The sequence below is a fragment of the Ricinus communis genome, chromosome 7 (genome assembly GCF_019578655.1).
Source record: "Ricinus communis isolate WT05 ecotype wild-type chromosome 7, ASM1957865v1, whole genome shotgun sequence".
NCBI classification, from domain to species: domain Eukaryota; kingdom Viridiplantae; phylum Streptophyta; class Magnoliopsida; order Malpighiales; family Euphorbiaceae; genus Ricinus; species Ricinus communis.
Window position 1 is genome coordinate 6,356,315 of NC_063262.1, and position 72,089 is coordinate 6,428,403.

The 72,089-nt window shown below is 30.3% G+C and overlaps 6 protein-coding genes across 11 annotated transcripts; all 6 read left to right on the forward strand.

The window, feature by feature from the left end:
• The first annotated feature begins 9,106 nt into the window (after positions 1-9,106).
• LOC8273532 (protein SCAI) lies at positions 9,107-16,216 on the forward strand. 2 transcript variants are annotated; one of them, XM_048376803.1, is made up of 9 exons: positions 9,126-10,280; positions 12,329-12,535; positions 12,658-12,927; positions 13,475-13,541; positions 13,620-13,811; positions 13,948-14,039; positions 14,933-15,115; positions 15,204-15,340; positions 15,555-16,216. In XM_048376803.1, exons 1-9 carry the CDS (start codon positions 9,780-9,782, stop codon positions 15,739-15,741), a joined length of 1,836 nt encoding a protein of 611 aa, XP_048232760.1. In that variant the 5' UTR covers positions 9,126-9,779; the 3' UTR covers positions 15,742-16,216. The 2 variants fall into 2 exon arrangements, with proteins under 2 accessions (XP_048232761.1, XP_048232760.1); XM_048376804.1 differs by lacking the exons at positions 15,204-15,340; positions 15,555-16,216 and having other exon boundaries at positions 9,107-10,280; positions 13,948-14,043; positions 14,933-15,098.
• Positions 16,217-16,555: 339 nt separating this feature from the next.
• Positions 16,556-19,878, forward strand: LOC8273519 (CAP-Gly domain-containing linker protein 1). Of its 2 annotated transcripts, none has more exons than XM_002531618.4 (3): positions 16,556-17,117; positions 17,219-17,335; positions 17,590-19,878. In XM_002531618.4, exon 3 carries the CDS (start codon positions 17,614-17,616, stop codon positions 19,645-19,647), a length of 2,034 nt encoding a protein of 677 aa, XP_002531664.1. In that variant the 5' UTR covers positions 16,556-17,117; positions 17,219-17,335; positions 17,590-17,613; the 3' UTR covers positions 19,648-19,878. The 2 variants fall into 2 exon arrangements, with proteins under 2 accessions (XP_002531664.1, XP_048232759.1); XM_048376802.1 differs by having other exon boundaries at positions 17,596-19,878.
• A 298-nt stretch (positions 19,879-20,176) lies between these two features.
• On the forward strand, positions 20,177-22,758 carry LOC8273521. Of its 2 annotated transcripts, XM_002531620.4 has the most exons (8): positions 20,177-20,570; positions 20,726-20,829; positions 20,919-21,040; positions 21,287-21,422; positions 21,512-21,624; positions 21,751-21,919; positions 22,289-22,421; positions 22,492-22,758. In XM_002531620.4, exons 1-7 carry the CDS (start codon positions 20,527-20,529, stop codon positions 22,396-22,398), a joined length of 798 nt encoding a protein of 265 aa, XP_002531666.3. In that variant the 5' UTR covers positions 20,177-20,526; the 3' UTR covers positions 22,399-22,421; positions 22,492-22,758. The 2 variants fall into 2 exon arrangements, with proteins under 2 accessions (XP_002531666.3, XP_048232762.1); XM_048376805.1 differs by having other exon boundaries at positions 20,178-20,570; positions 22,289-22,758.
• Positions 22,759-25,074: 2,316 nt separating this feature from the next.
• Positions 25,075-31,309, forward strand: LOC8273522 (lanC-like protein GCL1). Its single transcript, XM_002531621.4, has 5 exons — positions 25,075-25,374; positions 25,539-25,735; positions 27,733-27,844; positions 29,601-30,071; positions 30,282-31,309. Exons 1-5 carry the CDS (start codon positions 25,186-25,188, stop codon positions 30,615-30,617), a joined length of 1,305 nt encoding a protein of 434 aa, XP_002531667.2. The 5' UTR covers positions 25,075-25,185; the 3' UTR covers positions 30,618-31,309.
• A 17,769-nt stretch (positions 31,310-49,078) lies between these two features.
• LOC8273523 (serine/threonine-protein kinase SAPK1) lies at positions 49,079-51,870 on the forward strand. 3 transcript variants are annotated; one of them, XM_048377349.1, is made up of 9 exons: positions 49,079-49,588; positions 49,805-49,879; positions 50,278-50,379; positions 50,455-50,508; positions 50,591-50,683; positions 50,772-50,864; positions 50,989-51,093; positions 51,186-51,284; positions 51,406-51,870. In XM_048377349.1, exons 1-9 carry the CDS (start codon positions 49,469-49,471, stop codon positions 51,637-51,639), a joined length of 975 nt encoding a protein of 324 aa, XP_048233306.1. In that variant the 5' UTR covers positions 49,079-49,468; the 3' UTR covers positions 51,640-51,870. The 3 variants fall into 3 exon arrangements, with proteins under 3 accessions (XP_048233306.1, XP_048233307.1, XP_048233305.1); XM_048377348.1 differs by having other exon boundaries at positions 49,178-49,588; positions 51,361-51,870; XM_048377350.1 differs by lacking the exon at positions 49,805-49,879 and having other exon boundaries at positions 49,108-49,588; positions 51,361-51,870.
• Positions 51,871-54,976: 3,106 nt separating this feature from the next.
• LOC8273524 (40S ribosomal protein S6) lies at positions 54,977-57,384 on the forward strand. The gene is made up of 6 exons (XM_002531623.4): positions 54,977-55,129; positions 55,223-55,287; positions 55,979-56,036; positions 56,131-56,239; positions 56,459-56,731; positions 56,881-57,384. Exons 1-6 carry the CDS (start codon positions 55,124-55,126, stop codon positions 57,111-57,113), a joined length of 744 nt encoding a protein of 247 aa, XP_002531669.1. The 5' UTR covers positions 54,977-55,123; the 3' UTR covers positions 57,114-57,384.
• The last annotated feature ends 14,705 nt before the right edge of the window (positions 57,385-72,089 follow it).

A 72,089-nucleotide genomic window follows, 5' to 3' on the forward strand; every position in this document is an offset into this window, starting at 1 on the left:
GGAATTTTAAATTACTATACAAAATCTTTTTAAGATCTAACACAAAATTTTTTTTATTTAAATCTCAAAAATTATAAATAGATTTACAAGTCTACCGGTTTTTGGATTATCGTGCATGCATTAAAAATATTTGCTAAAAGTAATATTTAAATAAAAAAAATGACAAAAAATAGTACCCGTATAAATTGAAAAAACTCAATTTTTCAATTCTTGTACTTATCAAATTAAATGATGGGAGTGTTATTTTTACCAGACTCTCTTAAACGGGGTGATTTAAGCTAAAAATAAAAGAGTAAAATCTGAAAAAATTGATTTAAAAAAATTAAAAATGTTTAAAATGAGCATGACTATAAAAATTAAATTTTACTCCTAACATTGATACGATATAGATTACTGAATTCATAAATCTGAGAGTACATCGTCTAAGATTGGTAAAAAAGTTGACTTCACTGTTTGACTTTAATATGAAATTGAAAAAGAATAATTATAAACTGACTCTCCAAGGACATCTAAGATAACCTTAACTATGTTTCGCCATTTTCTTAATAAAGAGAAGAAAAGAAAAAGAGAGGTAGATGGACTTTGTCTGATGACTATGATGGCTTGCAAGGAAATTACACACATTTAGGCATTTGAAGAAGGAAAAAAGAAGAAGGGAATAAGAAGTAAGTAAAAAGATGATGACCCAACTCAATATTCTATTAGTTGTTTAAAAAATGTGTTGATTGAACCGATATCGATTATATTATATAGTAATTTTTTATCATTTGCAATAATTTTTAAAATATTATACTATTTACAGAGGTTAAACATAATATTTTATAGTAATTTTTTTAATTTTATATAATATTTTTCACAAAATATAAAATGAACCGATTAAATTTATATATAGGTACTTATTTAAACTCAATAACATAATGAGACTAAAATACCTGTTTGATTCAAATTTGATCAATGCGGTAGGTAGCTCATTATCGATCGATAAATTAAATCGTCTGGTAGAATTTTATTAGCGATTGCTGTTAGTATGATAAATAATCATTGGATGTATAATTTATTGTTAAATATATTTTATCTTATTTTATTATATTTAATGATACAAATTAATAAAAATAATTTATAATAATTAAAAGATTTATAATTAATTTTCTTTAGCTCAATTGTATTTATTATTAAAAATATTTATAAAAATAATTTTAAAAATAAAAATTTAAATTTAAATTATATTAACAAAAATTTATAATTATAAATATTATAATTATTTAACTATTAAAAATAATTTTAAAATAATAATTATTTGTTTTAAAATATAAAAATTTAATTATATAAAATCAATTTAAAATAAGTTATTGTTAATAAATTTTAATAAGAATAATAATATCTAAATAAATAAATTAATTAAATCAATTATCAGCTGATAAAATATAATTGAAAACAGAGTAATTTATTAATACTAATTGAAAGGAGAAATTGAATATATAAATTATGAAGAAGCCTCTAAAAGGAAGACAAGAATGTGCCTTTTACATTCTGTTGGATTTGGATAGAATTCAATATGTGTTCAGAATCTTTGGAGCAGAGTCAGGTGGGCAAGAACAGCATTAAAGTTGGAAAGTTATTTTTTTTTAAATATGCCAAACCAGAAATCTAAGACTTCGGTTTATTTATTTATCTTTAATCTTTTTTGGTTTAAAAGAAAATATCAAATCATTAATAAAAGTGGTATACTGCAAAAATCTTACTTAAAAATCGTCTCCTTAATTTTTTTAACAAAGAAAATACTAAATGGAAGTTGAAAAATGCAATCATAGAAGGTAGAAAAAAAGATAACAGTTTCAACAAAGAAAAGAAAAACAAAATCATGAAGCATTTATTTATCTTTCTTTAATAATTGTACTGTTATGTATTAATTATTATTTACTTTTTTTACTTTTACCCTACTGTTAATTTTACCTATCTCAAAAATAAAATTAAAAAAAAAAAACATATGTGGATTGATCAATTAGATGTAGCTAAATTGCTATATCTGCAGGTAGGTATTAAAAGACGTAAAAAAAGATCGGAAATAAAAGATTTATCATAGGAAGTCTAATCTCATACTCCTAATAAAAAAAGAAATCAATTAAATGATAAATTACAACTAATCTATCTATTATTGTCCTTTAAAAAGAAAAGAGAAATTAAAAGGAAGATGTTAACATGTTGAAACAAAAGGAAACAATATTAATGGGTTGAGAACCATATTTCTACCTAATAAAGCTACAGAAAATGACTTCCATTGAATTCTGCTAAATGCCAACTACATAAAGCCTTCACAATTCATCTCATTCATTTTTATTTTTCTTAATTTTAATTTTTTATTATCTATATATAGTCCAACCACTCCCTTCCCAAATGATCCCAACCAATCTTATATTATTTCTCACTATTTCTATAGCAAATTACAATCATTCAGTTGGGTGTTTATATTTAAATTATTAAATTTCATTATTATAAATTTATCATGAAACTTTTTTAAGCGGACTTAGTATCATAACTAAATGTATAATAATTTGTGTTATTATCTATTCATTATTGTTAATAGTAATAAATATAATACAACCAATATAATTAGTTTTGTTTATAAATAACATGATCAACTGAGCCTATTAAGGAATTGCTTACTCATCATTCATGCATGAGGTTATTAGATTACATTTTTATTGCCTTACATTTATTTCTTGATATTAAAGAAAAAACCCTTAATATAGGTGTATTTCTTGGATTTATTTAATTAGATTACTTCTTTTGGCATGTAGTGTCCGGCCATCATTATATTTCTTTTTTATTTATTGGTAAGTAATGAAATTGGAGATTTTTAATTAATAATTAATACATTACTGAATCACTCATCTTATAAGAATAATTGAGAAAATTTATAGTTTCTTAGTAAATATATCTATCCATTTAAAAATATTACAATTCCTTAGGTGGTATTTGTAAGAAATATAAAATATAAAAAAATCAATACGTAATAATAAAAGCAAGTGATATTTCAAATAATAGCTGCTTTAAATATTTCAATCGAATGATAATAGAATCTATATGTAATCTAAAATTTTATGATAAAATCAATTATAAATTTTAAAATAATAATATATCTAATAACATCATCAAAATATACATAAATATATTTACAAAATACATATTAAACTTGTCAATTCTTTTTAAACCCATTAGAATTTATAAATTTATAATACCAATTACTTGCAATTCTAAGGACATTATAAGTAACATCCACAAAAGAAAAAAAGAAAAAGAGAAAAGTTTTTCCTTCAATAGAAAATGAAAAAGAATGCTCTAAATTTACATTAACTAACCCAATTCATGCAAGAATTTGAAAAAACAAAAGAATAAATTGATGATTGTGATGGGAAAAAGTAAATTATTTTGTGATGACAGATATCATTATAGATGTTTGGTTTGAGCAATGAGACATATCATGTCTGTCATCTTCATATGGATTTTTAGGTTTCTTTTACCTTTTCTTTATAGGGTCAACCCTTAAGTATTCTAGGAACATACAAGAACTACACAATAACTTTGTTTGGAAGAATTTGTTTGTTTATTGGATTCATATAGATTGTCCATACACTTCCATGTTTTTATGAGGTCCCATTCTTGCAAGATAAACTTTAAATAATATATATTATATTATCCTTAAATAAAAGACAAGGAAACTTTTCTTGGTCTAATTTTTTATAAGATTTCTTTCAAATAATTGGGTTAGATCATTAAGTTATATAATTGCCAGAAGTATAAGCAACTGTTTTATTGTGAAAATAATGGCATTTGCACCTTCTAAATAAAATTGATATTGATTGATCATAAGAAGACAAATTATACCAAAACTTGATCTGACTCTTTCCAATGCGATTGGCCTATTCATCAATTAGCTTGCAATAATTATGAGTTGGGGGTAGGCTCATTGTTAAAGGGTTTATTATTAATTTCCCAAAAAATGTATCAAAATGCACAATTCGATCCTGCTATTTAAAAATTTATATTTAATCAATTTTGCTTTTATTGGTTAATAACCAAAAGGTGTTTATGACTATAAGAGACTAAAAACATTTTTCAGCAAAAGGATTTATTAACTAAAAAGTGCAATTTAATTTCATAATTCCAAGAATTAAAGTATAATCCAATTTGAAATATTATATATAAAATACAATTTATTTTATTTTATAATTAAAATGTAAAACCCTTACGAGATTTTAGTTAAAAGGCTCATTAAAAGATTACAATTTCATTATATATATATATATTTAAGAAAATAGAAATCAACCATGCTTTTGCTCATGAATTTAATTTATTTTATATTTTTTTCCTTCAGGAGGTATTGGGCGTACTTGATTAAAAATTCAAGCACAATTAATTTTTTGAGTCTCTTGAATGAGATAATTTAAGGTCTATTATTCTCAATAGCCCCATGCATTTCATCTCAAAACCTAATGAATAAAGAAAGAAAGTTAAAGAGAATTCAAAATAGATAAAATCAAAACAAAAAAAATATTATATAATATTTATATAAATATTTGACAATATAAATTTTACTTTATACTAAATAAAAAGAAAGAAGACAATTTAAGAACAATCAAATTTCGTATTCAAAATTGGTAACCTCTTGCCTTTAAATATTTCCTTTTATTTTCTAATTAGGAATAAAAAAAAAAAAAATCTCACCAACGGCAATAGCTTTCTAAAACATGATTCCTCTTTGTCCTGTTTGGTACTTTTCGGGATTGGAATTGGTATATATTATAGCTTCCTGAATTTAAAATTTATTTATTTTGTTTGTTTCACAAAAAAATAATAATAATTAAATTAAATTTACTTTAACTTTAAGCATAATTTTCAAAATTATTAATTAAATTTGTTTAGTAATTTAACAAAAAAAAATAAGTTTATTTGTATTTTAATTTCAAGACTGAAACAACTTTAATAGACTTGACCATATATATATATATATATATATCAATACATAATGTTAGTTTAATTAATGTAGAGTGGATTGAATAAGACTTCTATGAGTGGTAAAATAATATTTTAAAAATCTTAACACAATTATATATTTAAGATTGAAACTCAAAGTCTTAATTAATGATAAGTTTTTTTTTACTATTTTAATTACAAGCTCTATTTCTTTTTACCATTTTATAATCTTAAATTTTAGAATCTCAACCATTTAATATCAAGTCAGGAGTTGAGCTTCTGTGAAAACAATTAAGTATCAATACATGCAGGATAATGTGTAATAAATTATAAATTGAAGGAGGATTCGCCCATGGAATTACCTCAAAATAAAAAAAGAATTAGAAAAACAAAATTTACCTATAGAATATGTGAGTTGGTACGGTGTTGGCACATTGAGGTGGGTATTTATATAGAAAAATATCATGTCCAAGCATTTGCCAGTTCATACATGTCAGGATAATGTGCATGGAATTTCATTGGCAGAAATGGGAAATTCTTTTTTGGATCATGATAACATGATTGTGATATATTTTGCCACACATTTTGGATTCATAGAAAATGCAATTTTTGTCCTAAACAAAAACAACATTAATTCCTTTCAGCCAGAACCACTGGCTTCTATCACTAAATTCCTTAGTTCTCCAGGCATTGCCAACATCCAATTTTTTTATGCCCTGACATCAACTGACCTTTGCAATAACTTCCACTTATTTTTCCACAGGCTGTGTTCTCCAGGACCATATATGACTTTTCCACAATTTTTGTTCTTCAGGACCATTTTGTTGTCATATATATCACAACAGGAAAAGAAATAAAAATCATCCTGAAGTCTTAAGTTGCTAGTATGGTTTATTTATCTCATTCTTAACGTTTGAGAATGCTGAAAGTTTTAAACTTGATAACTGGGATCCCGACAAAATATGTAGTCCTTTTTCTCCCTTGCCTTCCAAGCCAAGATTAGGGTTTCCAACATGAATCCAGGCTAGGGTTTTGTTGCTTGGTTTCTTCCATTCTGTGAAAGATTTTGCTGGTTTCCACCAGCTCTAAATTCAATCATACATGTCAAGATTAACCCATAGCTCTCATACTAGTTATTATGAATCAATATGCTATGTATAGAGATCTGCTAAATATTTACAAACCATTAATCCTTATTAAAGCTTAAAATACTTTCTCAATTTTGAGATCTTATATATTACACTTGCGATTTCTAATATAATTTTATTCACATAAATACATATAACACATAGAATAATGTAATTTTACAATTTCCTCCCTCACCGAAAATAAACTATACAAAAAAGTCCTACACGATATAGGAAATAACTCCCCGTTATTTTTTATTTTTTATTTCTATATACAATATGTATTGCACATTGTGATTTTATAATCTAAAAATTCAAATATTCTTATTGGTAATTCTAATAATCTAATCTATTCTAAAAAAACAAAGAAAAAATCTATAATCTAACACACAATTTTGACTGTTAAATTACTAGTACTTTTTAATCAATTACACCTGTAAATCATTAACTATTGGATGCAAACTGTTGATTTATTAGCCATCAAAGCTCAACTAAATATTTCCTTAGTTTCATTTATGGAATCTGTAATGAAGCTGCTCATTCTTTAGCTCATTGGATTTTACGGAATATGCAGAGTCGTTGATATGTTTAAGTTAATATTTGTAAGTGCACAAATCATTTTTATAGTAAAACGGTAAATTCAATTCGAGGTTGATCTCTTAAAAAATTATGAGGTCATTTATTATATAGACTAGTTATTATACAAAAATAATAAAAATAAATATAAATACTCCAAATCAATATTTAAAAAGTATAATAAAATAAACTAATAAAATAAATATACAAATAAAATGAAATTTATAAACTATATGATAAAAGTAGGATTAGCTTAACAAATTATTTAGTAATCCATTTGTTTTAACCTTAAGCATATGGTGATCTTCTTTTTTCTTTTAATTAGTCAAGCTAATGATGCAACTAAGATTTATTATATTAACATAGATTGAAGTAAATATGGTATTTCTAATACATTCAACCTAAAGATTTTCATGACAATTATTATGGTTGAATTAATATGATGGTCAACCAATAATAATAACTGAAACTAATAAAGATATGAATGTAAAAAATTATTCATCAAATAAAAAATTAATAAGGTTCATACATAAGTAAAAAAACTAAACTTAATATTTAAGAAAATTATCCTGATATATTTAATCAAATAATCATTATAATTAAATAGAAATATATAAAAACAAAGCTAAAAGCAAAGACTCCCTCTAAATTCAGAATCCTTTCAGATTTAAAGATAATTGATTCTCACTCTGTACTTTTTAAAAAACTTTTTTTAGATCTTGAAAAAATATAGAAAACTAAGACTAACGTGTTTGGAGAAAATGAATTATAGAGAATTGCACAGAGATTAATAATGGATAAATGCAGATTATAGATGTAGTGTAGGGGAGGCTCCTCCTTTTTTTAGAACTAGATTTGTAAAAATATTATATAAGAAAGAGTTATCCACCAAAATAAATCTCTTTAAAAATACATATATCAATACAAATTTATCTAATAGATAAGGTTATAAATATATTTATCTCCATCAAATATTATGTCATGATAAGTTTAATATAAATTCTAATAATTATATAAAATAACTAAATTGCCCAGGAGCTATGTAAATTTCGGCTAGATCTTGCAAATAGTCCTATTTAAATTTATTTTTAAATATTTATCTCTATGTTTTTTCTTTTAACTAATATTATTTGAAAATAGATAATAAAACTTAAATGGGATATAAATACTTATTTCACCATATTATATATAAAAATACATCATTTTAGACTACTATAAATAACTGTATATAATATGGACCTATTAGTCGTTTTGTAAAACTCTCTACACTGTAATACAGTTAATATAGCTAGTTTAAACATATTTATTGCCATAGGTGAAAAGTTACTTTACCTATTCCTTAATAACATAAATAAATATTAAATTAGTTATTGAAAAAAAAAAAAAATTGGATCCTCTTTTCTTATGCCATAAGCCAATCGCAGAGAGTCATATTTATAGTTGTTTGGACAGTTTAATGCATTTCTTTATTCCAATGGTCAAGTCTTGAAAAATATGTTTTGGTTTTGGTTAATTAACTCAGATGGAATGTTCATGATATAAAGAAATTCGCATATTTTTAGCACACCACATAAAAAAAAATACAACTTAATTATATTAAAAAATAAATTAATATATAAAAGTAATTAATTATTTATTAAAGCACCGGCCAAACAAACACATTGACTAATGATGAACGAAACAACAAATCTCCATATATATATGGACTATCTGTTAATTTAAGAACCCTAATTACAGCATTGGATCCTCTTTTCTTTTCACACAAGTCAAAATGACAAAATTTTCCACCTTTTGAAAATGTCAAACCATTACGAAAGCTTATTCTTTTTACCATAGTCAACAGGCGATGGTATTGTTTATTTAATTTCTTTTTCCTTTTCTCTTTCCTTAATAGTTTTTCCATTGCGAAATTTCCAATTTTTCAGTAGCTGGGCTCGACAACCTTTGTTAGGACGACATCAGGTTGACAGGTTATGAATCTAATCTTTTCATTTTCCTTTGTAAATACTAATATAACAAGTGCAAGTAATCTCTGTATATAACAAAATAAATGAGTTGTTTATGTTTTTTTGTTCAATGTAATAATGAAAGATTGTTGGTTTAATATAAAATTTATAAAATAAGCTAAAACAATCCGCCAAATCAATTTTTATTTTATCAATTGAGTACCCCAAATCATTTTGGAATAAGAACATAACTTTTGATTTTATCATTATTGATGATATGAGATCTGAAAAAGAGAAACAATTATATCATATTTTAGACTCTTTAATTTAGCTGTTTTCATGATCTAAACGAAAAATTAATAAACTATTGAGTAATTTGAATAAAATATATTTAAATTTAAATTAAAAGAATACAATATGTATCGTCTAACACTCTCTGCTCTTTAGATTTTAAAACTATCTAAACTTGTAAAGAGCTGCAGTGATTAATTTGGTTCAATTGGAGCACTTCTATGCAGATTAGGAAAAACAAAAGAAACACACTTTCATCAATGGGTGCAGTTGAATAAAAAGAAAAATTACATAAAATCAGAGTCAAATGAAATAAAATAAGAACGTAAGGGTGTTTCTGCAAAACTGTCAATAGTACAGATTAAAAAAAAAAAAAAAGGAAAAGTGCAACAACACTGAAATGAAAGTCGTCGATTCTCCTCATTTCCACAACGCCCAGATCTCCACTGACCAAAAAAGAAAAAAAGAAAAAACTCCATCCAACGATCAAGGATCCAATCACCAACGGTGCACTCGAAAGCACACAATTATCGCCTCTCTTCTCTTTTCTCCTTCACTTTCTTTATATAAATCTCTCTCTCCACACGCCGCCACTGTAATTCAGTGAAGTCACTGAAATTAATAATAATCCAAAAAAAGAAAGCAAAAATATTTAAAAGATAAAAATAAATAAATAAATAAAATAAAAAAGCCAAAGCTGACACCATATACATACTCGCACAGCTCACTTGCTTTAACCAAATATATAAATTAATTAATAAATGCACACACAAACACACCAAAGGCAGCAAGCAAGTCTACTTTCTCTCCCTAGCTGCACGTTTCCCAATGATAACAACCAACCATCACCGTCACCGGTAATTTCATGGCGGACCAAAACGACGTAGTTACACAAACCTTCCGAGCTTTAATAGAAAGCGCAGACCGGAAGTTCGCACGTGTCAGAGACCTACCGTCGTACGGACGCACTCCGCAGAACCACTATTTCCAGAAAGTGTTCAAAGCGTACATGAGGTTATGGAAGTACCAGCAAGAAAACCGGTCAAAGTTGGTTGACTCCGGTTTGAACCGGTGGGAGATAGGGGAGATCGCTAGCCGGATCGGTCAGCTTTACTTTAACCAGTATATGAGAACAAGTGAAGCGAGGTTCTTAGTTGAAGCGTATGTGTTTTATGAAGCAATTTTAAATCGGAGATATTTTGAAGGAGGAGCTAATAAAGCGAAGGATATTGGTGTTAGGTTTAAAGAGCTGAGATTTTATGCGAGGTTTTTGCTTGTTTCTTTGATTTTGAACCGTATAGATATGGTTCTCTTGCTTGTTGACAGGTTTAGAAGTCTTGTTGATGATTGCAAGTCTAATTTCAAGGTAATTTTCGTTTTTCTGTGAAAAGAAAAATTCTTTCTTCTATTTATTATATAAAAATGTGCGTGTTTATTTTGCTTTAATTGTTTTGTTTGTGCCTTTATTTCTTTCTTTCTTTCTTTCTTTCATCTTCTTTTTTTCCTTTTCTTATATTTTTTTTGAGAGAAATTAAAAATGAAATGCTGGAGTTTGGTGGAATTAATTTAGTCTGTCTTTGTGAATTTGTGAAATTAGGCTAACTTTGAGTGTTATTAGAGCTGTTTTTTTTTTTGCAGAAATTGGTGCTTTTTTCTTTTAGTTATGTCAAAGATCATTACAGCTTTCTCTTATTTTAGGAAGAAATTGGTTCAAATTTAATTTCATTAAATTACAAAATTAGATTACGTGTTTCTGTATTTTACCAGGAAAATTGAACCACAACATCCTTGCTAAATAACTAGTCTGGCATGTTTCTTCGTGGTCTTGGGAGTTAAAGCCACTGATTGGACAATAATTTAGCTTTCAGGCAAAGTTTCTAAAACAGAGAATTAATGCAAGGAAAAGAGTTTTTTTTTTTTAATTTTGCAGTTATAGGAGATTTTAGAAAAGGGCATATCCAGCGTTCTTAGTATTTTTTTGGGTGAAACTTTTAGATATTTTTTAAAATGAATGAAGGTGGTGCTTATTTTTGGTGGGACCTGCAAGTTAAATGGGGCATTTTGTTTTGTGCAACTAAAGCTGGCTGAATTTCATTTAAGATGAAGGCAGTTAGTACTTGTATATTAATTTGCACATAATTTGTAATTTAGCAGAGGACAGTGGATTGGTATTTTATTCTTATGTATGGCTGTAAATTTTTATTTTTGAGCGTCCAAATTTCGAGGAAGGATAAATGTGATTCAACTAAGATTACAGGCTAGTGAACTGATTGCTGTTTTACAATTTTACAAGGGTTAAAGTGGGAGTGAAAAGATGTGTTTCTGTGTGATGCCAAGGGCAATTCATCAGATATTGCTGCAGCCTTATGTACTTTTTTGGTTATATTTTTAATCGAGAAGTGGAGTTGCTGAGAATTGAACTTAAGAGACTGATTCTTTTCTTTAGACCTAATGAAGATATGATGTAATTTTCAAAATGTTAGAGGAGCAATTTATAAACTGATCAGTTCTCTCTCTTTTAGGATTTTCATGTGGAGAGAAGCTAATACAGTTGTCTTTGAGCTAACAAAAATAGGAAAAGCCCTGGAGTTTGAGTATGCATGAGGTATAGATGTCTCACTGGCCATTAATTGTTTGCGATATCGTGAACACTTTGTTTCTTACAGGAGTTTGTTTCCATTTGGAAAAAATAAGAAGCCCCTGCACTAGTTGAGCTGTCTGGCTTGCTGGCAAGTGGGTGGCCAGTTGGGTTTTCAATCCCGGTTAAAAAATTTGTTGTTCTGAAGATGTTAAAGACTGAATGCAAGGTAGTGAAGAAGGTTTTTAAAGATGCTTCGCATTAATATTACTTAGTTGGCCCAGTTTCACTGCTCTGATTTGAAACTGATAAATTTTAGACAGGAGATTGAGAATTAGATTTCATCTGTGAGATGAATATGGTAAGATTGAGAATTTGATCATAGAGATCAATATGGTAAGATGTTGTGCAAAACTACAAGTACTTGCGGAAATATTTAAGGCATTTTTTTCCTTCATTAATTAATTATCACTTCTTTTTTTCCATTTATATATGAAAGGAATTTTCTTTCTCATAATTTGAGCTGATCTAACCATTTTTAGGTGAAAGCTTTTCTGAGACTTTGGGACTAATAACTGGGGATATTGGTAATCACCATTAACAGCCTAGTCCCCACATCTTTAGAGACATGTGACAATTTATTCATCTGGAGCTATTTTTTAGATTTTTAATTTTTAATATAGCGCTTAAATATACACAATTCTCATGTGTCTATGCTAGAGACTAAAACTCTTTTGTATTTGTTACTCGAATAATTTAGTATTAAATGATTTGTCAGTTAATACTTGATACTTGGTACTGTGATGATCAATAGTGTATGGATTATATCTTGACAGGAAACAAACTTCAAAGAATGGAAGCTAGTGGTGCAAGAAATAACCCGCTTTATGGAAGTTGATAGTGCCTTTGAAAATGCTAGGCCTTTGCGGTATTCTGTTTTGCTTGATACACATCCAACTTCTCGTCCATATGTTGCCCGTTTCCATGCAAGGAAGGTCCTAAAATTTAAAGATGCACTCCTCACAAGCTATCATAGGAGTGAGGTAAATAGTTTGTAATGCTAATGCTGTTGTTTATTGATGTACTTTTAGGAGTTTAACAAATTGGGAACTTTCTATGTGAAAGTAGATCTTTTGTGACCTGTTATTTATTTTGTAAATTTCAGGTTAAATTTGCAGAACTTACTCTGGACACCTACAGAATGCTGCAGTGCTTGGAATGGGAGCCGAGTGGGTCTTTCTACCAAAAACGTCCAGTTGAATCAATCTACCAAAAGCGACCGGTTGAATCCTACGAGAATGGCTCTGTAACTGATCATTCTGGAGCTTCTGGATTAATTGATATAAACTTGGCTGTAGATATGACTGATCCAACTTTACCGCCAAATCCTAGGAAAGCTGTTCTTTATCGTCCTTCTGTGACACATTTGCTAGCGGTTAGTTTTGAAGACATTACATGATTTATTTGCTAAAGTACCTTGCATTGACTAGGACAGTTACGCTGCTACATCTACTTGCATATTGAAGTAGTTATTCCCTATGTTGTTGGCTATTATCAAGATTTCTTGCTAACCAGATCTCATGTGATGTTATAATCCTTTATGAACATGCATGATTTCTGACTTCGTGTGGCATGTAGCTTACAATGAATTTGTACTTTGGCGCAATGTTAAATATTCTAAGTCAACTTTGTAAAGATGTTGATTTTACTTTTCATATTAGAAGCAGTTTCTATAAAACTGGACTCTTATCCAATGTTTCTCCATGCATCAGCAATAAAGGATCAGTATTTTGATTAACAAAACCTTAAGACAGGGATGCATTGATTGTTCAATGAATGTATAGATTATAAGACTAGCAGTAACTAGTGCTAACACTAGGCTGCCATTTCACAAGTCATTCCTTGTGTGCTTGTTCAGGCTGCTTTTTGTTATGAGTTTATAATCATTAAGGTTGATATTCAACTACATTATCTGCTGACAGGTTATGGCAACAATTTGTGAGGAGCTCCCTCCAGAAAGCATTATGCTAATATATATATCAGCCTCAGGTTAATTTTTTCTCCACTTTGCTATTTGATTCAACTGGTCATGTATATATTTACGATTTTAGCAAATTCCTTATGCAGGTAAGGCTGGTCAAAGTTATGTTTCTCAAACAGATAGCTCTGGAGGATCAAGGAAGTCTTCGAAAAGCAAAGTTGTCTCTGGTACATCCAGTGAGCAGAATAGTTCTGCTTCTGAAGTTCATAGTAATGGCAAGCGAGATTCAAATGACTATCATGACAATTATCTTTGGTTATGTCCCAGGGGAACTGGTGGTAGGTGGCGTGTATTTTTCCCTCTAGCAATAATTATTGCAAATGTTACTTCCTCAGTTCAAAAGCATATATTTTTCTATGCTTTCTACTTCATGTGCTACTATTCCATTCTCATGTGTGCTGCTTTTGGATTCAGGCTCAAATGCCCTTTATCCTGGTGATATAATCCCCTTCACTCGAAGACCACTTTTTTTGATCATTGATAGCGATAGCAGCCATGCTTTCAAGGCAGGTTTGTCATAACTTATGTCATTTTTGTTGATTTCCATTTACTCTACTACATTAGAAAGTTTACAAGCCATAATTTGCTGCCTTATGATGAAATTGCATGTCAGGACTACTTTAGTGTTTGAAGTATTTGTTTTCCCCAAGTCTTTTCTGCCTACTATTGCCGAGTGGGCTTGAAGATTTTCGCAAACAATTATAGTAGAAAGAATAATTAATTTGATAAAAACAGAATTACATGAAAAGTTATGAAGATGTTTTAGCCTAACTTGGTGACAAGCATAAGCAGTGCATATGCATTTATATGAAATGGAAAGTCATCAATTGTATGGTTCTGGTAGATAGATTTGTTAACTGATACACAAAAGCAGCTAGTTGCTGAACACAAATATTTAACTTAATTGCACATGGCCATGAAGAAGTATATTCTTCTAGTGATGGAGAAGTTGTTATGCAACGTAAGCTATTAGATTGATGTTGTTTGTGGAGGAACAAGATTAGAAAATCTACCCTATAGTAGCAATAAAATTTACCTAAATTTGGAGGAAACTGTTCGAAATTGTTATATTTTGACTGGAAAGGATCCTCTGTTTTTTTCCAACACATCTGCCTCTTAATCATTGAGTGAACTTGAGAATATAATCATTGCATGACACATATTGAAGCTGCAAAAAGCCTCCTCTGCTAGATCTGATTTATTTATTTACTCTGTTGGGGAGGAAGAGCTTACCGCTTGGGTAAGAGTAATTTCATTTCTTTACTCATCCCAGGGAAAATCTTGTAAAAGCTTCTGTCTTTATGCTTTATCCAACTACTGGGATTTTTTGCAATTCATCTATACCCTTACAAGTTCTTGCTTACCTTCAGATTAATGTGAACTGTGCATGCTTTTTCAGGTCTTGCATGGTGCTGAAAGGGGAGAGCCAGTTGCCTTGCTACTTTCACCTTTGAAGCAGACATTCAGGAACCTATCTGATGTTAGTACAACCCACAGTGGAAGCCAGTTCACCTTTTTCTTGACTGCTCCTCTACAAGCATTTTGCCAGATGGTTGGCCTCACATCTGTCGATATTGATACAGTAAGTTCATTGCAAAATATTTTCAGTTATGTATGATAATCATCTTATCCCATCTTGGTGGTCTTTGCTAAGTGAACTCTGTTTTTAGGATGTTTATAGCGATGCTGAGGAGATACTTTGCAATGTCTTTGCCGAGTGGGAAGTGATTCTCTGTAAACTAACTAGCCTGGATCTGGTTTGGGCACAAGTTTTATCTGATCCATTTCTGCGGCGGCTTATTCTAAGGTATATTTTGATCTTGCTAAATTGTCCCTCTCTGATATAAAGTGATGGCCTTTTGAGATTGGAATAAACTAATTTAACAATGTTATAATTTTAAAATTTGGTGTAACATTTTCTCCTTTCTCTACCCGGGCTCCTCATTATGAAGTGTATACAATAATAACCCTCTCCAGGTATGATTAAGTTTTAACTCATATTCTTCGGAATGTATCACCAGGTTTATATTCTGCCGGTCTGTTCTGTCTCTATTCTGTATGCCACAAGATAATGAGCAATATTTGCCTGTTTGCCTGCCTCATCTTCCCAATTCTGTCTCTCCGAGCTCCGAAATTGTACGCTCAGCTGTCATCCGACTTGCAAATCACCTGAAGGTTGCTGATTATTTTCACGTTGATGGTATGTAGTTAGGATCATTAAGTGTTGAGAAGAAACTTAAAGAGGGACAGAATCACACGGTTTAGGCAATAAAAGAGTTCCATTCACTTGATGAGATGGGTAAATCCTCAATTTAACCAGCTGGCTTTTAGAGGCCCTTACGAGGAATATAAACTGGTGATGGAGCACAAGCCGGCAAATAGAGAAAAAAATTACGTCAGGCATGGTTGCTTCTGCTTGTTTTATCACTTTGATCAACCTTGCCAATTTTTTAGTGTGTATGCGGAAATCATGTTCTTGTCTTCTGCTATGGTTAGATGGATGCTTGATGAAATGCAGGTGTGTAAGTATAGCTATTTAATTCTTTAGGTGCTGATTGGTGTATAATCTAATTGTTTTTTATGCTTTGTTAGAGCTGTTTTCAAGCAGTGCTAGTCTCTTTTGTACCTTTGTAAAAGAAAAGCAGGTAGTCAAAATGTTCCTCTTTTTTTTTTTCCCTTTTAATTCTTTTTTCGAAAACCTTTTCTTATAGTGACAATTATTTCATATGTTATTGGAGAAGCTGCTCAAGTAGCAGATGTAAATGGGTATCGTGGTCCGGGAATACCTTCAGAATAGCTGTATCAGTTATGTGATTGGCTCCATTATTTGTTCTCTTTTTTGTTTTTCAAATGGAAATTGAGTTTGCTTTTAGTCTAATTAATTGTATTCTTTTTTGGGTATAGCTTTGATCATTGAAAGTTAGGAGATTGTCTAGCTATCCAATGACTAGGTCAACCCTGAAAAATCAACCATCAAATAAACGAAAATGATAACATATCGGTCTGGTCAACATAATGAAACTTAAATTATATATTATACTTTTAAGAGTTTCACAATATTAAAAATGATAATAGCAATTGTACTCGCAACTATTCCAGCCGCAGCTTATCCGGATCCTTTCAATTTGAACAACGTTTTAAATTGAAATTATTATTTTTTGATTTATAATAAAAAAATAATTAAATACATTGGACAGAATTAATAATACCCTAATGCAAAAGCAAACTAAAGATTAACAAAGAGGGAAAATGCGGCAAATATTTGAAAGACTGGTGGAGCCTTACGTTTGGCTTAGTGGAAAACCCGCCAAATTCGGTTAATCCTACAAAATTAGCCGAAAACCCCACCTTAAAGAATTTTTCCAAAACAGTCGCTATATTTGAATTTATCCATTTTTATAGTTTTTTCCCAATCACGTCAAACTTAACATTAACAATTCAGATTCTGCCTTCCCTGCTCTTTCTTTCCTTCCTTGCACTATTCTTTTGCCATCTTTCCTTGAAAGTTTCATGCATTAGTTTTCTCTCCTTTTCTGAGTTTTTTCTCATTCATGATTTGCCGCTTTTAGAATGATTCAGCATTGGTGCGTTCTTGATTTTTGCACTTTTATCTTTGTATGCTAAATTGTTGTTTCTTGTTATTTGTCTTTTCATTCTTGACGTTATATATATGATTTATTTTCAGGTTTGGGTTCCTTGGTAATTTCAAAATACAAGGCTTCTTTGGTTGCATCCACCAAGTTCTATCTCTATACCTAAAGAGCCAAGAACTCAACTCCAAGCACTGGAAGAATTATCCAAGGTAAACTATTTTCTTTATGGCAATGGATTCTGAGGGAACGTGCATGATTGTGTTTCGAAACATGCATTTTCCTCTTATTCTTAGTGTTTTCTTTTTCTTGAATTACTTTTTTTAAGAGTAGTTTATAATTGAGTTTTCTTGTCGATGATTCTTTTTTCTTTAAGAAATTGAAAAATTGATTTATTTGGTCTAAACATCTTCTCGATGAACATGAAATAGCAAGTTTATGGATGGGCTTTTGTTAATTGTGGTAGAAATAGATCTTGATACGTTCTGAGATGCAACAACATCCTCGGCTACTTGAGAAAGAAAGATTGGCTGCAACAGAAGGAGAAAGAGATAGAATCTGCAATGAGCTTAAAGAGATGAACAAGGCAGCTGATGAGGGTAATGGTAAACTAACTGAAGCAATGTCCAACGGAAAGGTTGCTGGTGTATTTTCAGAGCTGAATTCGGCGATTGATTCCTTATTAAATTCCAATGAAGAGTTGAAGATCAAAGAATTAGCCATTAAATCTTTGAAAGCTGAACTCGAAAAAACCAAGGAGCTAGAGACTAAATTGGCAGAGAAAGATGCCTCGTTAGAGAAATTAAAAGAGGAACTGAGCAAGGCTCAATCCTCTGAGGCTCGTGCATGGGATTTGTTGTCTAAAAGCAAGGAAAGAGTTTATGAACTAGAATCGGAATTACAGAAAGGAAAGGAATCAGAAACAAAAATATTAAATTATTTTGCTGTACAAACAAAAGAGCTTGAGCAAACCAAGATATTGCTCGAAGAATCGAAGCTTGAAGCCACTTCCCTCCATGATGAAGTAGATAAATTGGGGGGTTCACCTGACAAGAAAAGCAGTAATGGAGATGAATCTCTATTTCAAGGTGAACCAGAAAGTCTTAAATCTGAACTTCGGTTAGTGAGAACTAACCACGCTCAAGCTCAAGAAGATGCAAAACGTTTGGCGAAGAAGATTGAAGGGTTGCTTAAAGAGATAGAATTGCTCAAAAATGAATTGAAGCAAGCGGTTGAAGCAGAAGAGAACAGCAAGAAGGCAATGGACGACTTAGCAATAGTATTAAAAGAAGTCGCAACAGAAGCAAACCAAACAAAGGAGAAGCTCATTGCAAAACAAGATGAGCTTGAAAACTTCAAAAAGGAATCGGAAGAATTGAAAGAGAAGTTCAGGGAGTCGGACGTAAAGCACAGGATTCTCTTTGAGGAAGCAAAGAAAGAAGCTGATCTATATAGAAATACAGCAGATAGATTGAGATTAGAGGCAGACGAGTCGCATCAAGCATGGAACGCAAGAGAGACAGGCTTTGTTGATTGTATCAGGATAGCTGAAGATGAGAAGATTGTGGCACTAGAAGAGAATCATAAACTTCTTGAAGCACTTGCAACTGCTGAGAACATGACGAAGACAGCTAAACAAGAGAATCAGAAGTTGCGCGATATACTTAAACAAGCACTGAATGAAGCTAATGTTGCCAAAGAAGCTGCAGGAATCGCCAGGTCTGAAAATTCCCAGCTCAAGGATTTGTTAGCTGAAAAAGATGATGCTTTGACTTTCATCACACGGGAGAACGAAAACCTAAGGATTAATGAAGCTGCAGCAATGGAGAATATCAAAGAATTGAAGAGACTACTCTCTGAAGCATCAGGAAAAGAATTTAAACCAGAAGAAAAGGAACAAGAACGTAAGCTAAAGCCGCAGACTTCAGCAGATAAAGAGCAGCCAAAAGAAAGGAAATTGAGCAATGCTTTCAGCCTTAATCTGAAAGATCTAATAATCCACACTTTACACTATACCCATGATCAAGATAAAAGAAATAATGAAAAACACAACGGAACAGAAGAAGATGAAGACTCGGAGAATGCTGACCCTCTTAAAGGATCAATATTTGATGTAGCAGAATCACCAGTAGCAGCACAAACTCATCATATTAATCATCACCATAGAAGAAAGTCCTCTATATTTGCAGAAGATGGAGAAGCAATAAATCCTGATGATCTGGAACAACTAGACGGGGTTCATATGGATGATGTGGAGAATGAAAGGAATCCCAAAAAGAAGAAAGCATTGCTGCGAAGATTCGGAGATATTATAATACGAAGAAGAGGAATCCATCGAAGGGAGTCCTCCATTGGAGGAGTGGAAGGTCACAAGAAAGAATTGTCAGTTGTTAGTGAAGGGGGTCATAAAACGGAAGTAGCATCACCAGGCGGTGGTGATCAAGGTCACAGGAAAGAATCTTCAGAGCCTGCAGTTGGTGCTGGAGATCAAGGCCACAGAAAGGATTCTTCAATTGCTGAATAAATATTTATGCATATTCATGGTAGATTGAAAGCTTTGCTTCATTCAATTTGAACTTTAAAGTAGTAGATCATTCTTTTCGTCTTTTGAACTTCAGGGTGAATTATTTAAAAAAAAAAAAAAGAAAAAGAAATGTGAATATATATTATACACACAAACAAACACACACTTATCAACATCTTTGTTAAATGTACTTGGAGAAATAAGAATAAAGTTTCATAGATTGAGACCTAACCTGCATCTCGTAGAATTTAAAGATAATTGTTTTGCAGGATGTGAACAATTTAATTGGAAGCAGAAACTTTTCTGGTTGTGAATGAATGATTCTGAAATATGAAACCTGCAAAGGTAATTTGAGTAATATTGTTCACATAATTAAAAGTTGCAATGCACTCGGACTAAAGAAAATAAGAAACAATTGTATGTGAATCATTAAGAAACTGAGCTGGCATGTATCTATAAAAAGCTTTCTGAAGCAGTCTGCCAATTGATAAGGGGTGCAAACTGGAACAAATAGAGAAAGGCTGGTGTCCCATAAAAGCAAAACTTTTCATTGACATAACACGGCGTCAAGTTCAAGTGTTTTCTTTTTATCCATAGATAACTTAATGGCCGGTGGGCTATGTAACAGGGAATAATCATCACTTTATCTTCATTATAAAAGTGAAATCTCACCTAGCACACAGAATTCAAAATTTCCATCTTCCAAAAGCAATTGTTGTTGCCACTCCAGGACCTAGAAGTAATGAAAAGACTAAAGAGGGGTTTAAAAAAGAAAAATAAATAAAAAAGGGGCGAAAGTCAAAACTAACAGCCAAAAGAGCAAAAGAAAAATAAAAATAAAGGAGGAGCCGCACCGCATCGTTCATAAGCTCTCCGATTATGAGTGGGGCGGCAGTGCAGGGGTGGCCAGCAACCATTTTCAGGTGCAATAATGTAATTTTAAATTGCAAATACTGATCTTAATGTCAGTTGGAGTTTTAGAAGCTTGTAGGATTAATGGTGGCCTTACTGCCTTAGCTTTTTAAAGATCATATCTCAGCCATCGTGTTTCGACTTCTCAACTTTTCTCTGCTTCCAGAAGGAACCCTATTAATCGGAGAAATTGCTTATTAGTAACTATTATGTTTGGAATTTCTTATGGAGAATTGTTCCTCCTCCTTGGAGCCACCGCTGCATTAATCGGTTAAGTATCTTATTTGTTCTTTTTCGTCACAGAAATGTTAATGAATTTATTTAGGGTTTTGATTAAGGTTTAATGCATTGTAATTTAGGACCAAAGGATTTACCAATAATATCCAGAACAGCTGGGAGATTAGCAGGTCGAGCTATTGGCTATGTCCAGTTGGCTCGTGGCCAATTAGAGAATGTTATGCAGCAATCTCAAGCTCGCCAGGTTTGGTTTGCTGCTCTTTTTATTTTACTTTTATTATTTTAATTGCAATGTTTTGAAGGGAAATTGGTAAGTTCTATGCAATTTTTTAGGTGACATTTTTTTCTTAAGAGCAGAATAAACAAATAAAATGAATATCTAACTCTATGAAGTTAAAACTGTAGATAATATATTAGATATGATTGCAGTTTGAATGTGTTCTTTTCGTAGTTGATGCTTATTGAGATTCTTTTGGCTTTTGTAAATTAGGTCCATAAGGAACTCCAAGATACAATGGCTCAGCTTGAAGCCATTCGTCATGAAATTCGAAGCGTTTCTATCTTGAATCCTGGTCCATTAACTCGGAGGCTTGTTGATAATATTGATCATACATCTAATTCGAATGGTATGTCCAGCCTTGTCCTATACTTTTCCAAGTGATGATCATTCTTTCTGCAATTCGGGAGTCTCTAACTCTTTCTTTTTGGGACATAGACAATATTGTTCCTAATAGTCAAGATGCAGAGAATAAACCAAAAGCTACTATTTCCAAGCATTGTACTGAACCAACAAATGGGGGAAGTATACCAACACCTAAAAATTCCAAGGTTTTTATTGTGAAAATTTATTTTGCTTGTTCTGATTTCCGAGCAGTGCGAGTATTATTATCACTGTGTTAGTGCTCCTTTTCCCTTCTTTAATGGTTGTTTTTCTTCTGGGGTATTGATTCAAAGACCTCAGATTTATGTATTATGCACAGCCAAGCAACTGCACATGCAAGATTGGCTGAATCTTCTGCTCTGAAGACTGGTACAGATGCAGGAGAGTTAATTGATGATGCCAGTCTTCTAAATGTTCTGCCCTTGTCTGCTGAAAGTACTGGGATGCTACCAAATCGCCCAGGTGATAACCTTTACTAAGGTGGACTTACTGTGTTCATCTAGTAATAATGCCTTTAGTTATGCTTTAAAAACTATTTCATGCTGCTACTGTAGTCTGGTCTATTAAATTTGTGAGCTGAAATAGCCATGCTCTGAAAAAACATTCTAATGATGCATCTGTGTCCAATTCATACTTGCATTACCAGCATATTAAAAGTTTGCAGTGATTACATCTTAAAAGAATGCAATTGGCATTATCCATCCTTTCTTAGGCTACTGTCAATTCGTTTGACCTGTATGCAAATGGGCCTTTCATGAAAATGTTTATGAAAACGTTTCTTCACAAGCATGTATATGTTGATGCTTAAGAAGCATATTGCTATGTTTACAGATGATGTGAAAGGATCCGACATTGTGTTGGAGGCCATACTGGAGGCTGAAGTGGCTCACAATGCCAAAGAGTTTTTTGCACAGCCTGAAAATCAAATAAAACATGAATGAGATAGTATCTTGTTCTTTCAAAGGTAAGCATTTGTAAACACCATTATGAAAAATGGAGTCGGGTGAAACCTTTTGGTTTTCTTTTTCCTGCAGATTTTGCTGTTTCTGATGTAATTGCAGAAAGTGCCGCTCCTGTCATTTGACAGTGGAAGGCAAACCAACAGCACCTTTTTAACGGCATTGTGATTGTAAATATGATCTCTCTTAATTAACTGATAAATTTATCAGAACGCTGAAAATCCTAGATGAGGTCCACTTTCTTAGCCTTCTATTACCAGCTAGATAATCTCAGAAGCTGTTGGGTTAAATATGCTGTATTGGCTGTTTCATGTGATAAAATGTCATATTGAGTTAATTTAACATAGTTTTCTTGATGCTCGTACTATTTTAGTGTTAAACCAGTTTGTCAGAGATTTGTTTTAAGGCTAAGTGATTCTCAACCTACAGTCTTATTCTCTATCCAAATTATAATTTTTGCTCCTGAAATTGACTTATATATGGTAATTTGTAATTTGTTTTCTTGATAATGAGCAGAACAAGAGGATGCATAAAACGTAATTTGTTTTAGCAAACACCGAAGAAAAAGTTAGGGTTCTTCTTTTTATGTTTGGATGCCTAGAAAATGAAAAGTAAAGAGGGAGAATTCTCAGCTCTGATACTATAACAAGAAAATAAGAAGCAATTATGTGGGAATCCCATTTGATTTATTGAACTGGCATATACAGTAACTGATACCAAGAAGCTAATAGTACAAAGAAAGAGAAATGTGTGTCGTAACTAACTAACTAACCAACTAGTCCAGCTGGCATATTTACTAAATTAATTACAAAGAATTAAAACTAATTAAAATATTTATCATGCGTACTTTGGAATTAACAAACTGGGGATCAACAGAAGTCAAAAACCCACGGCCGCCACTAGATTATTTGGATGAACCTGTAAGACAGACAAAATGACACAGCATTCTAATAAAATAAGATTTTCTTCACATTCTTTAAATTTTCATTAGAAAAAAGAAAAATTATTGAATAAATGATTTAATTAATAAAGGCAAAAATTAAGGTCAACTGTCTCTTGCTTAAGGAAAATTGATAATATGAACTAATTAAAAATCTGTGGATACACCAACTAAGCTTAATATATCTTCAACAATTTCTTCTCAATTATATTGGGAGAGTTTGGCATTGAGGATGGCAAAAGCAAAAAATTAAGATCAATTGTCTCTTGGCTTTAGATGTTTTTTTTTAAAGCAAATTTAGAAAAATAGTTTATAAAAAATTAAAAAATTAATATTATGAAATTAAAAAATTTCTTATTCTGGTTTTTAAACACCTAATAGCAATCCCAAATACACCTATTGTATTATGCTTTTCAACATCTTATTATATATTTACTTTATTTATAGGGTCAAACATTTAATGTTAGTTGAAAATTAAAAAAGAAATCATAGAATTACAACATGTTTTTTTAACTTGAAAATTTAAGTTAAACATAACGATTAAAAGTAATTTACAATTACTAATTTAATTAGATTATCTTAATGTTAACTAGTTGTTTATACTGTTTTACATTATCATCTTATGGAATATGACATACTAAGTTGCCATAAGTTTGATTATGCTATTAGAGAAAGAAAGGACAAGTGTATGAAGTCATTGTCAATGAAATTATTCATTTCTTCCACCCGAAGAAGGCTCCCTTTTCTCCTCTAAATTTTTATTCTCTCCCTTATGCAATTCTCTCTCTATTTGCCACTAAATGCTAATATATATATATATATAGAAAGGAAATATTTTTGTGATTCGTTTCGCAACATTGAGCACTAATATCTTTTTTGGGTTATGAGGAGTTAATTACTAAAAATCTCTAGGAATTGTCTTAAAGTACACATTAATTTTTAATTTATTAAATTCATAAATATTAAAACCACAAAATAATCATGAGACTAATGTATTTTACACAAACCGTGTATGTAATACTTAAAATTAATAAATTATTATATAAATAAAAAATTATTACTTATTTTAATTTCATGAGCGAATGTTACAAAGATATTTTAAGAAATTAATGATCATAAATCTTATTTTATCTGTATTTTTTAAATATATTTATTAAATTCTTATATAAAAATCAATAATATCTATATCAATCAATAAAGTATTATTATTGACCATTACTTAGTAAATAAAGTAGAATATAATTTGAAATGGTAAAAAAAAGTTTACCCTTTTGAAGGAGAGAAAATATGAAAAGAACCAAAAATCCTTTTGTATTAAATGATATATAAGGAAAAAAGGAATTTAATAATATTTAGGAAAGTTTTTCCTTACATTAATGTCCTATGTAGCATCGTGGCACAAGCAGTCCATGTGTTTATCTATCCATATCTCCGATATTTGTCCCTTTTTTTGAAGTTTCGATTGATTGATATTAGAAACAAAGATATTCTTTTAGCCCATAGATTTTGATTCCAAATCATTGGTATTTCAATTTCACCCCTCCCAACCACACGCAGCACTAGTGTAGTGGACCCCTTAAATCCACAAACACCGTCACACTTGTTATGCTTATCTAACGGCCCACAATTCACCATTAAATATCACTATTATTACGCGTGTCAAAGTTCCGCCTCTACTAACACATGCACCGACGCATAACCGTCCCTTATTTAGGGTCCTTTTTTCCTGTTTCACACTATCCGTACCGAAAGATAACCCACAGCTAAGGTTTTTTAGTGAGAGAAGGAAAAACAAAATAAAGAAGAGAGAGAAAGAGAAACGAAACGCCATGTCCTCTGCCGTTGAGTTCGCTTCTTCTTCTTCTTCTTCTTCTTCTTCTTCTTCTACTGCTCAAGATAGCCATGACGACACCAACAACGAAAGGTTAGATTTGATTCGCCAAATCGATCCAACGGTTAAAACTTTATCACTTCCTAACGAAACTTTTCTCGGAGCTGCCATTTCTCTCAAGGACCAGGTACATGTAAAACAAACAAACGCTTATCTTTTTTTTTTTTTATATATATTTTATTTTCATGATTTTGATAAGGGGCCGTAGTTTAAAGGTTTTGTGACTTACTGTGATCATGTTACTGAGGCTGACTGCTGAGGTCTAAGGCAATTTGTGTGTGGTGTGTGTAGGTGGTGGAGATGACGTGGAAAGTATGTGGTAGTACGGACACGGGTATTACAGTTGTTGACCCGACTGTGTATTCGGGTTCATTGGGAACTGCTTTCGTCTGCTTGCGGTCGTACGAGGTCACCGGCGACGACCAAGACATATTACTATGTTCGAAGATCGTTGACTCGTGTGCCTCTGCAGCACGTGCATCTTCTAGGTATATATTGTCTCCATTCCATATATTTTTTTTTTTAAATTAAAAAAATTTCAATTATTTATCATTTTTATATTTTTATATATTTTATCCTTCCTGTTTAATAGATATAATAAATGTTACAATATCTATATAATAATTTAATCTAAACTAAAAACTGAGGGTTAGTATTCTCTAGAAACTATAATTTCAAAATAAATACGTGGAATTAGTTGCATGCTATGTGAATTAATTAAAAGTATTTTTTTTATAGTTATTTATAATAAATTATCTAAAAAGAAAATGGACGAATGAAAAAAGGGATTAAAAAAAAGATTATGAATTTAAGGAGGGAGGAATATAATGTAATGACTTGCTAACTGTTAGATTTATATTTGTGATACGTAATGAATTAGTAAGACTTAGTTTTGAAATTTAGCATGTGCGACTCGTCCAATAAACTATCTATACATGCAAATCTGGTGGTCCAAACATTTAAGAATAAGAAGTTTTTGGACTTGGCGGTGGTACCACCTGAAGTTGTATTGTTTATAGAACGTGATCTTATTGCTTTTTCTTTTTCGGATTTAATATTATTAAATATCTTTCGTATAATTTGGTGGTTGAAAGGTCAGTAGTTTTTTTTATTGAAAAAGATAAGGTAACACTTGAATGAATTTGGATCATTGGCTTGGCTCACCCACACGGTAGTTTTAAGATATAAGATATAGAAAAAAAGCTTTCACATGTAGACTTATTTTTATTAAATATTATGTCGCTATGTATGTTCTTTTAAATTTTTATTTTTTATTTGAGTTATTATATTAATATGTTAACTAATATATTATTTTTCTAATTAAATAGTGATTCGATTCTAGGAAATTAGTATGCTAACTAATAAGAGGTAATTTCTCTAATTACATAATGATTTTTAATCCTAATAAAACATTGGTTATATTTAAAATTAAATTTTATAAATAAATCAATATATTAAAAAAAATTCTCGTATATACAACATATTATTATATGCATTAGTTAGATTGTATACGTATAATTAAATAAATAAAAAATTAATTTAAATTTTACAAATTGAGATACTTAAAATTAAATTAATAGAAATAGCATTGCAATGCATTGGCAGAGGACTAGTGAAATTTGTTACATTTGTCCTTTGTTTAGTATTAAAGTGCTCTGGTTTTGTTTTTAATTGATAGAGGTCAAAGTTAACAGAAAAATCTTTGTTTTCTTTGAAGTTATACTTGCCTTCCCAATCACTACAGTTCGTCTTTGAAAGAGTGAAAGTGATAATACGGAGTTGGGCGTGTAGGTGTTTGAGTCGTGACTTCTATAATTTCTACTAGTGAAAAGTGTAAATAAATTTTTAAATTTTAATAAATACAATTTGTGAAATTGCATTAATAATGTAAAATCAATGACTAGACCTGCAAATAATGCAGTATTTGTTGGAAAAACCCAATTAATTACCATAACAGCGTAACAGAATAAAATTTAAAATCAAAACTGCCGACGTAATGACTATGTGTATGTGTAATCATAATATGAATTATAATATTATGTATATGCACCATACTAAGGTAATTATAATATTAATTAATTAATATAAAAAAGTAAAATAAATCTCTTGTTAATATTTACCTTTTCCTAAAATATATTTAATTCTAGGCATAATTACTAACAGTATTTTCCAAGTTCTACAGCTTTATCTAATAATTTCTCAGGTTTTTTTTATGCTTCAAAGAATGTCCATTTATTCAGGAAAAAAAAGAAAAGAAGAATCATTGTTTAAATACCCATATCTGGCAGATGCCAAGATTAATTTTCCAGGAGGACCCATTTTAGAGCTACATCTCTGTCCATGTTGGAACTGTCAGTGACATTTTATGTTTTAATATAATAATTTATATCTACATGTTATTGGAGAAATATATGTGTGGCTGCTGTTTGATATGCTTATTTGTTTTTGCCTTTTGAGTGATGCTTTGGTATGGTGCACTTTACAGGCATGTTACATTTTTATGTGGTAGAGGAGGGGTGTATGCATTGGGAGCTGTTGTTGCTAATTGCCAGGGAGACCAAAGACGAAGAGACTTTTTCTTGAACCTCTTCCTTGAGGTATTTGTCAAATAGTACTAATTTTCAGCTTTTTCAATACATCGATTTCAGAAAAGGACTAAGAGAATGTGGAAATTAACCCTGCATTCTCACATTATTATTTTCTTTTGTAAAATGAAAACAGAACGCTTAATTTTCCTTACCAAATGGTCAACTAAGTGTTTTGTTTAACCTCTGTTTTCCCAACTTTCTGTTGGCATGATCCCTATTCAAGTGATTATTTAACATATCAATTTCCTTTCAAGTTTCTTTTATTGCTTGACCGTTTGCAATTTTGCAAATTATGTTTCGCTTTGCTCAAAATTGAAATTTTATGGATGTCTGCTTTGCGAGGAGTTTTTTTTTTTTTTTATGAAGGAATCTAATTGTTGTTTTGGAGATGTTATCTTATTGTCCATGGAGGGAGTGTTATGTATCTAAGTATGTGGTTTAAGAAGCTAGCACATGGGACACAGATACAATACGATACAGATGCGTCGATACAGATATTTCTAAAAGATTAAGGTATGACATGGGAGGGACATACTAAATAAAGTGTATATATATATATATATATATATATTAATTAATATAATAATAAAAAAACTAATATATTTCGTGTAAATAGTTTAATTAATTTTAGTAATATTTTTTCTGTATATTTAAAATTAAGTTGTTATATGCCATATTTTTTAAATTTTATAAAAGATCAAGTATATTTGTAAATATAATGGACTATTTAGATCAAAAATTTAATTTTTGGACTGATGGTGGAATTGTTTCTAAATCTAAGGATTAGATTGCTAGAGTCTGACTTTTTAAAATTTTAAAATTTTCTCGCCTTGTCCTAGAAATGGTCTAGTCATATTCTAATCGTGTCCTAGACATGTGTGTCGCTGCTGTGTTAATAAATAAAAATAATAAAATATTTTGACATCTATGGACCGCGTCATATTCGTGTCAGAGAAGTGTCTGACACGGACACTTATACCTTTCAAAAGTATCGGTGCTTCTTGGTATGTGGCTAACAAGTATCAACGTTCTGCTAATAACTGTGTAAAGAGTGAATAGGAAATGGCTACAACTAATTTGTATTTTTGTAAGAACTTCATTATATTGGATGTAGCATAAGATGTTAGCAATGTGCACGTCTTTAAGTTGCCTTCCATCCACATTCTGAAAATGATTAATGAGTTGAATACTTCATGATTTATCTGATACTAGTACGTAATGGCAACTCAGATGCTTTGTTATCATAGCTTCATCAGAATGATAATGGTTCGGGAATATTTTTGAATTCATGTGACAGCTTTCAAATGGTATAATTGGAAGGGATTATATATTCACTAGTCATTACGAATCTGGAAAATTAAAAGAGAGCCACACCATAGGTTAATTCTTGAATATCAGCACTCTTTGAATTTCTTCAGGTACTCGTTTCACTGCCGATCTCTTTAGTGTAAATGTTAAAAAATCTGGCATTTGATTTTGCTTGAACACTAGATGAAATATAGCATAATTAATTCTCTAATTAGCTTTACTTAGTTGTTCAAATCAAGTAGTGTGCATATATAAATTCTAAAAAACTTGTCCTGTCTAATATGCTTTATTTTCTTCTTGTTTTGCTGTACTGCTGAAAGCTCAAAGATGTGTTTACATCTACACAAGCCTCATTAATTTTCACCAATCTGATTGCTTGAAAAGTTCTATATCATTTTGCATTAGGTCGGAGTATTATACCCTCATGATACATGTTAACCAGACTGATTATGTTCAGGTAGCGCAAGAGAGGGCCCTCCCGGTCGGACCAGAGGAAGGTGGTTTTGGGATGTCTTATGAACTTATGTATGGGCGAGCTGGATTCTTATGGGCTGCTTTATTCATAAACAAGCATCTTGGAGAAGGGACATTGTCCAGTGATGTTCTCATGCCTATTGTTGATGCTGTGTTAGCTGGAGGTAGGGCCGGGGCATCTAATAATCCAGCCTGCCCGCTCATGTACAGATGGCATGGAACAAGGTACTGGGGTGCCGCCAATGGCCTTGCTGGAATCTTGCATGTCTTACTTCACTTCCCTCTCTCAGAAGAAGATTCTGAGGATGTTAAGGGGACACTAAGGTATATGATGAGTAACAGGTTCCTTCATAGTGGAAATTACCCATCAAGCGAAGGAAACCCCAGGGACAAGTTGGTGCAATGGTCTCACGGTGCAACAGGCATGGCCATCACCCTAAGCAAGGCATCAGAGGTAATCAAACAGCGCTGAATTTAATTTATTGAATGAATACTTATAAATACTAGTAGTTTTAGGACTTCAAAACCCAGCTATTGGACAACTCTCTTGGCAGTTATATAATTTATTTTTCTCAAATTATTTACTCAAAAAACAAACTCTTGGTGGGAGAAGATTAAATAAATAATCAGTTGATATAAATCTGCTTAATCTTTAATTCTGCAGGTGTTTCCAAACGACAGGGAATTCCGTGATGCAGCTATAGAAGCAGGCGAAGTTGTGTGGAAGAGTGGCTTAGTGAAGAAAGTCGGCCTAGCTGATGGTGTAGCTGGAAATGCATACGCTTTTCTTTCACTTTTCCGTCTTACAGGAGATATCATATATGAAGAGCGAGCAAAGGCATTTGCAAGCTTTTTATATCATAATGCGAGTGAAATTATAAATGGACATGTCCCTGGAGACGATGCATATTCTCTTTTCAAAGGACTTGCTGGAGCAGCTTGCCTGTGGTTTGATCTTCTTGCACCTGAAAAGTCCAGGTTTCCAGGATATGAACTCTAGGTGAAAATGATGCAGTTTTCAAGATGACAGAAATATAAAATATGGATTGTAAACCTGATTTGTATATATAACCAGCTGCTCTAGTACTAAGGTTTGGTTTACCTGAAAACTTGTATGATTTTAAAAATGGTTCCTCGGAGTTTAGGCTAGAAATATAACCGACCTGCATGGTCCACATTAAACCTGTTCAGGTGAAACCATGTATAGGTCAAAACACCATAGCTTTCATCCTGCTGCCATTCCCGCTATTGCACGGTCGGCTCAATCTAAGCACAATAAAATAAGAGCTTGGACTAGTGGCCGTCTCCGTAGGTCCATCCCACTAACACTGGAGCCAAGCCTGTCTGTGGTTTCAGTCTTAAAATCCTTTTCATAATGCTAAGGTGGTAGCAACGTCTGGAAAAAAATCTGTTTACAATTATGCGAGAGTTAGAGCAGAGGAACATGTGTATATGATTATGAGTTTTATGTTTAGTTTACAATATCCCTTAAGACTTCCAATTGGTCATATGATGCGATATTCTCTGTCAGAGGTTCGCTCGAGGCATATCAACAAGACTTGGAAAACAGAAAGACGTGTACAAGCATCCTGGTTTTGCTGGAACAATTCAACCCTATTTGTCATTGTCATAGACATATATGTATGCTCTTGAAAATTACACCACTAAAGTGACTTCATAATTATGGTTTTATATGCTTGTGGAGGTCGATTGATGTGTTCTATTCTTGGTGCAAAAAAATGATGACTTGCTTTTCATCACATGAAAAAGCACTACCCCTTGTCTCTTCGCCCTATACGAGTATTAATGTAATACTTTTCGCTTTTAAAGAATATATAATACGAGGTACTATATGAATTGATAGACTCCCCAGTAACTGGCTTTCATGGTGCAGCTCAGTTTAAAGAAGAAAAAAAAGTATCAGGGAATTGAAACATATGTATTTCTTTAATTCGATATGAATCTGTGTATAGACGGAAACTCTTATCTCGACTAAGCAAGAAAAGATCTCCTATTCCTCCAACCTTCACATTTTGGTACTAACTCCCGTAAATTGAGGGGAAACTGAAGATTCAAAGAATTTGGACCACAGCAATAAATGGTGAGATATGCGTGATGATGAACAGGTTTTAATTGATGTGGCTGTGGAAGAAGTGTCGGTGTGGGCTGCCCAGATGTGACCCAATCCGACAGTATTTTACATTCCGATTGCCGTGAACTGAACTTCACGCGAAAACCGGTACCAACCATTTGATTTTTTCTTTTGGCTGGTCTAATACACTTGATGTTAGATTGACTTGGTTGCATTCAATCAATCGATTTAATTAAGGGGCTTTTACAAAAATATACGGAACATGAGCTCCAAAAATTTACTTTTCCGGTCCAACTTCTTTTACCGTCTAGAATCCGAAAAAATAATTTATTTAATACCGATATTTTATTAATATTCTTTTAATTTTAATGAGATTAAGATAGTATCATTTTTATTTTTTATTTCTATATATCTTTTTATTGTCGTTGTCATTAAAATTCAAATAGTTACTATAAATATAAAACTATCATATCTATTAATACTCTTAAATGACTTTTTCTAGTTTGACTTTAATTATATTTCTATATATTTTTAATTATATCTTAGGATACTTTTGGTATATTATGTATATCTTTTAAAATATATTTTCATGTCATTAAAATACACTAGTTACTGTACAAAAAATATATAACATTATTCAATTCATGGATATCAAACATAAAAATATAAAATAAAAACGATACATCTACTTCATTTGGCTAATTTTATAATGACACAAGTTAGATGACATCTTTTTAATATTTTTAGCATTCAATTCATAAATACCAAATATAAAGATACATAATAAAAACGATACACTTACTTTATTTAGCTAGTTTTATAATGACACAAGTTAAATGACATCTTTTTAATATTTTTGGATACACTGTTAGTATCATTTTTTGACAAAATGCTGAAAATTAAAAATTTGTATAAATAATTTTTTTAAAAGAATTCATTAAAATTATTGAAAAAAGAATCACAAATGATTTTTTTTTAAATCGCGTTAATTAGCGATGTGTTTTCTATAAGCTGGACCATAAAGATATAATTCGGGATAGATTGTTATGTTATTGCTAGTAAAATTTTTCGACTTTATATTCAATTAGTACTAATATTTTAATTTTTTCTTTTCAATATCAGTCCTTTTATTTGTGTTTCAATTTAAGCTACTCATAACATTTTTTGCTAGTTTTTGTTGGTATAGCTATTAGAAGAAGAGTACTTTCGATTGATTTGGAACATCAACAATGTTAGTATATTAGTAACTAGTACTACTAAATAAATGGAATTTACTTTTAGAATTTTCTCAAACTATATATATTAAGAAGTGAACTCGATGTAGTTAGTAGAATGAGTTATTAATGAGTTATCACCAATTAAAAATATTTCATTTTTATGATTGTATCAGTAAAAATAAACTGAAAAATTTATGGATGCGTTAAATTGAAATAAAAATAAAATTACTGATATCAAGAAAAGAAAATTTAAAGTATCTATATCAGTTACATAAAAGGGTATACCAACATAACAATTTCTCCTATAATTTTTTCGTACATTTATCATACTTCATAATGGCTTATATCTTTGTAAATTGCACATCTTTTGAAAAAGGAAACCCCATTATGTACATCCGATTTTTTTGAATATAAGCTTCATTTAAATTGAGAGCTCCAAATGTACCGTTTTAGTAAGTTGAACTGGCAACGCGGATGAATCAAAAGCAGGTTATGGTGACTTAATATCTACCAAAGATGTTGGTTGATTAAGATAGCATGACAGTAGTTATAGAAGTTGAAGTGCACTCTTTCTCTTCCGAATCTACTAGCTTTGAGAATAAATGGCGTTTAAACGTGCGATTTATACCCTGCAATTGATGCAGATTTTGGTGATAATAACAAATATCCAAATGAAAACTTTTGAAAGGTAAAGAGAGAAAAAGTTCCATGCGAATGATACTTATATACATGGATTAGTGGATACTAAGAAATAGGAAAGTTTGTCGGATAATGCATTTGTGCTTAAATTCCAAAATAGAATCGGGATATAATTCTTGAACCAGGATATGGCAGCTAACTTCAATGTCAGAGAATATATTTTTAACAGCTAAAAGCATTTCGAATTAATTATTTCAACTCCTGGTATTCTTCCTTTACAAATACTTTAAGCCCTATCTATGATACATTTTCTCTTATCTAGTTATCAAATAAAGACAATTAAAAGTTACTCTTGTTAGAGGTATAAAATACTTTTTTAAATCTTTCAATAGTTTAGATTTTTTAGATTGAATATTCATCTTGATAGATGATAATGTTTTTGTTGTACACTACATTGCAAAGAACTTAACCTAAATAACTATACAAAATCAAGGAAAAGACTATATTACCCTTACGACTATTTACAATGTTTAACATTCCCCCTCAAACTCACGATGCGATAGCAACAAGCAACCAGAGTTTGTCAGATAAAAACCGAAAACGTGAAGTAGTTAGACATTTTGTAAATAAGTCTGCAAGCTGTAAGGAAGAAGAAACAAAAGGCAAAGTCAATGTGCCATTCTGAAGATGATGACGGGTAATATGACAGTCGATTTCGATATGCTTGGTCCGTTCGTGAAAGACTGAATTGTGCGCAATCTGAATAGCGCTCTTATTATCACAATGTAAAGGAGTTGGTTGCCGTAGAAAGACACCCATATCAGCAAGCAACCATCGCAACCAAACTATTTCACAAGTAGTAGAAGCCATAGCGCGATATTCAGCCTCCGTTGAGGATCGAGAAATGACGTCCGCCTTCTTACTTTTCCAAGAGATAAGGGAATCACCTAAAAGATACAAAATCCAGAGTTGATTTGCGGTCGATTGGGATCACCAGCCCAATCAAAGATCGTGAGTAAGCACATAACTCTAAAGATGAAGCGGATGAAAAAGAAGAGTCTCAAACTGAGTCCCGCGGAGGTATCTCAAAATGCGAGAAGTAGTAGGAGAAGTAACAAACTGACCGACTATATGAACGTATATGCAATATCGAGTGATAGTAAGATAAACTAAACTTCCAACAACAGTCCGATATAAACTCGGATCCGGCAGTGGAGAACCATCAGAAGCAGAGTAACGAGCGTTGAGCTCAATTGGAGTAGCAACAGTCTTATTGTCAGAAAGGCGAGCACGCTCAAAAATATCAGAGATGTACTTAGATTGAGAAAGAAGATACCCTTTTGGAGAAGAAGCAACTTCAATACCCAAGAAGTAACGAAGGGAACCCAAGTCCTTCATAGCAAAACAACGAGTCAGTTCGGACTTTAATAGACTAATCCCGGCAACATCATCACCTGTAATAATCATATCATCAACATATAGAGAGAGCAAAATTCGACCAGCCGAAGTACATTTGATAAACAGTGCAGAGTCATGATGGCTAGGATGAAAACCAAGGGAAGTAATTACAGCAGAGAACTTCTCAAACCAAGCGCGAGGAGCCTGTTTGAGACCATAAAGAGCCTTCCTAAGTCTGCAGACTTCACTAGGATGATGATCAAGACCAGGAGGAGGGACCATATAAACTTTTTCATGAAGATCGCCATTCAAAAAGGCATTTTTGACATCCATTTGAGTTATATCCCAACGGCCGAATCAAGCAACAAAGAATAAGAGTTCGAACTGTAGTCATTTTAGCAACGGGAGAAAAAGTCTCTTCATAATCCATACCATATTCTTGAGAATAACCTTTAGCCACTAAACGAGCTTTATACCTTTCAATAGAACCATCAGACTTAGTTTTAATCTTGTAGACCCAACGAGAACCAACGACGTTTACCCTGCAGGAAGGAAAACTAAATCCCAAGTATGGGCTTGGTGAAGAGCGTTAACTCCTCAGCCATGGCACGCTGCCAAAGAGGATCAAGAATGGCTTCTTTGAAAGATGAAGGTTCAGAAAGACGATGAATAGAAGCGAGAAAGGAAACAAATGAACTCGAATAACAAGAATAAGCAAAATCAGGTTGTTTAGTGGACTTACGATTGCGTACAGGATAGCGAGGTACGATAGTATCCGTAGTCTCAGAAGATGATTGGGCGGAGTGTGTAGTAGAGGAGCCAATAGAGGTGTCAGGAATGTCGGCAGAGGATAGCTCATCAACATCAGTAGTAAAAGGGTCAATATGGATAAGATCAGACATAGATATATGGTGAGGACGGTCAGGAATTGTAAAATAAGGAATATGTTCAAGAAAAATAACATGACGAGAAACATATAATTTATGACTGACTGGATCAAAACAACGATACCCTTTTTGACCTGCACCATAACCAAGAAAGACACATATAGTATATCGAGATGATAGCTTACTGCGTTCAACATGAGGAAGAAGAACAAAACATGTAGAACCAAAAACACGAAGAGAAGTATAATCTGGCGGACGACCATACAATCTTTCATAGGGAGACAAGCCAGAATTATAAGAAATAGGAATTCTGTTAATTAAATGAACAGAAGTAAGAACTTCTTCCCCCCAAAATTCACTAGGAACACTAGCGGACAACAAGAGTGATCGTGCAGTCTCAAGAATGTGTCTATGTTTTCTCTCAGCAACTCCATTTTGTTCAGGAGTATCAGTGCAAGAAGTTTGGTAAATTGTACCATCTAAAGTGAGTAGATCCTTAAAAGCATGAGAAGTATACTCTCCCCCCAAATCACATCTAAAGCATTTGATAACAGTTGAATGTTGGGTTTTTACAAGAGATCGAAACTCATTATATATGCCAAAAAAATCTGAACGACGTTTTATAAGATAAACCCAACAATAACGAGTGCAATCATCAATAAAAGATACATAATAGCGAGAACCCCCTTTTGTAGAAACAGGAGAGGGTCCCCATACATCAGAATGAATAAGATCAAAAGGAGAGACAGATATAGTAGTGCTTTTAGGAAAAGGCAATGCATTAAACTTGGCTAGTTTACAACTACTGCAATCAGAAATATCATGAGTTTTCAAATTTCCTAAAGCTCCTGTAGAAACTAAAAATTTTAAACGAGACACAGAAACATGACCAAGGCGAGAGTGCCACAAATAAAACACAGATGAAGAGGGATTCAAATGAAAGGATGACAAATTCACACCGGAACAACAGTGAGGGTTTTGAGTTGATCCAATACATAAAGTCCTCATTCTCTATGGTCGATCCCAATCACTTTCCGAGACTGTGGATCCCTGAACAAAACAAGCGGAAGAAGAAAATGAGATCGAGCATCCAAGATCACAAATCCCGACCAATGTAAGGCAAGATTCAAAGCAAGACTAGGAATGTGATAGACATTAGATAAAGATAGAGAAGGCGTAATAACCGAACCAACACCTTGCAATGGCATAGGTGTACCACTAGCACTCATAACAGGAACTGAAACTTCAGGGGTTAGAGAAGTAAATGATGATAAATTAGGTGACATATGGTTTGAGGCACCAGAATCTAAAATCCAGGAGGAGGGGGATATACCTGAAGGACTAGATGACAGACCTACTTGAGAGGAAGTAGACATGGCATGAGGCTGAGAAGCAAGGATCTGCTGAAACTGCTTTTTTTATGATGGGTCTAAGGAGGAGGTTGACAAGGCATTATGAGGACGAGGTAGAAGAGGAGGTCTATTATGGAGAGGCTTCTGATGAAACTGTTATTGTTTTCCTCTGCCCAATTTCGGACACTGAGATTTTCAATGACCTTTATGCTTGCAAAACCCGCATTCATCACGAGCAACAGATCCATATAGCCTGAACTGAGATTTAGAATTTGATCGAGGAGGCATGGCAAAAACAGATGGAGTAAAAACTGGAGAAACCTCTTTTACAGCCGAGAACTTCAAACGAATTTCTTCAGCCAAAAGTTCACTAACAACAGAATCAACAGAAGGCAGTGAATGACGATGCAGAATAGATCCACGAAGTCCCTCAAACTCATCACAAAGGGCCATTAAAAACTGTACCAATCTCTGCTCCTCTCTTCGTACAATATAAGGCTCAAAGGCTCGTAATTCAGCAGGTTCTGTGAGAGCCAACTGATCCCACAAATTTGTCATAGCATCGTAGAATTCTTGAATACTCATACTTTTCCCAAGAGCACGAATGTCGGACTCCAACCGGTATTGCTTTGCAAAATTAGACTGTATACAATGAGCTAGTGATCCTAAACTTCCTTAGCCGTCTCATATTTTGCTAATTGGGTGCCTATCGAATGCTTAACAGAATTATTGATCCAAGTAATAATCTTTGAATTATCAACTTCCCATTTATCCAATAATGCCATATCATCTTGAGGCTTAATAAAAGCACCCGAAATATATCCCCACTTTTGTTTCCTTTTCAAGAAATTTTTCATCACGTAGCTCCAATATGCATAATTCTTACCATCCAACTGAACACTAACTGCTTGAAGCGAATCATCTCTAGCTTCAGCCATACGGAACAGACAAACGAAGGGAAAACCCAACAGAAATCAACAACGATCAATTACTCTAAAGAAGGGACAACAAATCTACTTTCACAGATTGCTTATGTGCCATAACGATTTATCAATATAAAACCACAATGCATAATTTTCCACCAATTTTCTTTTAGTGCAATGGCTCGTGCAAAGCAAATAGCAAGAAAAACAAGCAAACATCAAAGCAAAGTGGAGTAAAGAAGCTACACAAATTCAGACCAAAAACTTAAAGCATTTCGTCGAACAGGTGGTGTGCAATGCAACGCACATATACAAACATACCACCAGCAACGCACATATATAAACATACCACCAGCAACGCACATATACAAACATACCACCAGCAACGCACATATACAAACATACCACCAAAATTTGGGCATCTCACGAACAGCAACGCACATATGCAAAGCCAACTTCCACAATTCTACAATTTACTCCCTACCGCCATGACTACCACTTCGCCGCAGCTCGCTCTTGCGTCGACAATATCCTCTTCCTGTTAGACTCAAATTCAAACTGCGCGACTCTCTTCTATAAACCGCTTATCCTATAGATTTCCGCTTTTATCCATGTCTGCCGCGACCAAAAGCAAAGATAGTTTCATGTCAAGGACTGGTGTAGGAACTAAGCTTAAACTTGTTAAAAGAACTGCCCCGCTCGCCCTAAGAGGAGCGAGGAGCGAAGAGTGAAGAGCGGCCAGTATCATTTCTCAACAAGAACAACGACGGGGCCTGCTTTTCTTCACTTAGAACAAAGACGCAGTTTTCCAAGTAGAACGGCTCTGATACCATGATAGATGATAATATTTTTGTTGTACATTACATTGCAAAGAACTTAACCTAAATAACTATACAAAATCAAGAAAAAGACTATATTACCCTTACGACTATTTACAATGTTTAACACATCTAATAATGATATTATAATGACCATAATTGAGGTTTAAACTTTAAAGCTTCATTTTCGGCCACGGAGGTGTGTATTAGAGAAAGAAAAAAAAGAAAACACTACTTTTTAAGAATGATATAACATTTTAGCCTTTTGGGTCAAATTGTTTCTAAAACAACTTTAATCCATCCTTATAGATCGTTTTATTGGATATTATTGTCTTGCAGAAGCTGAAAAGGGAATCCATGATTGATTCTTTTTTGTTCTTGTTGATGCATATATACATACACATGCATATATCGTCAAACACTTTACTTTTTATTTTCACAAGTGGAATTGAAGCCGTGAAGAATCAATCATATGATATGATCATGTCAATGGGATATAGAGAGGTATGATATATATGTGAGTGTGGACCGACTATCATTAATGTCAACTAATTACAGAAAAGAATACCAATGATAGCTTCTTGCACCAAGTGTTGTATATGTTGGTAATGAAATTGATGTTACCCTCTCATCACTTATTCCTCCCAGTTACTCTTCTCTATTAAGAAATATATCCGAGCACTCCCAACAATATTTTATATATACTTACCTCTCTATTAAATTATAAATAATCAATAATATTTTTAAAACTGATTTATACAAACCTGGCTATTATATTAGTTAATTAATTAATATATATCATAATTGACTTTTATTATATGTATATATTATTTAACTTTAGTCAGATTATATATTTTTTAATATTTTAAGAAATTTCAATTTTGTTTTTATACATTGCAAATATATATTTTTAAAGCAATAGTAAAAGTTGTGCAATCCACCAACAAGCCACTAGTATATATTGAATAGTTGAACAAATAAATTCATATAAGATTTGGACCCGATGAAGTCCAACCCAGATCTGATCACCAATCTATCTATGCATATTTTCAGTGCATTGATAGGTATTGTGTTAAACAGTTACATATACTTTTACTGTTATTTCCATAATTGTTTTATTTTTGTTATGCTTTGTTTACTTTATATCTATCACCACGTGATTGGAAGTATACATCTGACGGTGGTTCTTAACAAAATAAAGTTCTTACAAAGTCACCCGGGAATTTACCATGTTTTCATCAACACTCTAAATCTCGTTGCTTCTAATGAATGACCCATCAATCCACCCGTATAGACAGGGAATTTTTTGGCACAAAGAGCTTTTGCTTTGCCACTACCCAAGTGCCTACCAGCCATGGGACAACTCTTTTTAAAGAAATTGATAGTAAGTCCCACTTGATATAACCCCTTAATTTCTTTTAATGTGCACCAAACATTCTGTTGGGGAAGTGAAAGTAAAGCTTAAAACCTCGTGGCGTGGCTGGAATATTAACAGTAGATTAAAATCTACAAGTGGATAGCTTGGGATCGGATAATTGAAAAGTACAAGGCATAAGAAAGAGATGCTTGCACGTAAGCTTTTATGGGAACATGGGTCTTGACTCCCCGTACATGAATAATTAGGCCGTCTAGTCTTTTGCTTAAAGGTGGCTAGCTCATGATCATGCGATTAACAAATATGTGGTTGTCTATCAATTGCAAATCTCAATTGCCTTTGCCTCAATGCACGTATGCTCCTTTATGAGTTTGTGAAAGAGGTAAGTTTTGGACGACAATTTGATAATCCAAATTGAAGTGTCTCTTTGAACGGGAGCGTTGTAAACGATAAAATCCTTCTATAACAAGTACCCACTTCAAGAATTCAAACTCGTAACTTTTAGCCGGAAAAAGCTCTAACCAGCATGCCAATGGACTAGTACTACATTGGTCAGACTGAGTAAATCATGAATACTAATGCAAAATGTAACAAATAGGGTGTGTAAACAAGTTATTGACAAGAGCACATTAAAAACATAAACTCCATGCATAAAGTGTGGTTAGATTCATGCAAGTAAACAAAAAGGGTTTAGATTTAACAAACGTGAATACAATATTGTAGGCTATTACTTAATGGACACGGCAAGGCAATAGGAAACATTGGCTCTAAACTCAAGTGGCCTTCCAAAATCTCTTTCGGAGTTCCATGTATTAGCACCCCATCAAAAGTGACGATTATGTGTACTCCATATATTAATTTTGTCATACTAAATTCTCAACTTGTCTTCCTAACATAGATTTAGCGTTCGGCAAATAATGGATAAATAAATGACAAAAACTTCGATTTGAATATGATGAGATTAGTCTAATTATTTTTTTAGAAGAAGGAGAAGTCAAGTGGTCATTTCTTAAATCTATTTAGCCAAAATAAAGACTCTTTATTCAGCTTTAAGCAAAATAAAGTTGAGAATTTATTTGAAATTAAGATTTTTATAGATTGTTTTTGTAAAACATGTTTTAAAAGAACTATTAATTCGCATGTTTTTTTTCTAAAATTAATTTTCAAAACTCAAAAAAAGATTAAATTTTATATTTTTAACAAACACAATTTTAAATCCGACGTAAATAATATTATCTATTATCACTTATCTTTTTTTGCTGAAGAAGCCAAGCGATTGTTCTGTTTTGAATACAAAATGTGGAAATTTTAATGGTATTAAAAATTCATTTGTTTAAGAACATTTCTCGAAAATTTATGGGTTTGTCCTTAGTAGAAGCATAAGCAACATATTGCAAATTAGTCATCTAGTCGAGGAAAAGTCATTCAATTTTCACAACCTAATTTCCTTTTGTTTTTCTAGAGATAATAGAATTTTTGTTTTATGTCTTCTCACTCATTAAGAAACATCTATATATATATATATATATATATAGATTCATGTAATGCTTTATAAAGAAGATATACACAATATATACACACACAATATTAGGTCTTCATCCCTAATGAGTACTTGGTTAGGGGTGCACCCCAGTCCATCATATAATGGCTAGGTATTAAAAGTGATCAATTACAGATTTGTTACTTCGTTGCAGTGCTTTTATGGCCTATTGGTCTAATAGGAACTCAAAGGATTAGAAATATTTGTCCAAGTCTTCTAGCAACAATGGTCTTTAGCTCCGCAGCAAAATGTTAATGTGCAAATAACTGGTTCTAGTTCAAATAGTGACAGAAGCCACCAATCGAAACTAATCTATATGTGCAGTGCTAATTTTAGCTAAGTTTTCTAAGACTGATTATCAAAATCTGACTTGGGTTTTGTTGCGAGGAATTCTGCAGGAGATTCTTGTGCAGCGAGAAGCACAATAATGCCATTTTCATTTTTTACATGTGCTCCAAGTTAGCAGAAAAGGATGAGTTTTGAGAAAATTTTGATGAGTGTAACAAACTTTTACTCTATATTTGGAATGAGGCAAAATAAAGAAGAAAAATATAGGTGGAAAATAATAAAGAAATTTACTGTTTCATTATTTGAGAATGAGGGGAAAATCTTTTTTTAAGACAGAAAAAAGGAAACAAAAGACAACTCATATTTTTTCCCAAAATGGAGAGAAAATACAAGAAACTTTAAGATCCGTTTACTTATGAAGAATTATGTCAATTTTTTAAATAAATTTAAATGAAAACAAAAAATAAAACTTTCTGTTCACTTGTATTATTTTCTTAAAAAAAGATAGAAAACAGTTTTTCATATTTTTAAAATTATAACTCAACTGAGGAAAACAATTTTAACAGTTTTTTTATGTTTTTCACTTCATTTATTGTAAATTTACTTTTTATATTTAAAATATTACCTAAATGAAAAAAATAATATAATACAAAATAAATATGCTTTACAATTTAAATTTTTCATGTAAATGAAAAAAATTTATTTTCCTCTACTAAATCTCCAAATTTACACTTCTTATCTCCAATAAACCTATAATTACTACGTTTTATAATAATTATAAAAATTTTATTGTTATTTTGAGTATATCTACTTTCCATGTTATAATATTTCTTCGAGAAATTTCATTAAACATAATCTGTGCATCACATAATTGCGTACATTTGAATAAATATCAACCAAAGCTAATGATACAACGCATTCCTAGTAATAGCAAAATGAGATTTATATGATTCAAAAAAAACTAATTCAAGTGGTTATAAGAATCAAACAAAAATTAAAATGCTCGTAGACTAATTTTAAAAGATTTTTAGAAATTGTGTACATTCGATTATTTCTTAACATATGTATAAATTAATTTCATGTCAGAATGCTTATTTTATTTATATTTTAATAATAATAAAATGAAATTTATGCAATTCAAAAGAACTTTAGATACCTATAAATATCAAATAAAAACTCAAGTGGCTAAATGATTATTTTGAGAACATTTAAGTGACTAGGAATACATCCGGGCCAAACTTGAATCTATACTTTAAAAATTAAATCGGGCCCCTGATTTGAATAGGTCTAACGAACTATAAACCACATCATTTTGCAGCTTATTCTCTGGTTTTTCTTTTTTTTTTTTTTTTTTTGAGCACTGTGGGTCATTTGATTGCAGCCTTTCCTTTGCTAACTTCTATATAAATAAAGTTGGGAAATGGAATATGACGAGTAGTCGTAGGCTAGGGACCGCCACCAAATTTCTGCAAAGGTCGGCCTCTCTTTGCAGGCCACGTCATGATTGTTATTCCATTACCTGTGACTCTATCCTCTCCTCCTCGTAAACTTGAACTGAATTACTCATTTTTTTCTTAATTAAAATCACACCTGTACTTGTACTCTTCCCCTCAATAATAAATATTCTTACGTACCTCCCTTCGCCACCCGTCCCAGTCTGGCTATTGCTACGTGTCTGTCATGCCAATTGCTTTATGCATCAACAAAACCAATGCTACCTCTTTCTGTCATTTATATTAAAATTAAGGCTGCCAACGACGCTTGTGAACTTAGCTCGATACAAATTTTGTTCGACCTTATTCATCAAAATAAATTAGTCGAATTTAGATTTTATTTTTAAATTTGTTTGTTAAATTAGTCTAGGGATTCATTTGAGATCGCGAGCTCACTTGTTAAGAAACTCGCAATTTAAGAAATTTATAATCTGGCTAAATCATGCATTAATCCAATAAATAAATAAATAATATATATTTTAATTAAAATATAAATAAAAATTTAATTTTTATCATATTAAAATAATAATATATATTGATAAATTAGGTTTTAATTATAAATTTTCTAATTGAATAATTTTAGTATTATTTAAGCAAGTATTAATTTAATAACTTTATTAATTAAGTTGGTATTTGATTATATATTTAATTATTATTAATGTCTCACTAATTTAATCTTTTATCATAAATTAATTTAAGTACAATAATAAAATTAAAATTATATATTACAATATAGTTTTGTGTATAATATAGTTAACTTAAATCAATATAAACTATATTGATTTACTATAGTGTTGAATAACCAAGAATTTAGTATGTAAGTGCTTAAAGACATATGTTGTTTTACTATAAAATTACATATTTTTAGTATTATATATATGTATATGCTTAAAACTATTAAAAAATTATAGTCTATACATTTATAAATTAATGAAATATAAATAAATTTATTTTACAATATGTTTAATGTGAAGTTTATAGATAGAGCAAGAATTATTATAAATTAATATAAAAAGATATTATAGTTTAATTGATAAAAAAATGTACTAGAGTAAGAACTGTTATAAATTAACATAACTAAATCTTTTTGCAACATGCTTAATGTGAAACTTATATGAAACTAGACTTGACTCCTTTACACTCCTAGTCTTAACCGAATTATAAATAGATTTAGAACGAATTTGAAATAGAATTCAATAGAATTTATTGAAGTATTTTGTTTTCTTATCAAGAATTTTATTTTATTATTTTAATTTCTAAATTTATATGAATATTTTACTTTTATATTTTATAATTATAAAATCTATAACTACATATTTAGTGAAATTGAGCTTGCTTGTATGTATTATCAAAATAATTACGAGTCAAGCTCGAACTTTAAAATATAATTTTTTTTTGAGTTTGAGCTCAGTTAAAGTTTTACAAGTTGAGCTCGAACATTGAAAAGCTTCAGCTCGTTTGCACCCTAATTAAAATATACTAAATCCTAAATTTATATCAATTAATCAATTTAATAATTAAATTTTTAATTTGATCAAATAAACACTTTACTTTTATTTTTAATATTTAAATACCTTTGATTTTTAATTTAATTTAATATATATCTAAATTTTATTTTGAATAATATATAAATATTTTTATACAATACATATTAATGTATTGAATAAAGACACAGTATTAAAATGCATTGAAATATCATAAGAAATAAACACATATTAAATTTAAATTTATTAAGTTAAATTAAAATATTAAACTGATTAAATGTCAAAATTTAATATATCTGGCCAATATATATATATATAAATTTTAAGTTTATGGTGTTATTATTATCCAAATCTTATATGAGAACTTATAAATAAACAATAAAATTCAAAGATTTGATGTAATCAAAATGTAAAAGATGTTTTGTTTAAGTTATAGATATGAATAAAGTTATTATTTTTTATTTAAAAAGGATAGGCTTTTTCTCTCGAGATGTTTTAAATTATAACTTATTTTTATTTTTAATTATTAGTTTAATAAGTAACTGTTAAAAATACTTTCTATTATTAATATAGATATTTTCCTATAGAATTAATTTTAATATTTTATATTTTGAAGTTATAGTTTTTATAAAAAGAATAAAAATTTAAAAAATAGTGATAAAAATTAGTGATATTAATGTAAAAAAATATTTTTTACATTTACATATAATTAAAAGTGAATTATAATATATATATATAAAATTTTAAGAAAAAAATTAAAAAATAAAAAATAATTATTATAAAGAAAGTGTGAGGAAAAGAATTCAAGATAATAAATATTTGAGACCTAAATTATAAATTTTTTTATTTCATTTAAAACACCTATTTAATACTTATAGAATCATTATTTCTGAGCAGTCTTTTATAAAATCTGAATTATTTTCTCATGTCAATTTTTAAACATGCAACAATTTAATACAATAATTCATAGAAGTCCTAAAATAATTCTCGTGATTCTAAATATCAATCAATTGGATATTATTTTAAATGATAATTCGTTGCTTTTATATATCTATCTATTAATTTAAATTGTCAATAAATTTATATATATTTTTTATTTATATAAATCAAAGTTGTATAGTTAAATTTTATAATTATTAAATATCTTATTATAAAAATTAATAATAATAAATAATATATATTAATTAATCGATAACTAATCAATATATACAACTCACTAATTAATACTTTATTATGTTAATAAATTATTAAAATAAAAATGATATCATTCTAATATATTTAGCAAAATCACAATTTTGATATTTTAACTTTCTATTTACTTTTATTTTTATGTCTAAATTAATTTTTTGTTTAAATAAATGTCTGAATCTGTTAAAAATATTCAATATAATGTCTCTAGCTAATTTTACAGACTTATCATGAATAGTAAATTGACTTAAAGATCCTTCTTTAAAATAATATCATATTTCTTTTATTTTCTTATTTTATCCATTTTTAGCACTAACTTTTTACAATCTCATTTATTTTTTGAAAGATTAAAAAAAATTGTTTTATTTTTCTCATTCATTCAAACAAAAATTAAAATAATTAATTGACATTTACCTATTTTTTTTATTTTTGTGCATTCACCTCAAAAAATAAAAATAAAATATATTCTTTCACTTTAAAATAATAAAAAGAAAAAAAGGAAAGTATTGAAAATAACTTTTAGAAATTAAAAAATGATGAGTAAAGTTTGCTGAAATATTAATAAAAATTTAAAATAATTTAATACAATATTTTCTTTAGTGCTAAAATAAGATTTGATAAAAAATTCAAAGAAAAAGGATAAAAATAAAAAAAATAAGAGTGAATAAGAATATTTAGGTCATTTCATGTTTAAAATAAAATAAATTATAACTAAAACTTGTAAAATTCAGTAAGAGACACTATAATATATATATATAAATATATATAATAACAGATTCAAACACTTAATTAAAAAATATAATCCAAATACTGAAATAAAAAAATTAAAAGATTAAGACATTAAATTTATAATTATTTCATATATTTAATTGATATCAATATTTATTATACATTATAATTTCACATATAAAACACCACATTTTGAGGACCGTACATTTTCTTATTTTTTTATTTTATTTTATATTGATAGTTTTTTAAGGACTTCATGTGAGGTCCAGTGCTATAAAGGTTTTCATTAATTTGAAATAAGTAAAACTCATGTAATAGGTTGCTCAACTTAATTATTATCCTACGCTATATATTATGCAGAGAGAGTGAATTGTTATCTTCAAACTGGTGCATTTAATCAATTAAGTTGACTTGGACAAACATGACTACTAATTAATATATATATATATAATGATTTGCATAATAACTTGTTATATAAATAATATTATACATAAATACTGTTGTCATTTACTGGTTAATATTTATAAAATAAAATAAAAAACAATAATTAAAGTGACATATGACCCCATTAAAAGTAATTACTTAACTAGAAATTTTAGACAATAGATTCTTATATTTCATTATTGAAATGATTTTAAATTCTAAAATAATGCAGAAAGGTCAAAACAGTGTTTTAGAGTTGAGATATAACAATACGCAGATTTAAATAGTGGGAAAGATATAGACAGCAATAACCAATTTAATATTTCATTGAATAATAATTAAAATAGTGATATAATTTTATTAAAAATAATTATTTACTTACATTATAAAACTATTCATATAATACATTAGAGAGAACATAATATTTTGCAAATTAATTTCAAAAAAAAAAATTATTTTGAAAATTTGCATATTAAATGCTTTATATTCATATTTTTTAAAATCACGTGAATTATATTTTTAAAATCTTAGCTTGATAATAAATATATATCTCTACTTAAACTAGATTATTTTATAAGTGAAAGGGAAATACATGAAAAAATATTATTTATTTCAAAACAATAGATACTGAATAATTTGTTTGATTATAGGTTTTCTGTTTAACCAGTTAAGTTGCGGGCATACTTGTCATTATTCATTGCTCTTTAGAAGACTATTGTACTATTTTTGTCAATTTAAGATCTGAATGTAAGTACTAGTTCTTAAAGTTTTTAACTCTACATATTTATATATTCTGAAACATGTATTTCAAACACCATTGCCACTATAAAATTTTAAAATTTTAATTTTTTTTGCAATAATTTATAATGTTTAGAATTTTTTTAATTCATTATATTTAAAATGTTAACATCATGCAATGAATTATTTATTTTAACAAAGATGAATTATAATTGGGTAAGTAATGGATTGATATAGTTCGACATTAAATCAAATATTTTTGTAAATATAAATCAAAATGAATTGAGAGTTTAGATTGAATCAAGATATTTAAATTTCATATAAATATAAGTTATATTGAATCGAATAAGAAAACAAACTAAATTTTATAATATGTTTGATTTTCATTAATAAAAATTAAAGATATAATTTTTTTTCAATTAATTAAGGCTTTTTACTTTTAAAACCGAACTGAACTAAAATACATTCAGTTCTTGTAACAATACAAATTGAATAAACTAAATTTATATAAAAAAAATATAAAACTAATCAAACTGCATTATCACTTCAGTTCAATCTTTTTGGTTTATTTAATTTTTTGCTCTTCCCAAAATACAACTAATTAAAAATATATGATTGACAACTTTTATTTATGTTATTTAGTTATTAGACATTTTCGTTCACTATCCACTAATATTAATAAAAATTTATTACTTTGTAAATGAAAAGAAAATAACCCGTTTCTAATTTTCACATTAAGCTACAAATTATGTAAGGCATAGAGTTAACTCATTAACTTAAAAAAAAAAAAAAAAAAAAGCAAAGAAAAATTGCAAGAGGAATAGAAGTAAGTTAAGAGAGGCAGACATGGAGTGCTGAGGTTGGATAAGCAAAGAAGAGAGGAAAATACCAAGTGGGTAACAACTTTGTTCCAAGAATGAGCCAGTAGAAGGAAGCCACGTGGAATGCTGCTTCTCTTGTCCTTGTTCGTTGACACAAAAGCACAATTTCCAAAGACATAAACTTGGACACCAGAATAAGGGCAATAACACAAACCCCACACTTAGCTTTTCCACCTTTCTCATTCTTTGTTGGCCGTGGAAGGAAGCCAATAGGCATCGTGGAGATAGATAGAGATTCTCAAATGCATATAACAACAAAGACAATTCGAGCAGTCATATTCACCACACTTCTATCATTCATCAACCAGCATAAATAAGAGTTGAGGAATTTGTTTTTTTATAGAGCCAAGTATAATAGCAAGCTAGCTCAGCTGTATTCTCAACTGATGGAGCGTTATGAGATATTGAGAGATATTGGGTCTGGAAACTTTGGTGTAGCTAAGCTTGTTAGAGATAAATGGAGTGGTGAACTTTATGCTGTCAAGTATATTGAGAGAGGCCTAAAGGTTCTTCCTTTTTTCTCTCTCTCAGTTGTTGCTGATCTTTTTTTCTTTTTTTGCTTTTGGGTTGGAAAGTGTATAAGATGTGTATATAACCCATGTTCTTGTTTGATTTCTTCAATATCTTAATTATGGTGGGTTCTGTTAATTTGAATTGTTTGTTTAATTAATGGATTCATTTTGGTAGTCTTATTTCTTGTTGGGTTTTGTTTTCTTCTTTAGATTGATGAGCATGTTCAGAGAGAAATCATGAACCATAGGTCACTGAAGCATCCCAACATAATAAGATTCAAAGAGGTATGCAAGTGGGTTTGCAATGTTCTACTTTTTGTTTTAGACCACAAAGACTCTTGAGGAAACAAGAGTTATTGGTTGGTTGCTCTGAACAGAACATATTTCAGAGGCAGAATTATTCTGTTTTTCCCACTTTTCATGTTTTTGCTTAGTGGAATAAGCCAAAACAATAACTTCAGGATTTTCCCAAAATAGGCTTGGCGAAGCTGCTTTTTACTCTGCTTTGTCAACAAGCAATTACTGACAAGATAGGTTAATCTGAAACCAGTTCTTTTATGTCACTTCTCAAGAAGATAGGAAAGGGATGAAATTATACATAGAAAAGTGGAAGTGCTTGTTGAACCAATTGTAAGAGAAAACACAATTTTTATAGATTGTAAATAGATGAATTTATTGTGTAGGTATTTCTCACACCAACTCATTTAGCCATAGTCATGGAATATGCAGCTGGAGGAGAACTTTTTGAGAGAATATGCAATGCTGGGAGATTCAGTGAAGATGAGGTATATATAAATATATATGTAAACGTCTTATACCAGATAACTTTCAATTTTCACCTGTTCTGTAATTTATATCAGGCAAGATTTTTCTTTCAACAACTCATATCGGGAGTTAGCTATTGCCATTCTATGGTACTGTTCTCTACCCATTTTACAAATAATAATTTAGTCCATGCTTATTATGAAATTAATGAACTTCTGTTGTATGCTGCAGCAAATTTGCCACAGAGACCTTAAGCTGGAAAATACACTATTAGATGGAAGCTCAGCACCGCGCCTTAAGATATGTGATTTTGGCTATTCTAAGGCAATGAACATTCTAACTGTTTATTATGCAATTTAGTTTTGAAATTTAAAATTCTTAATCCTTACTGTTTTTACCTGTCTCTGTATAGTCTTCTGTATTGCATTCTCAACCCAAGTCTACAGTAGGAACACCTGCCTACATTGCACCAGAGGTCTTATCAAGAAAAGAATATGATGGGAAGGTATCCCTTCAATTCATTGCTCTGGATCTTGATATTGTCATGTTATCTTTTTAGGGTCAATCACCTAACATCCAGGTCCAGTATTGCTGTCTTTCACATTGATAAGATTTATATTTATATATAGATTGCAGATGTTTGGTCTTGTGGGGTTACCTTATATGTGATGCTGGTTGGAGCTTATCCATTTGAAGATCCTGAAGATCCAAGAAACTTCAGAAAAACTATTCAGGTTAGTTATAGCATTAATTGTAAATGACCCATTTATAATTTAGTGTCCTACTTTCATAGGCCTTGATACTATTGATAACTTGCCAATGACAGAGGATTCTTAGTGTACACTACTCAATTCCAGACTATGTTAGAGTTACCACGGAATGTAAACATCTTTTATCTCGGATTTTTGTAGCTGACCCTGAAAAGGTAAACGCCAAAACGATTTCCGTTGCTAGTTTCTCAATATGCAACACCTCAAATGTATGCTTTCTTTCAATTGTAGAGAATAACAATACCAGAAATTAAAAAGCACCCTTGGTTCCTAAAGGACTTGCCTATAGAATTCATGGAAGAAGGGGATGGTGGCCTGCAAAATGCTGATAATGGTGAAGAATCACAAAGCATTGAAGAAATATTGGCCATAATTCAAGAGGCAAGGAAACCTGCAGATGGGCTCAAACTCGGTGGACATTTAATTGGAGGGAGTATGGATCTCGATGACATAGATGATGCTGACATAGATGATATAGAGACAAGTGGTGATTTTGTTTGTGCATTGTGATTCAAATTTGAAGCATAAGGAGTTTTGCTAGCCAATATTGGTGAAAATGGCAGTTTAAGGATAATGCCATTGTTTTCATGTATAGGAGGGATGTGGGTGATGTTGATTTTACTTAGTATGAAGGTTTGTGCTTTTTTTTTTTTTTTTTGTTTTGTTTGCAATTAGTGTTTTGGTTGGTGTACAAAGGTACAATTGGTGGAATATATGTATGCTGCTTCTTTAGTTTTCTAATAATTCTCTTAATCATTTTCCCATGGTTAAAAGATGCATTCAGCCTTTAGAACTTTTTTAAAAACAAAATTTGGCCAAAATATAATTTTATTAACAGCTAATATCTTTTAGGGTTTTATAAAATTTTAGAACCTCTAATTCTTATTTAAAAAGAAAAAAGCTATTAAAAAGTAAAATCAGTAAGTTGAGGAATTATAGTTTATAACTTCTATATTATTATTTTTTATTTAAATTCTTTAATTATCACTCATGGTATTTAAATAAAATAAAATTAAAAACTCTATTTTTACTTTTAGAATATTATTTTATATTTACTTTATTAATATTTTATCGTATTTGATTTCTAATTTTGCTAAATAGAATGTGAGATAGCAAGCAGTCGAGCAGTAAACGATTTAATATTCTAGATGAGACAAAAAAGAAAAAGCAAAAGATACATAGATATTAGTATTGTATAACATCCGTATCAGTTTCAGTGCTCTTATCTAACGAGAATACAAAATGCATCACTTTGTGTCTTGATGCTTACTCGAAAGTGTGCAAATCTTTTCGTATTAAAAGTTGAGCACCCATTCAAGAATTTACATTAAGATTCTTTCTAATTTAATTAAAACTTTTATAACTAATATTAAATTTTTTGAGATAATATTTTCTGTAATTCTGTGTTCTTTGACATCTAGATGACCTGATGTCTGATAACATCATGTATAACTACATAACACATACCACAAAAACTCTTTTCCATGTATATCACATTGTCCATTTTTTAAATGAATCTTTTAACATTAATGTAACTTTCTTTCATATATTTATATATATATAAATATGTTGTTAATCTTATCTTCTATAAAATTGCTTTGATCAGGTGACTAAGACATGAGGTGGATTAGCTTACAGATTTAGTGGAATGAGTGAAGTTGTTATGGTTAACCACTTGAATTAAAAGTAAACACTTTTCATTTTCTCCATGTTTAAATCTCAACGTAATGTATTGAATTTTTAAAATGTCTTCATTCCTACAATATAATTTATTCATCAAGGTCAAACGTAAACATCAAAATCCTTCTCAAAACAAAGAAGAACAAAATGAATGGCTCAAAACCCAGTCGAGTAAAGGAGGTACTGCCTACTTTAGTTGACTAGTTTTCATGCACGAGCTCCACAATTCATTTGTTCTAATTTAAAATTTTGAGATATAAATAATAATATCTTTTATACTGTCGTTAACCTTGTTATTATTTTCTAGAATTTATTTTAATGTTTACTATAGCAAATACTATTTATTTGTAATTATTATATAATTATTATTTTTTACACAAAAAGAAAACTTTCAGCTATGGGCTAAATCCGTCTATGAAGTGAGAAAATAAAATCTGTCGTCGAAGGCCATTAGCAATAGATAACAATAGACACGTGTTCCTTGCTAAATGATTCATGCTAATGCTTTAATTGTGGATTTTCTTTGTCTATCATGAAACTAGCAACGACTTTTTGTTTTTAGCGACAAATAAATTTATTGCTAAATTAGGTCCAAGAATCTCTCTATTAGCGATAGAATTTTTACCTCCGGAAGGACTAGTGGTGGACGGCTCGTCGTTAATTGCAGCGACGGTAGAAAAATCATCCCTAAAATAATTTGAAAAGAATTGCCACTAATACATCGCTGATTTTACATTTTTAACAACTATTATTTATTTAAATTATTATGTATTTTTTATTTTAATATACAATTAATTTTTTATTAAATTAATAACATTTTCTTTTGATTTTATACTCGTGTCCAACTAATCTTTATCGATAATAAATAATAATAATCATGAAATAATAAAAAAGAAAGGAATAATAATAAATATAGTAAGAAGAAAAAATGGTGGAAGAAAATAATTATAGAGAAAATAAGAATAAAAAAAGAAAGTAAGAGGAAGAACAAAAATGAAAATGATGAAATAAATGAAAAGAGATATAAGAAAAAAAATAAAGAGAGATAAAAAGAACGAAATAATGATATATTATTATTATTATTATTATAAGATAATGTGCACCAAAGAAAATACATCAAACTTATATATTATGTATGTTTTAATGATATAAATTATATTTTATTGTAAGATTTTACTAAAATATTATTATGGTGCTCTACTATTATAATTGTATATTTTTAATTATTACTATTAATCAGTATTATTTTAAATAATTTATTAGTTATATGTATATATATTTATTTAATTTAAATTATTAATAAATTATATATAATTTTAATTATTTTTAAACAAGTTAAAATTATATAAATGAATTCATAGTTATAAAATATTACTGATTTTAAATTATAAAAAAGATAAAATTTATAATAAATAAAAATAATATTATTGTTTGATCAATATCTAAGTACTATATATAACTTACTAACTAATCTAGTATTTAATTATGTTAATAAAGTATTAAAATAAAAATAAAAATTAATTCTTAAGAATTTATATAGTATTATACATCTATAGTACATACAAGTAAATTTTTATTATATATTATATATTACTATAACTATCTAAATATTCATATTACTATGAGTATGAAAATTCCACTTATTGAAATCTTAATTTTAGATATATAGTAAGTACAATGAATACAAAAAATTCATATTGGTTATCCTTTTATAAAATCTTACTTGTTGAAAATATTAATAAAATTAGATTTTTAAAGTTAAACTCAATTATATTTAATCACAGAAAGTTCTAATAGAGTTAGAGTTTCAAAATTAATTATACTAAATAAATTATTAATTATTAAATCAATTGATAATTAAATTTATTTAATTAACTAAACAACTAATAAGTTCCGGTCAGTAAATTTATCCAGCAGTATTATGATTATGATTATGATAATTGATAAAAGTAATAAATGTAAATTGTGGGCTATGAGAAGGCCTTTTTGCTTTTTCCTTCCCAATGAGTGATTTCCGGGCATTTGCAAATGCCCAAGAAGGAGTAATTCTAAAATACATCTATTACTAGAACTGCAATCATTACGCAGAATTGCCCATTTCACATCAAGCCCCAAACCCATTCACGTCTACACGTGTTCACTTGTCAACAAAACGCACACATTCAAACTGATGTCCTTAGCCACACCCAAGAATCCCCTTGCTCCGTATATAAACGGCATAAAAGCCACAAAAGCAAAAACCCTAATTTTGCAACAGCAAGAGCCCTTCTTTGAGCTAAATTGGAGTCGCTGAATCAGGGCCGTATCAGCAAAAATGAAGGTTATATTTTTGTGTACCCTTCTGCGTTTTATTTGTTCAGTATCAGAACCCTAATTCTCAATTTTATGCTAACATTATGTACTTTGAGGACAGTTCAATATCGCAAATCCAACCACTGGGTGCCAGAAGAAGCTTGAGATTGACGATGACCAGAAACTGTACTGATCTCTCTATCTCTTGTTAATTTGATAGCTAAGTTTAAAATCATTAGGCAACTTAATTCGTATTATCAGGAATGCTGATGAATTCAAATTTGTTGGATGATTGAGATTTTGTTGTTATGGGTATTGGAATTTAAGGACTTCATTATGTGCCACATATTACAGCTTTTATTTTGTTGTAAAAAGACCATTCATTAAGAAAATGTAGTACAAGAAGTAGGAATGAAAAGAGCATAATATATCGTGAATTGTTACAGTTTGCCAATGGTTAGTGTGAGTAAAATGAGATATGGTTTCCTCCTGTTGTTATACTGCCTAGGTTAGGATGGTCCAAGTTTAGTGACTGATGGATTTTTAGGATATTTGATTTAGCGGAGGCTTTTCAAGCATTGCTGTGTATCTATTTTGTTTATTGTTGGCTAGTACAAACACTGTTCTTTCATCTCCGAATTAGAATTTGATAATGGGACAACGCATTTCTGAATGTACACTTTGGAAATGCATCTATGGTTTATCTTATATTCCTACTTAGATAATCTTGCCAAAAAGGAACAGTTAATGACACAGCTCTAATTGCTTTAGACATTAAGCATTTTTTATTGCATGATAGTGCAATTTAATCCATGTAATGGGAGAAGCTAGTAGATTAGAGTAGCCAAACTTATGTTGAGTGTTTTTCTTATGACAGCCGTGCATTTTTTGATAAGAGGATCTCACAAGAAGTCAGTGGAGATGCACTGGGTGAGGTATGTAGTTGCTTTTGGTCTGGGGAATGGGCTAATCTTCCAAAGCGATGCACCTGTGATTTTTATATATTGATCCATCTGTATGGACTTTCAGGAGTTCAAGGGTTATGTATTTAAGATTATGGGAGGCTGTGACAAACAGGGTTTTCCAATGAAGCAAGGAGTTCTAACTCCAGGCCGTGTTCGACTTCTGCTTCACAGAGGTTTGTGGCATTTTATCTACTTGTATTGCTCTTTGTTTATATATGAAGAACTTCTTCTCAATCTATTTGTCTATTTTATCTATTTATTCATTCATATTTTTTGTGAGTGGGATGATTCTGCGACAGAGCAGTACAGTAGATGTTCCATGTCGTGCTTTTTTTAATGAGATCCTTGTATTGCTTATGGAACTAAAGTAAATATGATGGTTGTGTGAACAGGTACCCCTTGCTTCCGTGGTTATGGAAGGAGGAATGGAGAACGTAGAAGGAAGTCTGTTCGTGGGTGCATTGTTAGTCAAGATCTCTCAGTTCTGAACTTGGTTATAGTCAAGAAAGGTGAAAATGATCTGCCTGGACTGACAGATGTTGAGAAGCCTAGAATGAGGGGTCCTAAGAGAGCATCAAAGATCCGGAAACTGTTTAACCTCTCAAAGGAGGATGATGTCCGGAAATATGTCAACACTTATCGCCGAACATTTACAACCAAATCTGGTTAGTTGCTGTGGTACTATTCTCTTTTTATTATCAGTACAATGTGCAGAGGATAATGTACTATATTTTATTGGAATGGTGATAATTTTAGATTGCCTTAAAGAAGTTGGAAAAAGAATACTATAAGTTGGCTTTTCTTGGGTTGGCAGGTAAGAAGGTTAGTAAGGCCCCTAAAATTCAGAGGCTGGTGACTCCATTGACTTTGCAAAGGAAGCGTGCTAGAATTGCTGACAAGAAGAAGAGAATTGCAAAGGCCAAGGCTGAGGCTGCTGAGTACCAGAAGCTCCTTGCCTCCAGGTTGAAGGAGCAGCGTGAACGCCGCAGTGAAAGTTTGGCAAAGAAGAGATCTAGGCTATCTGCAGCCTCAAAGCTCTCGGCATAGATGCTTCTACGAGCGATGTCATTTCTTGAATAGGTTGAGGTAATTTTGATTGTTACTGTTCTTTGGCTTTTGGAAGTTCAATTTTGGATGTTTCCTGCATCTATAAACAATTTCGAACATCTGAAATATTTGTTTTTACTTTCATATGCTGTGGGATTGTGAATCACCTCATTTTGTTTCTCTCTGGTGGATGGTTTCATTTATGATTAGATGATTTTTCTTGTATGTTGAAGACTTATTTGCAGTATTTATGCAGTCACATTTTATTTTTTGCGGCTGCTATTCTTTTAAACCTTTTCCCCTTTATTTGCTTAAACCAATTCTCTAACTGTAAATCTCAACTAACGTTGTGCATCAACTTGACTGCTGAGTCATTAGTCGGATATTGGCTTATTGGTAAAGGTTGCCAGGAAATTGATTGCTTCCAAATAGCTTATCTAGTAAAACTGGGCTTTGCCTTAGAAGGGCACCTTTCACTCTTCCTGTTTTTTTTCCCCGTCCTCTTGCAGCCGTTTTGTATTGGCTAGAACCTTTTTTTTTTCCTTGTCATGAAATGAGGCCAAAAGTTTATGGGATGATAATCGAAAGAGAGATTGTTTTCCTGTTCCTAATGAATTTCAATGTTCATCGGTTTACTTTTGTAAACCCAGAGTAAACTTAGATAGAATGTATGCACTATGATTTTAACAATAATTTCTATTTATGTTATTAAAAGTAAAAAAATATATGAACCTAATAATGTATAATATTGACTGTCAAAGAATATAGTAAGTAGAATTTGTCAACTGCAGTTTAAGAAAAGAAATAAAAATTATTAGTCATTTTTACAACTATTTAAAGAAAGTAAATGAAAACTATTCTTTCACCAAGTTCTTAATCAAAAAGGAAGTGGACATTATTGAGAAGTTAAGACGAGGAGATTGGACATGCTTGGCCCACAATTTTGAAGCTTAATCCTTGTGAAGAGCTCCACAAATAGAGAAAGACTCCTTGTGAAGAAGAATTTTTATAACATGGTTACGTTTCTTTAATTGAAAAAAGCTAAAATGCACGTTTGATTAATTGAAAAAAATCGCAAGCATTTGCTCTAGACATAAAAAGAAGGGAATTTAAATTTGCCCCCCACCGGTGCGGATTGGCCTTCCAAGTTTGTTTTTAGCCAGTTACATATAATATCTCGTCAAACAGAATTTTTAAGCCCCTCTTTAAAACAGAGCCGAAGAATAGTAGAAACTTCCGTTAAATGCAACTGAGGTAGGACCTACAATCCAATGGTTTCCAAAAGAAAAATTGCTCTCTATCACTATCTCCATTTCTCTTTCATCAATTTCCTTTTCATAGAAAATAAGTAACCCTAAATTAACAAATTGATTTCAACAACCACAGGAAGCAATTAATGTTGACATCGCCATCATCAACAACCACATGAAGCAATGACACTAAGGTTCTGTGAATGTCGAAAGTTTTGCGAATGCCGGAAGTCCTGGATGTCGAAGGTTCGATGAATGTCGAAGGTTCTATGAAGGTTGAAAATCTGGATGTCGAAGATTGTATGAATGAAGAAAGTTTCGAAAATGCTGTAAAAGTCCAAAGTGTGAAGATAGAGAAAAAGATGTAAGGGAAGAAATGAAAGAGATTTGCAAACTGAAATGGAAAGGATGTGGACTGAGCTGAGGAATTTGAAAGCTAGCAAAGAAACAGAAATTGAACAGCTTCAACATGAAAATACGAAGACGAAAAATAATTTTGTTGTCTTGTTAATTGCATTATTAGCTTGGATTGCTTATAGGAATTTGGTGAAATGAAATTAGTTGTGGTAAATTGCTTGGAGCAGAACTATTATTTGTGTAATTTTGTTAATGGTTTGATAAAATGAAATTATGACAGTTGATTTGAACACTGGCTATACACTGAAATTAATTGTTGTAAATGGAAAAGATTTGCTAAACGACATTCATATCATAACCAAAAAGCAATGACATTGGCATACTGCAGTCAATATTAAGCTAAAGTATCAACACCATTTGCTCACAAGCAAATAACACCAAAGTAGCAATAATATACAAAAGTTACTGGAATCACCTGTTACTGCAGTTAAATGATGACAAAAAAGATAATGCTTGCTCTAAGGCATAAAACACCAAAGTAGCAACAGAATACCAAAAAAGATATTGCTAGCTCTAAGGAAGAAAACATCAAAGTGCTCCAGTCAAACTAATAATTTGTGGTAAACTATTGGTCTGTTGTAGTAGCATCACTAACTATCTTGCCTTTCTTTTTTTGTCTGCCTATTAGTTGCTCTTTTTGAGTTTGCAACTGTGAAGAGCTAATTGCAACTCCTCCTCTCCATTGCACTTTTGGAGGTTCAAATGGCACGTTAGTAGCAAATGTAACTTCTGAGCCATCTCCAGTGAATTTAATTGTCCTTGTAATAGATAATGCATCCATTTTCTCTTTGCTTCTTCTGAAGTCTCTTTCACATGGTATTGGGAACCTAGTTTGAGGATCAGTTTCCATTTCCTCTACTTGTAGACCTTCATTAATTACTCTTTCAGTAGTTTGTCCAGGCTGTGAATGTCAAAATGTCAGATCAAACATGGCACAAACTAATATTTATAAAAAAAAAATAAGTATGAAAAGTTCCAAGACATTATAAGTTGTTCTTCTTGTATTCAAATCCACATGACATCCAAAACCAGTTGTCCTCTTTGAATTTGTCACACACTGTCCTCCTAAGCTTCTTGCAGTTTCAGTTGCTGGTATGCTTGCTGATGTACTTACTTTGGAGCACTTCATTAAGCGTTCTTTGGTGTGCTTGCTGGAGCACTTGCTATTGTACTTGGAGGCCATCGTTGTGCTTTCTAGACCGATTCTTTGGTGTGCTTGCTTGGACCGATTCTTTGGTGTGCTTACTTGGACCATTTACATCGCTCCCTATAAAGTTGAAGGCAAACAATTGCACTCATTACAATTTCAAAAATTAGATAATATAAATACTCAATGTGATGCAAAACTATGTATTTTACCTTCTTGTTCTTATTTGGATACTTAGTTCTATTATGTCCTTCTTCTGTACACAACCCACAACTCTGCTTTTTGCCTTTCTTAGTAAGCTTTCCAGTTTTACTGGTTGTATTAGTCTCATTTGATCCCGAATTCTCTTCTTTCTAGGCTTGCCTGGCATCTTAGTCAATAGAGGAGGATCTATTCCCTAGTATTCCTCACATCTCATAAACCTTTTACCAGGGACTGGCAATAATGGAAACTGATATGAGGCTAGATAAGTTGACTTATGATAAAAATGACTGATATATGAAAAAGGATTAAGCTTGGAATGATATAGAGCACAAATGGCATGTTGGCATGAGATTCCTGTAAGATCCCATGACCTACAGGTGCACAACTTTCTTTCTAAAGAGACAGTGTGCTTATTGTTACCTCCCCTAATCTCATAACCATCTTGACCATTGAACGCTACTCTGCAACCTGAAGCATTTTCTTTATTATCTTGGAACAAAGCCATACAAGCTGGACTCCAGTCATTAATCCACCTGTCAACCATTTTTTTTCTTTTCTTTAATTCGATTCATTGCTTGTAGCCTTATTTCTTCTAACATACTAACTATAGGCTTATATCTTGCCTCTAGTATCCAGGAGTTAAAACATTCAGAGATGTTATTATCCACCATGTATAAACTTCGATCTGCTAAAGAAATAGGCCATGCACCAACAATGGGGTGGATATTTCAAAAGGGTTTCTACTGCCTTCTTTGACACTTCACCAAGAAGCTCTAAATTATCTTTGAACTCCTCCTCAAATGTGCTCCAAGCACAAATCCAAAATTTTTTCTTCAATTCCTCCCCTCTCCATTGCTTAGACCAGTTGGAGTAAATGTGCCTCGCACACCATCTGTGCTGAGCAAGGGGTAAGACATTCTCTACAACATCAATGAGACCCTAAAGCATAAAAGAGTAACTACTGTAAAAGATTGTATACCAAACAAAAAATAAGGGGAGAAGGCTCACATTTGCCCCAACGTATAACCACTAGTGTATATTGACCATCCACGGAGGTTATACGTTAGGGACAAAGTTGAGCATTCTCCCAATAAATACATGCAAAGAAAATAAAAAATGCTCACCTTTTGCATGTCAGAGATTACAATATAGGCTGCTCCATTTCCAAGTTCAAGTTCTTGCTTTAGCCAATCCAAAAACCATCTTCAATTATTCTTATTCTCTTTGTCTATCACTCCCCATGCGATAGGCACTATCTGATCATCACTATCTTTGCCTACTACAGTAAGAATTTGGCCCTTAGTAACCTCCTTTAAGAAACATCCATTCAGACCTATGATAAGTCTGCATCCACTCTTCCAGTTCCTCTTAAGAGCATCAAAATACAAGAACATCCTCCTAAACACCTTTCTTCCTTCTTTCAATGCTTCCTTACATAACTCAATCTCTGCTTTTGTATCAAGATTGCTTCTTTTAAGTACAGCTGCATATGCTTCCAAATAACCAAACTCCACTTTGAAACTCCCATCCATTTCTTGGATTATCATCCTCTTAGCCCTTTTACATTTAGCCAGACTAACATTAATTTTTAACAAGCTATCTGCATCATCTTTCATTTGTTTTATCTTTATTAAAGGATTTTTGTAAATCCTACCCTTGAAATAATTAGCGAAAAACCTAGCAGTAGCACTAGGGAGTGAGAAATCCCTAAAGCAGCTATGCTCAGGTATTATTGTCTTTATTGCTAATCCAGGGTTTTTGCCATCTTTTGAAATGAAAAGCACAGAAGGGCAGCTTTCCTCATTTATACATTTAATCCTAAGTCTAAATGGTTTATTTGGATTGATTTTTAGCTTAACACCTAGAGCTACTCCATTGTTTGCTATTGCTTGTCTAGCCTCATTAGCATTAGCAAAGGTCATTCCAAGCATGAAATGGCTTTGCCCATCACCTTCATCATATCTGACCATCTCTCTAAGTGCAGACTGTTCAGGATCAGTTTTCTCATCATTAGATTCTTCACTTCTATCATTTTCATTTATGTTTGCACTATTATCTTCACCATCCTCTTCCTCATTGCTAATATAGTGTGTATGACCGGAACTATTAACAGGTTCTTCAATAACAATAGACTCAGGTTGACCACCATTAGCTCTATTATTTGGATTGAAATAGCTACTCAGTATAGACATTTCATTGTTAATGTCTGTAGCAGATGCATCCATATCAATATTCCATTCAATTCCCAGAATATTTGGTTGAAATCTTTGTAGTGATCAGCATAGAAATCTATTTCTCCTACCCAATTGTATTTGCTAATGTAATTCAAAACTCTCCTAATTCCCTCATCATCTTTAACTAAATACAATCCATCTTCCATTTCTTTTCCAGGTTCAAGTACAAAAATACGTTCCACATTTGCATATCCAAGCAAATTCCTATATCTATCCTTAATATGGACATAACAAAGGAAGTCAGAATCAAAATCATATAGTATATCAATATCACAATCTAGATAATCAATTTTTGGATGTAATTGCCATCTACCACCATAGTTAAATCTCAGATTCACAACACCAGACATGCTGCATAAAATAAAATAAAATAAAAATTAACTTTAAAATCATTTTCTTACGACAGCAAGCAGACGTAGTGTATTCAACCACATATAGCTCAAGTATTAAAGCAATGCTAAAGCAATCGCAATACTTAACTCACTTTACACCACACGAGGACTACTATTTCGAAGGGGACAATTCAACATATAATATTAAAAAGCAATTACATTTCAAAATAGAATAAAACAATGAGACCCACATGTTTCGGCTTTAACATACCTGGTAACTCCAACTTGCAAACACAGTATACACCTAAACACAGCCGTAACTCATTTTCTTGCTATATGGTTGAGTGGTAATTTCAGTATGTCTTAGGGTTAGAAAAAACAAGCTTCAATCGATCGACTTAGCCCTTAGAGTTATACCAGGTTGGTTGTTGGGATAGGACAATAACTCCCACCATTATTTTATTTTTTTTATATCGTAAGGAAAAGAAGCCTAGCAAACGTGTCTTGCTTTTATTAAGTTGCTTCCTTAAATGTAGGTCCTAGTAACAGTTATATGTTTTGAACTGAACGTTCTTCAGCTCCGTTTTAAAGAGGGGGTTAAGAACTCCATTTGGCGAAATATTGTGTGCAACTCTAAAAAAAACTTGGAGGGCCAATTTGCACCAGTAGCTATATGTTAGGGGCAAATTTAAGCATTTTCCCTATAAAGAAATTAGTCTCACGTTTCCAAAAAAAAAAAAAAACTATGTCCATATGTTTTTTACCTGCTGCGTCTTAAGAATTAATATTATATTAAATTATATATTATATATACTTTTTATATCTTTATAAAAATTATTTATTTAAAATATTATTATATAATTATCATAATTATTTTAATTATAAATATAATTAAAATAATTATTTTTATTTTAATTCGATTTGATTCATTAAGTTCTGTAATTATTTTTTTAATTATATATATATATATATATATTTATAATTTTGAGATAAATTTTTTGAAATGTGTCACTATTTTAAAAATATTTGTTTTGATATGTGTATTTATTTTTGACACATTAGATTTTTATATTTTCTAAATTTTGATAAAATGAATTTTAAAAATTAATATTATATTTAAAAATGATAACTTGAATAGAATTTTTATCTATTTATATAAACTAGTCATTTATCCGTTTGTTGTACAACTGTCGTAATTATTTTAATTATATCTAATCATATGAATTTAATTTATATATAAGATTAAATAAATATTTTAATATTCTATAATTATTTATATTATTAAAATAATTATAAATTTAAATATCTGTTATTCTTTCTTAATCATTTTTATATCTTAAGCTTTTATTAATATAATAATATAAAACTATCAATAAATTAATATAAAAATTATAAAATTATACATAAAATTGAATTCTACATGTCAATAATTAGTACGCATATTAAAATATAAATTCTATATGTCAGAATATAGTAGCACATATCAAAAAGTTTTTACTCGATTAGGTACATATTAATATTTTATTTATTTATTTACATGTACTAAAGTATTCATTTTCTATATGTATAATATTCATTAGATACAATATCCTATAACAATTAATTTTCTTTGTATTTAAATATTCATTATATGTGAATTTAATATTTACTACACCTTAATATTTAAATATTTAAAGTCTAATTTAAAAAAATAAATAAGCATACACCTTAATCTAGAAAAATCAAATATACACTCTTAATCTATCTTATTCTAAAAGTAATAATCTTAGATCTATTCAATTTTAATTTATTTTATATTTAATAACTTTTTTAATTTCCTAATAATTTTAAGAATAAAAGAATTAATTATTTAATTTAGTCTAAATGAGTTAATTTTTAATGATTTAAAGTAATCTAGAAATTTTTTTAACTTATTTTAATAATTGTCCAATTACCAAAAAAATAAATAAATAGAAAAGAAAAATTACCAGAATAAAAGTAATAAAAAAAGAAATTAAAAAATAATATATAAATGAATTTAAAAAGAAAAATGAAAATAATTATAGAATCAGACTGAATTAAATTGAATTAAATCAAAATAAAAAGTTTAAAGAAAATAATTAAAGATATTGAAAAGAAAAGTTGAATAACTAGGAAGTAGAATGAACTAAAAATAAAAAAAAAAACTTTTGAATTTGTATTAAAAGTTGAAAAGGTGGATTATTATAAAAATGTAAAACACGAAAATAGTGGATATGGTATTTTAGTCAATGAACATCATTCTAGACACTTGGATCCATCCTATAATTTGTCTATGAAAAAGACACCAACCTCAATATCGACAAACACAATAGACTAAGAATTTATTGAATTATTAGTTTATCAATTCCTTAGCTTTTAACTTTCAGCAATATTTAAGTTTTCAATTCCTTAGTTCTCAAGTATTTACTTTATGTTAATCACTTACTTTATGGAGTTTAATCTTTTTATGCTATTTTCAAGTATATAATTTCTAGCTTTTAGTTTAGAGCCTCCAATTCCTTTTAACTTTTAATAGTATTATATTATATTTAATTAAAATCTATAAAATTTATAAAATTATTTATAAATTTAAAATTTATGTGCTTTAAATAATATGAAAATTAATTTAGGATTTTAATAATTAAATTTGTATAAAATTAATTATAATTAAACTTAATTCAAACAAAATAGATAGACTTTTTAAATAAATTTCATGAAATTAATATATTTTATAGCACTAAAATATTTTTTTAACTTTATATTTTTTTTATATTTTTTTCAAATAAAATAAATTTTTTTAATAGATTTCAACTAACTATAATATTAAATTTTAGTTTATAATTTTTAATTCAGTACAAAAATATCTTCTATCTTACTATAAATAGTTCCATGCAATTTTTTACTTTATCATTGCTATTTTCGGTTACTCTTAGCTCACATAATCAATTATTTAAGCTTTTCGGTGGCAATTAATTTGTTTTAGTTAATTAGTTCTTTTGAGTTTTAACATCCTTAATTAGAGCTAAGGTCACAAGCTCTATACTTTTATTTTCATTATATAAATTTCTTAACTAATTTATTACAATATCTTTAGCACTTAAATCAATTATTAGTCAATTCATTTTAACTCACAAATTGGTACCTTTTATATTTAGTAAAAGTGAATCAACTTAACTAAAAATCTAGAATAGTCTAGATTATTTTGTTGGTCCACACAGTAATATAATTCTGAAAGTGAGAGATACAATTTCTTTTTTAATTGATATTTACGAGACATTTAGTTAAAATTTTGTTAAAAAATTATTTTATTTTATAAAAATATATAAATTAAAAATAATAAAGTTGAAAGAAATATTTTGATATTAATATAAAATTTAATTAAAAATTTATTTATTTTATTAAAATTTAATTTAACTACAACCAATTTCACAAATTTAATGATGTATAATTCTCAATTATTTCAATCAAAACATATAAATTTTATAAGTTTGATAAATTTTAATCAAATACAATATTAATACATATTTGGTCACACCAGTATGTAAATGGCAAAGAGTTGTCTTTCTTCACAACAACCATGGTGCAATTATAAAAGTGGAATAGGAATTCAATCTAAAAATGACTTCTAATATTCTTAATATATGTGTAGTTGAAACAGACCCACCACATATTCACATATCTATTAATACTTTAGTTCATCATTTGACTAAGTTTGGCTTTCATTCTATTTCTGCAGAGATTGTAATGTTGGCAGAGTTTCCTTAGACTCTCCAGCATTTTGTTTTGGATGACAATGCCCTCATTGAAGTTTGTTTTATTCTTAAAAACAAAATACTATTTATATTATTATCTTAGTGTGATAATACTATAAATTACCTGTTATTTGATTTCGAAATTATACTATTATTTAATAAGAGACGATGCTAAATTTTTTTAAATATACTAACTCTCACTCCTGAAAAAAAATAACTCATAACAATTCAATGAAATAAACTAACACATGAATAAAAAGAAAAAAAAAATTATCTATTAATATTTTAAAATTTTAAAATAATATTTTACTACCGTAAAAGTCTAAACTAATTAAAATAATTATAAAAAAACGTTAAATAAAATTAATTTTTCAAGTTTTTAATATTAATATTTTATTGATTTATCATTTCATATCAGATTTTTACATAAAAAAAAAAAAAACCTAAACCTGATTGCATGATATTATGAGCATCATTTTTATTTTTTATTTTTACATCATTCATATTTTGTTTTCGAGAATAACATCATTCTTCATTTTAGTAGAACATGAGGCCCACCACACCATGTCATCAACTTCACTTGTCAAACTGTGTCTGTGTTGGTGGGTAGGGAAGGAATAAGGATAACGATGAGATAATTTCCCATTTGTTTAGCTTTATTACCTTTCTTTGTACTCTAAAGAAATAGTATTGCTAATTGAATATTAATTATTTTCTTTCCAAGGAAAACTATCTTTTACTATCAATTTGTCAGTTGGGTGCGCTGACTCAAATTTTAACTCATTCAATAAAATAAAATGATTCTATTTTTAAAAAATTAATAATTTTATCAATTTTTTTAATTATTATGTTATCAAATCACAGTAGATCAAGATCACATAATAACTTCTTAAATTATGAGCAGACAAATTTAAAAAGTTCATTATGCATGAAATTAGTTTACTATATGAGATTATGTGCTATTTCATTATATTTCGAAATATACTATTATTTATAATGCTATGTATTAATATTAAATAATTCTCAATTATAGTCTACCAATTATAGTTATAAACCAACCATTATTATCACGCTATATAATAAATAATGATATATGTCAGACTATTATTAAATCATTAACAGTTCTATATGATGGGCAGAATTTATCTATGAATAGGAATTAAAAATTATTAGATTGGAACTACATTCTACAACTTGTGGATAAGGTTGCTTGGAAATCAAATTTTGGAAGTCTATATGTATAGAGTGCTGGATTAGTCAAAAGAGATAAAGCAAGGAGAGGGAACACAAGATTCACTTGAGAAATTGACAAATTTTAGTGTTATTTTTGGCATTCTAAGTGTAATTAAATACTCGAGCCCTTTGGAAAATAGTTCTAGTATACATGTTTTTTAAAAGAAATTTATTAAAAATATTCTAAAATTAATAAAAAATATTATTTTTACTATATAATTTTTTTTTTTCAATAATCTTATTTTTGTAACTTTTTGTCGAAAATATGGCTGTGGTTGTTTTTTGATTGTTTTTTTTAGTTTTTCTTTGGTTGTTTTATTAAAAAATAAAAGAATAAAATAAGTCCTCTAAAGTCGCTGTTTCTAAAGTTTCCGCCTCTAAAGTTGCTGCCTCCTCTCTGAGATGTGCCTCTACCTCTTCCTTGTACATTCTTTTGCTCGTCCTCCACTTGTAGAACTTGTTTTTCACTCCGCTTCTCAATCACTTTTTGTTCATGTACAAGCAAGGATGCTTGCAATTCATCTACTGCGAGATGATCAATGTCCTTAGACTCTTCGATGGAGCATACCACAAAGTTGAAGTTGTCTGTGAGACTTCGAAGTATTTTTTCAATAATTTTGACATCGTTCATGTTTTCTCCATAATTTCTCATGTCATTGGCAGTAGATATGACTCTTGCAAAGTACTCAGACACAACCTTTCCCAGTTTCATTTCTAGAGTTTCGAATGTTCTGCGAAGCCGCTGCAGCTGTGCGCACTTCTCTCTAGCACTTCCCTGATACTTGACTTTCATTAGATCCCATAATTGTTTGGTTGTCTCCTTCTAGGTGATGGTTTTCAAGATGCTCTTGTCTATGGATTGAAACAAATAGTTCTTTGCTTTGAGATCTTTGAGTTTTGCTTCATCGAGTGCCTTCTGCTCTGTCGTGCTTGTGGTTTCAGTCCCCTTCAACTCTTCAAGACCAGGTTCAATGACACTCCAGTACTCCTTCGAGCGGAGAAAATTTTTCACAATTAAGCTCTATTGATCGTAGTCTCCATCGAACTTCGGAACGCAAGGTGTTGTGAAACTTTCTGCTGCCATTTTCTTTCTTCTGTGTTTTTCCTCTCAAACACTCAATCTGTATGTCACTCTTATCAGGCTCTTTCGAGCTCTGATATCAAATAAAGGAAATAGAACAAAATCTGTCCTCTTAGGGTATTTTATGAAGGCTAGGATACTTCACATTGAATTCAAAATATTACCGTGGCTTTTATAGAGCCTTACAAATCTATGTAACCAAAAGAGAGAAAAATAAAGAAAACAAATCCTAACAAACTTGAATAAATCAACTCCTATAAACTAGCTTATTTGCACCTATTCTTTAGCTTCAACTAAATACCCAACAATCCTCTCTCCTAAAATTTCTTTAGGAAACTATTTTCTTTTTTTCTTTTTTTTCTTTTTTGTGGTTCATCTTCATGTCTAGTACTGCTGAGCAGCCAACATTGATTGATTCTTGAATATTTGTTCGTGTATAAAAACCCTTCTAATTTCTCTTGTAATTTCATATTTTACAACTTCACATAATAAGGATTGAAAAGACAACGAATTTAATGTAAATATGCAATCAAATCTCCTAAAAAAGCAAGTCACTTCAAAAATGATTAAGTACAAATCGATAACTACCAACTCTCGTACCCATAAAGAAAGTTACAAGTAATTCTCTTAATCACCAATTGTATATTATGATTGGTCGAAATCCATAAAATTTATTTGAAATTCATTTACAAATTTAAAGTTTATGTGCTTTAAATGAAATGAAAATTCTTCATAATTAAATTTATGTGGAATCGTGTTAGTTATAGCTAACAAAATAAATAAAAATTTTAAATAAATTTTACATTAATTATTCATTATATTATATTGTATAGCACTAAAAAAATTCTTTTAACTTAATCGTTTTTTATTTTATTTTATTTGTCGTGCCATTTTCAGAGCATTAATATTTTCTTCTTTTCTTTTAGTTACTATTTTTCCAATTTCAAAACTATCGATCAGCAGAGTGACTTCGCTAGGCATAGCGACCAGCTAGCTCCTGCCCTACTCTGCTTTGGTTGGCCATTTCTGTACGTACAAAATGTGATGGGGATATCATATAGCAATTCTCTTGTCACCCACTTGAGAACATTAAAACCAACAATCATAATAACATCAGCACTTGGGAAGTCTTATTTCTACTCTACAGAATTGATGGACTTCTACTTGGCATCGACAAAGAATGCTGGCCTATGCAGAATGGGCACCGGGCAGGCAAAGCAGTTGACATTTTGTAAAAGACTACTTGCCTTTGTTCCCATTTCAGTGGATAGCATGGACCACATCATGTATATATATGCATATAGCTTCCCGTCTGATCTCTCTGAGTGGTTGGAAATGTCAAACAGGACCGCAATCATTCGGTTCCATATTTACTAAAGGGTGAATAGGATATGGGTGTAACTTCCAACTTGCTCTACAGTCTAAACAAGTGTGGCCCCTACTTCATGTCATCCCTTTGCCTCTCATAGTTCGACATATGACGCTCACAAACATTTTTGTATAGATAATTATTACCACATGGTTCAAACAGAAGAACATGATTGTACCACCTTTGAATAGGATTTTATATGTAGAGTGAGTGGATCCTCCTATAACGCCGTCTACGCTAGTAGTCTGGTGATTGGACGATTTTCATCCAGTGGTTGAAGGATTTTGAAGTCGAATTTTATGGAATGATTTTCTAAGATATTTCTCTAAGAACACTTAGCTTCTCGCTTTAGTTGAGTTTTTTTTGCCTAATTTCGAGATTAATATTACAATAAAAAGACTTAAATTTTATTTAAATTAACTATAGCTTTACGAATATTATGTGAGAAAAGAAAGTTCGTGTGACCATACTTAGCGGGAGAGCTACCACTGATATCCCCTTCTCCCTTTTTATTTATTTATTTTGCCTAGCTGATTGGGCCATCTCCTCCTTCTCCAATAACTAATTTATTTGATTGATTAAAAATTAATAAATTTTAAAATATTGATTTATTATATTCACAAAAGATAAAAACTATAAAGCAGTATAAGATAATGTATTAAGAATAAATTATCACATAAAATAAAAAATTATTGTAAAACACAAGCTAAATTTCTAGCTTTTAATCCAATAAATAATTTTCATCAAAAGATCACGCTCTAAAGTAGTTTCATAACAACTGTACTTTTCTCAATAAAAAATACAATCTTCATTTTGCTTTTTTGTTTTAGTGGCAAATGTGTATTCTTTATATTTAGTAATTTCTAAAATCTCGAATTTTCTACTAAATTAAACATTGAATAATAAATACTAACACTACATTTAGTTGAAATTCATTAAAAAAATTTATTTTATTTATAAATGATTTATATATTTTTGTATTTAATAATAACTTTATAATTCACTTGAAGTAAAATTAATGTTGTTATTTGGATAATTTACAATAAAAACATAGAGATAGAAGATAGAACAAAAAATGGAAAAAAAAATTATTAAAATTAGTCTTCTAAAATATACATGCTTACATATGAAATTCATCTAAAATTATATCAATTTTGTTAAAATTTGGTTTAATAATAATAAGTTTTATAAATTTATTGAATTACAAATAACTTTTATTTCAACTAAACATTTAAACTTTGGGTGTAGAAATAAAAAAATTTCCACAAAATGATTCATTGCAAAAGTTAACATTTTTCTTCTAAATATTCTATCTAATAATTAAACATTTTAATAATTTATTATAAAGAATAAAGTTATTTTGTCAAAAATACCAATTAATAAAATTATTAATTTATTAAATATTAAATATAAAAATATCCAACTGCAGACAGATAATTCTCATGAAATATATTTGCATAGCCTTGTGCTGCCACTATTTTAGTTGATAATGCCATTGTCCACGTCCATTCATAACTCCACTTTCTCAGCGACTTGCACTAGTGCAGAAGTCTATAGTCAAGAAGGGTCATGTGGTATAAACAAAAGTGAAGATATCATCGATATTTAAATTATTTTTCTGTTTGATCAAATATTACTAATCTTTTATCACTAAAGATGATTTTTGTGATATGAATGGACTTGTTTAAATAAGAATATGCATTCGGGCTTTGAATATTTCATGCTTAGCTAAGGTTTAGTTTGGCTCAGTCTACTGATCGGTCCAAATTATGTATACATATTTAAAGGTATTTTAGAGCTTTAATGATATATTTCTATATATAAAATAGTGAAAATATATGTTTTTACCTCTCTTAAGCTTAATTGTCTATTTTTCAAGAATATTAGCAAAAAAAGAAAAATATGGAGCTAAAAGAAGTTTAATGGGACATGTTTATGTCAAAACCCAAGATTAAAA

Coding starts and splice junctions, on each gene's coding strand:
- LOC8273524 (XM_002531623.4), top strand. Junction 56,037..56,130: donor GTGGAGATGCACTGGGTGAG/GTATGTAGTTGC, acceptor ATGGACTTTCAG/GAGTTCAAGGGTTATGTATT. Junction 56,240..56,458: donor TCGACTTCTGCTTCACAGAG/GTTTGTGGCATT, acceptor TTGTGTGAACAG/GTACCCCTTGCTTCCGTGGT.
- LOC8273532 (XM_048376803.1), top strand. CDS start 9,780: ATGGCGGACCAAAACGACGTAGTTACACAAACCTTCCGAGCTTTAATA. Junction 12,928..13,474: donor CTGTGACACATTTGCTAGCG/GTTAGTTTTGAA, acceptor ATCTGCTGACAG/GTTATGGCAACAATTTGTGA. Junction 13,812..13,947: donor ATGTCCCAGGGGAACTGGTG/GTAGGTGGCGTG, acceptor TTTTGGATTCAG/GCTCAAATGCCCTTTATCCT.
- LOC8273523 (XM_048377348.1), top strand. CDS start 49,469: ATGGAGCGTTATGAGATATTGAGAGATATTGGGTCTGGAAACTTTGGT. Junction 49,589..49,804: donor ATATTGAGAGAGGCCTAAAG/GTTCTTCCTTTT, acceptor TTTCTTCTTTAG/ATTGATGAGCATGTTCAGAG. Junction 51,285..51,360: donor TTGTAGCTGACCCTGAAAAG/GTAAACGCCAAA, acceptor TTTCAATTGTAG/AGAATAACAATACCAGAAAT.
- LOC8273522 (XM_002531621.4), top strand. CDS start 25,186: ATGTCCTCTGCCGTTGAGTTCGCTTCTTCTTCTTCTTCTTCTTCTTCT. Junction 25,375..25,538: donor CCATTTCTCTCAAGGACCAG/GTACATGTAAAA, acceptor TGGTGTGTGTAG/GTGGTGGAGATGACGTGGAA. Junction 30,072..30,281: donor CCCTAAGCAAGGCATCAGAG/GTAATCAAACAG, acceptor TTAATTCTGCAG/GTGTTTCCAAACGACAGGGA.
- LOC8273521 (XM_002531620.4), top strand. CDS start 20,527: ATGAGTGGGGCGGCAGTGCAGGGGTGGCCAGCAACCATTTTCAG. Junction 21,625..21,750: donor CAACACCTAAAAATTCCAAG/GTTTTTATTGTG, acceptor ATTGATTCAAAG/ACCTCAGATTTATGTATTAT. Junction 21,920..22,288: donor GATGCTACCAAATCGCCCAG/GTGATAACCTTT, acceptor CTATGTTTACAG/ATGATGTGAAAGGATCCGAC.
- LOC8273519 (XM_002531618.4), top strand. CDS start 17,614: ATGCAACAACATCCTCGGCTACTTGAGAAAGAAAGATTGGCTGCAACA.